At 33.3% G+C, this 50,811-nt stretch overlaps 7 protein-coding genes and 1 long non-coding RNA gene across 9 annotated transcripts; 5 read left to right on the forward strand and 3 right to left on the reverse strand.

Moving 5' to 3' along the window:
- Positions 1-250: 250 nt before the first annotated feature.
- On the forward strand, positions 251-1,906 carry LOC114761213 (acid phosphatase 1-like). Its single transcript, XM_028950543.1, has 3 exons — positions 251-713; positions 938-1,150; positions 1,729-1,906. Exons 1-3 carry the CDS (start codon positions 274-276, stop codon positions 1,904-1,906), a joined length of 831 nt encoding a protein of 276 aa, XP_028806376.1. The 5' UTR covers positions 251-273.
- A 4,560-nt stretch (positions 1,907-6,466) lies between these two features.
- On the reverse strand, positions 6,467-11,299 carry LOC114761173 (xyloglucan endotransglucosylase/hydrolase protein 2-like). The gene is made up of 4 exons (XM_028950503.1): positions 11,092-11,299; positions 8,621-8,721; positions 7,849-8,042; positions 6,467-6,924 (listed from the first exon to the last, which is right to left on the reverse strand). Exons 1-4 carry the CDS (start codon positions 11,264-11,266, stop codon positions 6,531-6,533), a joined length of 864 nt encoding a protein of 287 aa, XP_028806336.1. The 5' UTR covers positions 11,267-11,299; the 3' UTR covers positions 6,467-6,530.
- A 3,692-nt stretch (positions 11,300-14,991) lies between these two features.
- On the reverse strand, positions 14,992-18,049 carry LOC114761178 (pentatricopeptide repeat-containing protein At1g06143). The gene is made up of 2 exons (XM_028950507.1): positions 17,741-18,049; positions 14,992-17,191 (listed from the first exon to the last, which is right to left on the reverse strand). Exon 2 carries the CDS (start codon positions 17,077-17,079, stop codon positions 15,361-15,363), a length of 1,719 nt encoding a protein of 572 aa, XP_028806340.1. The 5' UTR covers positions 17,080-17,191; positions 17,741-18,049; the 3' UTR covers positions 14,992-15,360.
- Positions 18,050-18,219: 170 nt separating this feature from the next.
- LOC114761175 (probable lipid-A-disaccharide synthase, mitochondrial) lies at positions 18,220-22,002 on the forward strand. Of its 2 annotated transcripts, XM_028950506.1 has the most exons (9): positions 18,469-18,520; positions 18,703-18,835; positions 19,089-19,188; positions 19,389-19,494; positions 19,586-19,809; positions 19,964-20,042; positions 20,467-20,705; positions 21,258-21,484; positions 21,583-22,002. In XM_028950506.1, coding segments are annotated over exons 2-9 (1,185 nt in total). In that variant the 5' UTR covers positions 18,469-18,520; positions 18,703-18,833; the 3' UTR covers positions 21,791-22,002. The 2 variants fall into 2 exon arrangements, with proteins under 2 accessions (XP_028806338.1, XP_028806339.1); XM_028950505.1 differs by lacking the exon at positions 18,703-18,835 and having other exon boundaries at positions 18,220-18,520.
- Positions 22,003-25,132: 3,130 nt separating this feature from the next.
- Positions 25,133-28,494, forward strand: LOC114761184 (probable LRR receptor-like serine/threonine-protein kinase At3g47570). Its single transcript, XM_028950515.1, has 2 exons — positions 25,133-27,827; positions 27,979-28,494. The coding sequence occupies exons 1-2, from the start codon at positions 25,133-25,135 to the stop codon at positions 28,386-28,388; spliced, it is 3,105 nt and encodes a 1,034-aa protein (XP_028806348.1). The 3' UTR covers positions 28,389-28,494.
- A 2,931-nt stretch (positions 28,495-31,425) lies between these two features.
- LOC114761185 (probable LRR receptor-like serine/threonine-protein kinase At3g47570) lies at positions 31,426-34,548 on the forward strand. The gene is made up of 5 exons (XM_028950516.1): positions 31,426-31,646; positions 31,782-32,299; positions 32,876-33,037; positions 33,246-34,124; positions 34,259-34,548. Exons 1-5 carry the CDS (start codon positions 31,426-31,428, stop codon positions 34,546-34,548), a joined length of 2,070 nt encoding a protein of 689 aa, XP_028806349.1.
- A 3,054-nt stretch (positions 34,549-37,602) lies between these two features.
- LOC114761209 (involucrin) lies at positions 37,603-41,070 on the reverse strand. Its single transcript, XM_028950541.1, has 2 exons — positions 40,468-41,070; positions 37,603-38,692 (listed from the first exon to the last, which is right to left on the reverse strand). The coding sequence occupies exons 1-2, from the start codon at positions 40,938-40,940 to the stop codon at positions 38,062-38,064; spliced, it is 1,104 nt and encodes a 367-aa protein (XP_028806374.1). The 5' UTR covers positions 40,941-41,070; the 3' UTR covers positions 37,603-38,061.
- A 3,933-nt stretch (positions 41,071-45,003) lies between these two features.
- On the forward strand, positions 45,004-46,498 carry LOC114761210 (uncharacterized). The gene is made up of 2 exons (XR_003742120.1): positions 45,004-45,442; positions 46,111-46,498. It is a non-coding gene; the product is annotated as an uncharacterized LOC114761210 (long non-coding RNA).
- The last annotated feature ends 4,313 nt before the right edge of the window (positions 46,499-50,811 follow it).

The raw sequence follows: 50,811 nt of genomic DNA on the forward strand, positions 1-50,811 counted from the left end.
TGTGTGGTGAATGAAACCAACATAGTTAATTGGTGTGTGACGGCAAGGCCCACCCAATGAAAATATTGCAATTCTGAGAGGGAAACAAAAAGTTGATGACACACAAGAAAGAGAAGCAGTGCTATTCATATGCATGCATGTCTCTAATAACTTTGCTTTTTTTTTTGCCTCCCCCTCACCCCACCTCCCTATAAATATTCCCACACCTCTCATTTCCCATGAAAAAGAGAAATACTTTTCCATTAAGTATTTTCCAGTTATATATCTACAAAAATGGTTAATTCACTGAGATCTCTCTTCCTAATAATTTCATTATTTACCATACTCTTGATGCTCTCCAAGTCAACCAGCGCAAGGCTCCATCCCAGAAGAAATAACACCTCGCCATCTTCTTCTCCTCCTCCTTCTTCTTCGCCTTCTTCGTCTTCTTCTTCTTTAGGTGATGGGAATAAGAAGTTTTGTCTGAGTTGGAGATTAGGAGTGGAGGCGAACAATGTGGTGGCGTGGGGCACAGTGCCGAGGGAGTGTCAGAAGGAGGTTGAGAGTTATATGATCGATGGGCAGTACGACGAGGATTTGGATTTGGTCATGCAACAGATCTCCACTTTCCTCAATTCCATTCCTCTTTCTTCTGATTCCTTGGATGCCTGGGTCTTGGACATTGACGAGACTTGCCTCTCCAATCTTTATTATTACAAAACTAAGAGATTCGGGTGCGTATCATTCTCTCACTCTAGCTGGCCTTTTCTGCTTGCACACGCAAGTAGTAAATGTAAACATCTCTCCTATCAAGAATTTGAATCTTCTTTCATCACATGACAAGGGACTAATCCTTTTTATACTAAATTCAACCTGCCGGTCTCTCACTCTATCCAGTCTTTTATTACTGTGAAGTTTTTAACGTTAATGAGGTGATCAATATTATATGTATGTATAGGTGTGATCCATATGATCCTGTGGGGTTCAGGGCGTGGGCCAGCAAAGGAGGGAGCCCGGCAATATCTCCTGTGCTTCAATTATTCAATAAACTCTTGGACAAAGGATTCAAAGTGTTCTTAGTCTCTGGGAGAGACCAGGAGACTCTTGGTCAGGCCACCATCAACAACTTGCATAATCAAGGCTTCATTGGCTACCAACGCCTTATTTTAAGGTAACGTATGTAGTGCCTCCGGTTGGAAATTGGATTTTTTTTTTGGGGTATAACTTAGAGTATTGTCAAGCCACTTTAGGTTTGAAACTAATTTCTATCAAGCCAGGAGCGTTAAAATTAAAATCCTTTAAATAAATCTTTTCAACAAATATGCTTTTCAAAATTTGAACTTTTATTCTTCTCTTACAGAAATGAGACCACTTACTATCTCACCCAACACATTGTTGGTGGTTGGAAATTAAATTTGATTCTAAATATAATATATTAATTCACATTATCTTCTAATTTGTAATTTATTTTCCAAATTATCCCTATTAATTACATATATTAAGGGGATTTCTATTAAAAGGTAGTTATGATTTGAGCAGCTCTTAAGGAATAATACTAAATTATTGATCCTTTCATTTCCATCACATGTTTATTTTGCAGAAGAGATTGAATTGAATAATGCATATGCATGCATGTTCATAAAAACTCAATTATTTACATTTACAGTTTTATTATTGGCACTTTCTGTCGTTGGGTTTTGATGAATTAATAAGCAAAAGGGGTGGTTTTTATTTTAATTATATATGCAGGAGTGTAGAATATAAAGGACAAAGTGCAGTGAGGTACAAGTCGGATATAAGGCAGAAATTAGAGAAGGAAGGTTACAGGATTTGGGGTAATGTGGGAGATCAATGGAGTGATATACGTGGAGACTCTACCGGCAATCGCACTTTTAAGCTCCCTAATCCCATGTATTTTGTTCCCTAACTTCCAATTTTAATGTTTCTTTTGTTTTATATGCTTTTTAGTTTGCACCATGTTTGGAAGTTCAATCTTCGTCATGGCTCTCTCACTATATGTATATCCGAATAAAAATAATATCACAATGATGCATTACAATATTAACTAATTTCCCCTTGTTTTGTTTGAATGTCTCATTAGCCCAATAGAGAAAAATATAAGGGAATTATGTTCTTTTTTTTTAATAAAAATATTTCAAACTGAGCTTATATATGTTTATGAAAGAATGACAGTTGATTCCCAAGAGCATCAATTTAATTAAAATTAGACCCTGAAAAAAGTTTCTATAAAATTAATTAAAAATAAAAAAGTCATATATTGTTTCAAATTCATGAGAATGAAACATTTATGTTTTAAATATATATTAATTTATAATTGAGAATTCTATTTGCAATTGATTTATAAATTTTTTTTTAAGAAAATTTTGTCAAAGACATGGCTGTTATAAGATTTATATTTTAAAATATAAGCACAAAGAAGGAGAAGACGCCAGGTCTTATGCCAAGAAAATTTATGTGGGTCAAGTAGGAATGAGTAATAGTAGTATATTTGACCCACAAACACAACCCAGCATGATTACGTCATCAGTCTCTCCTTTTTTGACGTGGATTTGACTCGGCCCAAACCGACCCAAATAAAGGAAGAAGAATTGGTAACTACCATTAAAAAAAAAAGAATCCGTGAAATTAAGATTTAAAAATTAGGCGTGAACCTGGCGCATTATTGAGAAATGAATTATATTAGTCATAATTTATATATTATATTATAAACTCGGTAAGAATTTATATTTTACATTTAATTTTACACTAATGGATATTGTATAGTGTGTGTGTTTAATATAAATTTTTAGGTTTATCTCTCTCTGTTTTTTTTCAAATTTTGGTATATTGTTTTATCTTAAAGAAGAAGAATAGAGAAGGAAACATTATTCATTTCATTGCAATATATATTATAATACGGAAAAATTGCCTACAGTAGCGACGAATTCCGTCAAATTTTGAGTATATATAAAGCTTGAGCAGCTTCCATGGCAGCCACTTGAAGCTGCTTCTTCTTTTCCTCTTCTTCTTCGTAACAATCCCCGTTTTACTTTCAACACAATATTCAGAGTTTTCACCATGGCTCCCTTAGTAAAAGCCCATTATCCTCCACCCCAACACCAATCCCCCACGCAGTCTCCAACATCCTCGTATTCAGCGCCTCTGATCTCCGAAAACGGCCGCCGCCAAATACACATCTCCGACGATGCTCTCCGAGACCGAGTTCCACCTGCAGTTCATCACAAACATACCACTATGTTTGGCACGGGCTTTTCGAAGGGAGGGAGTGCTCCTCTCCCCTTTTTGGCTGGTGCAATTTTTTAAGAGGAGAGGGGAAGCACCCCTCCCTCGTTTGGTTAAGATATTTTTTAAAGAGGAGAGAGACTCTTCTCCCCTCCTCTTTTTTTTTTAGTCTTCCCTCCAAAAGTGAGGTTTTTTTAAGGGAATATGAGAGATAATATTTTAATTTTTCATATACCCTTTCGATTTGTTAACCCCTAATCAATCATGAACATTTCTACATGAGAGAGTTCTTTTGAGTATCTAACAAGAGGTTGAGATAATTGTCTCCAAAATTAGTAAGCATTTGTAAACCTTTTATTTTTTCTTCTTCTTCTAATTCCAAGAGGCCGTCGGTATTTTCTTTCACCTTCAAGGTTTTTTCTCTGATTGAAATCTATCACTCATGACTCTCTATCTTGATATCCTATAAATGTGTGACTGTATCTTGTAAATCAAAATTGGTGAATTGCATTATATATATAGTTATATCTTAACAAAATAAAAAGGTGAGAAAATTCATTTAAATTTTATGATTTTAAAATAGTCAATTTTTTATTAGAACAAAATAAGGTATTATTAAAATTGCTCCCTCCCCCAATCAATCCAAATAGGAGATCATTAAAATCCCTCTTTCCCTTCCCCTTCCCTCCCTTTTCCTCCCCTCCCTTTGGACCTACCCTCCTCTTTCTCTCCCTTCCCTTTCCCTTCGTCGAGCCAAACACAGTGTTCATGTTTGAGGTGCCTGTGAAACACCCTCGCCCTTTGTTCTTGTTTGTTCTCATTAAGAATCCTCGAGGTAGTTTGTTTTTCAAAATCTCACCCCTAACACACTGTGTTTGGTATGGGGTTTTCAGAGGGGGGGAAGTGGCTCCCCTCCTCTCGTTTGGCTGGAACATTTTTTAATAGAGGGAAGAGAGTTGTCCCCTTCCTCATTTGGCCAAAACAATTTTTAAGGAGGGGAAGGGCTCCATTCCCTCCTTTTTTCCTCTTGGCCTGTCCTCTAATAAAGGTGGGGTTGTTTAAATGGGAGATGATGGAGAAAATATTTAATTTCATAACTAGCTTAGTAAAATAACATAATTTCTCTTTTATCCTCTCTTTGGCCCTTTTATTCTACACTTCTCTCTCAATCTTACAATTTTAATAACTCTAATAAACTGAACTTCATTCTTCTATTATATTCAACAATTCAACTAGAAAAGTCAAACTACTTAAATATTGCTAAAAAAATATGAAATGATAAAAATCATTGGGACAAAAAAAGAAACGATGAAGAATTATAATATTTTTGAAAAAGTCAATATAGAGTTATATTAACTTAAGCTAGATTATAAGCATCTTTTAATTAGTTAAAAATTAAAAAAATAAGGAAATAAAAGATAAAAAAGGTTAAAATGTAATTTTTCTTTTGAAATCCAGTAGAATCAACAATAACATTATGGAAAAAAATTTGATTTCAATTTTGTTTTTTTTTTCCCTAGAGAGTTGTGCTTGTGGCAAAAGCACAACCTAGTGTTTTTTGTTTTTCAAGTTGATAAATTGCCTCATACATATTAATAAAATAAAAAAATAAAAAAAATTATTTAAATTTTATAAGAGTAAAATAGTTAATTTTTGAAGAGCTCTCGTTCCTTCCCCTCTTATGCCAAATAAAGTATCATTAAAATACTTTCCCTTCCTTCCTCTCTGATTAATCTAAACAAAGGATTATTAAAATTCTTCTCCTCTCCTCCCCTTTCTTCCCATCCCCTCTATATCTCTCCTCCCTTCCCGTGCCCTTCCCTTTCCATCCATTGAAATCTCTCCTCTCCCCTTCTCTCTGTTGAGTCAAACACAACGTAAATGGCCAAATGAAATGGAAGCTACATTCCTCTAAGGCCTCTGCAAGAACATATTAATGAATTTGACACCATAGTTTGGAGGAGTAAGATCATCATTTGATGAAAGTTCAGCTTTTGAGAAAATCTATTCAACAAAATCACTTTTTTTTTTTTCCAAATCTCGTGTTTAGGTATTATTAAAAGTGCTTTTTAAAAAACACTTTTTATAAATCAAGATAAACTCTTCCACACATTTATTTCATGTACCATAAAAATATTTTTAAAAACTATGGTTTTATTCTATTCAAACACCCCTAAGTCAGTAACTTTTACTTCTGAAGACCCAATAAAGAAATCTAGGTTTTCATCTTATCTCCATTGCAATCTACTACCTCCTGTGTGTAATATATAAAAGTTAGTTTAACTTTTAATTCAATCTTAAATATAAATTATCAATTTATTTTATTCCTTATATTTATTCATTTTTCTCAAATTACTCCTTGTAGTGGTTGTATATGCCAAATATAATATCTATTCATTATAAATAATTAACTTAACAAACTTTTTTAATCTACTCAAATAAGTCAATTATGAGAGTATTTTTTCTCTTAAGGGTATATATGTCTGTGTAAATATGAGAAAGACAGAATGAGGACCCACGGTCCAAAAAAAGGAACCCACGTGGCACCCATTTCTTCTGCCACATCAGCACCAAACCATAAGAAGTAAGAACGCATCAGTATCATTAATCAAACATCTAAACCTCTTCCCCGTCTCTTGCACCACCTCGTCCATGGCTGTCCTATAATTCTCAGTCATCGCCTTCAAGAACAAGTTTCTAAGTTCCAGCGGTGCCCTGCCGCCACGAACCCTCTGGCAAGCCTTCGTGGACCCTATAAGGTCTCACTCTAGCGCGAAGCTTCGCGGTGTTGAATTCTGCGATGACAGAGGCTATGGATTCTGCTGTGCTGAAGAATGAGAACGTGATGTTTTAGAGAAGAAGATGCAATTTTCTGAATACCAAAACGGCGACGTTCGCGACGTGCACCGTCACATCATTCAGAACCTATAAAATGTAGCAGCTTTCTATCATTAATGCAGTGTTACTCTTCTAGTTATATTTATAAGGCAGATTGAAGGTTTTTCTTGATTTTATTTATAAATTATCTTATTAAATTTTTACTATAAATGTACTATTTTCTTTCATTTGTTATAGTATAAATAATAATTTTTCAGTGTATATATTAAATAAAAATGAAGTTAAAAATTCCTTATATTTTAAATACTCTATAACTATGATCAAGGGAGTATATCTGAGTATGAAAAATGAATCTATTATCATTCATCAATATAAGATATAAAACTTACACCAAGTCCTTTGTAAAAACTATGAATAACTTTTTTCTGAAACTCTAAAGCCCGACCAAGGATTTGGTATATAGTTTGTAGTTAATTATAAGAACATTCGATGGGAGGTACAGGGTACCTAGTTTTATCAGAGCAATAATCATAAGTCATATACTTGTTCTTAACATTTTGATAAGCAGCTTGTCTCTGAGGATCCAACTGCCAGAACTGTTGCTTATTCCACCAGAACTTGTTAGAAGCACAATCATTATTATTACTGCTTGAGGGTTGAAGTTGGCAGCCATTAACATCAAAAGCTTGAAAGAAAGCTTTGAAAGGAGCAAAGCTCCAATTGGTTTTGGCTTTGCCTCCATCAGTGGCCCAACTATCTCCATCCCATAACGTTGCTTCGATTTGCATTGCCTTTGATGGGTATGCCACTCCCTTATTGCTCTTGTTCTTGTATACCCTTATTGGGATATCATCCACATAAAACCTGCCAACCCCATCAATTCTAATAATTATCTAGAGAATACACACACACACACACACGTGTATCACTTATACTGGCCAAAAAGGAGAAAAGCTTAGTTTGATTAATTCCTTGTGTCTCTATCTATATAATTTGTGAAATGACTTTAGGTTTCAAAGTCTTAAAATTGAATGGCGCCAACTCTACATATCAGAAGAAAAATTATTTGTCGAGTAGGAAAAATTATATTATTATATACTACCCTTTGACTTTAATATAAGATATATTAAACTAATTTGGGTTGATTAAAAAAATAATTATATTAGTTATTTGTGTTGATTGTCCTAAAATACCATTTTAAATCATTTGGATCATAACTATATTTTGATACAAACTTTCTTAACATATACAATCAATAGGGTTAGTTTGGATAAACAAGAAAAAAAAAAAGAATTGAAGTATTATATTTAAGACCAAATTCAACTTCTCTACTAGTTTTTATGTTAACTGAAGGTAATGCCCATATATATAAAAAGTAGGTGTTGCGATTTAGTGCACGGGGGGAAAAGTACATATATAGGGATCATACTCTACATTAATGGATAGTAAAACTCGCAATGATGTTGCAGCACCAAAGTGTTTGCAGGTTGAGAGAATTGACTTTTAAGTTTTATAAAACCTACTATTGAGTTTCAGAAAAATTTCTTTCAAAGTTACATAATAATCATATATATTGAACACTAGATGCAAACTTCAATTATTAGGAATAACAGCAGCTTTATAATTACACATAAGTTTTTATGGTATTATTTTATTTTCAAATTATAAGGATTAACTGCGTATGATTATGAAGCTTTAGAGATAAATAATAAATTTTAAAGATCAAAGCAATAACCAAAATAAGTTTTAAGAACTAAAAATTTGATCATGATGATGAGAAACACGTACACTAGTTGGTGGGGGTTCCAAAGAAGTTTGTAATCGTGAAAATCAGCAGAGGGATCAAACCAAAGACGAATTCGTTGTTCTTTGTTGCCTTTGCCATCTGCGAACACATTTGTCTGTAACGTGTAAGGCTTGCCTTCTCTATTCCCCAAGAACTCAAAGTCCACTTCGTCATGTCTCTCTCCTTGGGATGTCAGCTGCACATCAAATATATAATTAATTACGTCACATTATTCTCTCATATCTCAAATAATTATGGAAAAATCATTATATGCTCTTAAGAGAAAAAAATGTAATTACTACAAAATTTCATAACAACTTTCAGTGTAAAAAATGATAATAAAGTTTTTGCTGATCACTTGTATATTGAGACTTTTCGGTCAATAAATTCTTCTTTTGAGATCTCATAATGATTTTCTCAATATTTATGTGCTCCTGAGAAAGCAATGCAATTACCAAAAAGTCACATAACAAGTAAGCATAGAATAAGTTTTAGGACAGAAAATAACAATAATTAAGATGCATCCTGGTTACTTGTAATTGAGACTTGTTGACAATTATATTATTCTCTTGACACTGCTTATAATGATTTTCCCGATGTGTATCATCAATTATAAAACATCCTATTATTTTCATCCCTATGCATGAAAGCTTCAATGCTTTTTTTTTTTGTTAATAATAAAAAGATTAATTATATAAACTGAAGAGAATTACACATCTTTGTACATGTCAAATTAAGGCTTCAATACTTAAGTGATGAGAATTAAATGCTCACATAGTAAGCTGTGACTACTCCAGCGGAATCTCTGTCTGGTACTTTTATCTTCAAATGGAAAAACCCTGACCCGTAATTCATCTTGGATCCAAAGCCAGACCCTGTCAAGAAAACACATAAAAAGAAGAAGAAGAAGCATAAGGCAGAAATCAATATAATTAAACGGGTCAATATATAATTAATAAAAAATTGATCAAGAATTGATAAGACTGATTTTTTGTTTTTAATATACTATTTTAATAAATATTATTAAAAAGTATAATTAAGCATAAAGTATATTATCGTAATTATAGTTAAGCTGATCGCACGTCTCAGTCTACGGTCATAGCAGAATCAATAACTTTAAATTAATGAACCTATTAGTTTCAGTAACTGGCTCAATTTGTAATTAGATGGAAGGCGTGAGAATTAGGTCCTATATAAATCTAAATTTCTTAATCAACTCTCTCCTATACGCAATTTAGATAATCGGTATTAATGATTTCAATGGGTTAGATCTTTAATTATTCCGCGTTGAAAATATAGGATTATGATAATATAGAGTTTTTGTCAATTTTTAATCCTCCAATTTTTATGTTGTGCCAATTTTTCAAACATGATTTCCCCAAAAATAATTCCTTTCTAACAACCACCTAATTTCTTAGCCATATCCAAATTTACCTAACCATAACGTACAGTCCTTAATTAAAGAGAAAGAAGAACTTACAAGTTCATGCGTTTTTTTAATAAACGTAATTAAATAGCATTAACAAAAAATAAATTTAGAAAAAGCATCTGAATTAAAGTGGATAGGTTTAAGTGTCGTTTGTAATTCTTTTTCATTATCTGAATGTATGAACATGAAGGGTTTAATTTAGTTTGTTAAACATCATCGCCAAGGTTAATTACACAATATAGTTTTGATTATGTTTAGTTTATTACGAAAAAATGATTATTTGTCGCAAATTAAAATTCACGAGCCCAATATTTGCATGTCTTATTATGTGCTTTAATAATGAAGTGTTATGAAGTCACAAGGTCGTTGAATTGTATGGCAAATGATGATTGGTAAGATATGACATCTTAACTAGATCATTGTACTATTTCAGTTGTAATTTTTTTATTAGGCATTTAATCATTTAAGTGTTTTGGACTCATGGACCATAAAAAGGTCATTTGGACTTTCTGGCTTTCTGCATTGGAAAGTTGAATAAAATTTGAAGCTAATATTTTTTATTTTTGTTCCTGAAATTATATTTGACTTTATTTTAAGATTTTTGATATCGGAAATAAGGTTTTAAGAACTAAAACCATTGGTTTCAAATTTCAAATAGTATTAAAAATGATATTAACACAAAAAACAATTTTTCTAGAATCAGATTTGTTATCTTTTCTTCCTTTAATTTTCAAACCTAACACCATAAAGATCAGTGACTATTAAAGAGAAAGATTCATAGTTGTAGAAACACGTTGCAGGCATATAAAATTTAATTAACATAAATAAAACTAAGGACGAATGAAAAATTTATATTGATAATCAAGAAAGAAAAAAAATTATATACTCCTCTGGTCCTTAATATAAAAGCTATTTAACTAATTTGATTAGATTAAGAAAGTTAGGTAAGGTAGTTAATTATAAGAATTATGACATGTTTTTCTAAAATATTATAATCATTTTTCTTAATATCCTTCCTCCCTCTTTTACTTGATTATGATTGAGGGAGTATACACATGGGTAATTTAGAAAAATTTGATAAATATGAGAAATAGGTCTTATATTTATGATTAAAATCAACTCAATAATTAGGTCCTATATTAAGGACCGGAGGAGTACTTTTTTTATCTCTCTTGATTTAGTCCTTATAATTTAAAATTTTGTAATTTTTGGTATTAAAAAAAATCGAACATTTATATTTGAGTCCTTAGTGTCTAATTAATTCATAATATAGCGCGTATTTGTCATCATTTTGTCAAACATGTAATAAGTAATATTGCTTCATTGTTTATATTATATATTATCATCAGCATATACACCAAATAATTTATTGGACAGAATAAGTTTGAAAGCTCGTAAAATATGTTAATTCAATTAAAAAAAATTCTAAAACAAAGAACAATTGAAAATTTGAGTGCAGATACTTTTATATATTGGATCTTTTTTTGTGCCTTTGGTCACACACACACACACACACATATTGCAAAATGATTTACCAGCAATATATAGAGGATAATAATATTTTCAATGCATGCACAACCAATCTTGTTTTATACAGTTTTCAAACAATAAATCTGCAAAACTGGTTATGTTCTCTCTCTGCAACTTTTTTCTTTTCTGTTAATTCTAAGCTAACTGGTTTCAAGTTAACTCCAATTCCAAGTGAAAATTACACGTTTACTTATGATAATTAAAAAAAAACACATACATTAAACTGAACAAAAATCATCAAATGAAAGAGAAGGAATAATTAAGGCGGAAAAAGAAAACAAAATACCTGAAGCTTTGTCCATGGAGAGCTGGATTTCTTTCCCTTGGTTCAAATACACAACATGGTCTGCTCCCCAAATAACCTTGTAGTTTTCATCAAACACTACTTCTCCATTCCTTCCTCTCGCAAACACAGCTCCAAAAACCAGAAACGAAACCAAAACAAATACCAAACAACTCATATTGATATCAAAGCAAAGCTTTAGTGTTTCGAATGCTATGGGAGATATATATATATATATATATATATATATGAAGGCTAGCTAGCTAGCTTCAATCTGAGTTAACACTTTGATGTGGTTGTTTGGCCAAAAACTTCGGTGTTTATATATATATACATGATGAAGCAGACGTAAGCTATGATCGTCCTATGAAGACATTAAAAAGCAAAAAGAAGTCATGACCCATAATTTCCTAACCAATACGTTATTGACTCATCAACCCTAGCTAGCTACCATAACATTATCCTCCATAACCGAACCCACATCATCGACGTTATCATCATCATCATATTGATCGAGTTTGGCGTAGTTTGGAAGCAACGTTAATAGAGACTTTATTAATCGCCTACATACTCATTAATATTCTGTTAATTTCTTTGATTCAAACGCAAGTGAATCCATATCACTATATAAATATATATATATATATATATATATCCAAACAAATTCTGAGAGGACACCTCTTATCTAGAAAGGTTTGTTACTACTTACTAATAATCATTAATTAGCACATACTATTTGGATCTAGTCAGGATGCATAGTTTTTATTTATTTTTTAAAAAATCGATATGCAAGTTCCTTTAATTTCACTTCATTTTTAATTTAGTCTTTGTAGTTTTTTTTTTAATTCAGTCCTTATAGTTTCCTCAATTATAAGTATTGTTTCTTATGTTCATAATTTGCTAATCCTTTTTTTTATAACAAAATTTTAGGAAAGGGATTAGGCTTACTTACTATCCAAGGGCAAGGCAACTAATCCCTTACCTTAGCCCTACCCAGTGCCATAGCAAATAAGACGGGGAGAGTTCCATATGAGATATCACCGCATGTTACTAGTTGAAGCATTGGCTTTGAAGATGCCTCCTCCAACATCGTGACGCGCATGCTCTAGGGCTGAACCCACTCCCTTAGTGAGTGTGTCCAACCCCTTCCACCTGTAAGCCCACAGATGAGGGCTTCATAATTTGCTAATTTGTAACAGAAACAGTGTTAGTAACTAATGACTTTAGCCCTCATTCAACATATACTCGGATTATTTTAGTCATATTGATCTAGATAAAGTCAAAATCAACCAGGTGACATATTATATATACATGTAAGGAGATGGTTATAAGGATAATACTCGTCTAGTTCTTAATATAAGATCTCTTTAGCTAATTTGATTAGATTAAATAAGTTAGATAAGTTAGTTAATTATAAGAAATATGACATTTTTTCTAAGACACCATAATCATCCTTTTTAATATCCGTCCTCCCTCTTATATTTGATTATGGTTGAGGGAGTATCCATAAAGGTAATTTAGAAAAAAATTGATCAATATGAGAAATAGGTCTTATATTTAGGACCAAAATCAACTTAACAATTAGGTCCTATAGTAAGAACCGGAGGAGTATTTTTTTATTTTTACTTTGATAGTAAACAAATTTTATCCCACAATTTTATTTTTGTTTTTTATTTTGTTTTGTGGTAACTCTACATGGGCTTTAATTAACAGATTATAAGCTCATGGACTAATACTTATCATTGATAAAATTGTAATAAGGGCCCAATATAAAGACAAAAAATTGAATGAAATTTTTTGAAATTCATTTGTTTAGATTTATTTTGGACGATTTTAAAATTTTTGGAGTTTTAATTCAAATAATTATATTTATAAGTATATATTTTACAATGTTATTATCCTAATTCTACTTTATCATTATTTTACAGCTTGATTCTTCCACGGTGCAAAGATTTTACAATTTAATAACAAAATTTAATTTGAACCCTTCAAATTTTATTTAGTTGATTAGGTTTTTTTTTGGTTGCATTCAATTAAATCGTCATTTTCTTTATAAGTAACTTCAACAGATTCTTTTTAATTTTATTCAATGACCAACTTAATCAGTTTGTTAATTAAAAGTTTGAGCTTGACGTGTAAGTGACTTGGCTACAAAAATGATTGGTACTCATCACATAAACATTAATTAGTTGTGTATCTCCAAAATCATAGAGGCATATTAAAGTCGGTATGATGGACAAAGTTTGGAATCTTAATGACTGATTTGTGAAAGAAAAGAGTTCTTAAATTATGTCATAGTTAGTTACGTATCAATCTTTTATTTCATAGATTGATGTCACATTGCATAGAGAGTGATGTTTGTTATTATTGTCTTGTTAGGCTGCTACTTATCATGACTTTGTTCCCCATACTCAAGCTAGGTGTAGACTGTCTGACCCAAAAAAAAAAAAAGAAAAGAAAAAAGGTATGAATTTGCTTAATGCATTATAAAATTCTATAAAAAATGAAATGAATTAATCATTATTTATAAAAAAATTACTGAAAAATTTGCAGTCATACTATTTATTACTCACAGCTACTTAATAAATTTAGGTTCTTGAGTGGGTGAAACTGTTTTTTTATTTCATACATAATTAAAAATATGTTACAGATAAGTGAGCAAGAGCTATAGGTTGTACTAGGTTTTTAAACAGATGTCATCTTTTTGTGGATAATAGATTTTCAAATGGGGGACTTTTAGTAACTTTTCCTTATTTATAACTCTTAATTCTTTTGTAAATTTTATAGTTCTTTTGTGGATTTGTTTTGAGGCTGATTGATGGCTATGAATGTACTTATTTTATTATGATTTTAAAAATGTATAAAAGTCCGGGTCTTATTTTAATAATTTAGAAGTAACCTAAAGCTTTAGGTATTACTCCTCCGGTCCTTAATATAGGACCTAATTTTTAAGTTGGTTTTGGTCCTAAATATAAGACCCATTTCTTATATTTATTAATTTTCTCTAAATTACCTCTATAGATACTCCCTCAACCATAATCAAGTAGAAGAGGGAGAGGAGGTATTAAGAAAGATGATTATGGTGTTTTAGGAAAAATATCTAACTTTTCTTATAATTAACTAACTGACCTAACTTCCTTAATTTAATCAAATTAGTTAAATTGGTCTTATATTAAGGACCAGAGGAGTATTATTTTTTATTCAGATATTCTTAGCTAAAAATTATGAGATTAAATAAATACAATTTTAACTAATATCTCTCTATAAAAGCAGGGTTTTCTCTATTTTTTTCTCTCCTATTTGTTTTCTTTTCTCTATCCGCACTATTTAAATTAAATTTGAATTGTTAAGTTTCAATAGTTTTAGAGGTGCAGTTAAATTTATAGTTGCATTATTTGGATAAAATTTTTTATTTTTATTTGGAGGTAATTAGGTTTATGATTAGAAAAAAAAAAAATACTTAGGTCATGTTCTTTATATTCATTATGTTAAGTTCTCCAATCACATATGATCATGTGTCCTTTTTTTTTAATATGAATTTATAATTAAATGCTATTAAATGTTAATATTTTATTGACTTAACATAATGAATATAAAAAATTTAATGTAAGTATTTCCTTATCATTACATTAATGCCAAATAAACTTTTCTTATATGTTTCCCATGTAAATAGAATGTACAAAGGAATAGAGATCAATATATGTAATATATTTAAAAATTTGCATCATTTATATTTTATGAATAATATAATTTATTCTTTCCAAAAACAATTGTGTCATGCATTTTTTTCTTGAACCATGTGTCATTCAATGAGAAGTAATTTTATTTGAAACATTATAAGTAATTTTATTTGAAACATTATTGAATACTAAATGTGAACATTTTTCTAGGCAAAAATTTGAATATTAATTCATCATAAAGTCAAAGATATTATAACCCATGAAAAAGTTAGATTGAGCTCGCCGTTCCACTGTGAATCACTATGAATCAAGCAGGTCCAATATTTGCTATACAGATTGGACCTAATACAAAAATATGGGCTTTGCTGATTAGACTTCATGTAACAAGGCCCAAGATTGGATCGGCAAATTCAACAGCCCAAACTTCATTTGTGGGTTAAAATTCTGGATTTCAGACAATCTAGAGAGTACCAAAAAGGGCCATCAGAATATCAGATGATCCATACACGTCCACGTTTGAACAACATTCTTCCTGCTTTCTATGTTCTACAGATGCCTTTAAAAACTATTTCCTGTAAAAGAGCATGTGCCATTATAAAATAGAATCGAGTCCAGGGGCACAGCCAGCTAGCTTCGTCTGGCCATCCAGTTCAGTTAGCAGCAAGTGAACTCCATCAAAACATGGGTGAGATTTATCAAATGCTGCAAACTGATGAATTTTCTTTTTGATCTCAACCCAGCTAGAACCAGGACATCTCTTTTCAATACCCAGCTCCTTCATGTCACTTCGGATTTTTGCAACCTCACTCCACCGAGTAGCTTCAGCATACATGTTAATAAGGAGACTGTAATACCCACTGTTATCTGGCTCCAGTTTTGTCAGATTTTGTACTGCAATATGAGCGACTCCCAGGTTTTTGTGAAGTTTACACCCATTCAACAAGGCACCCCAAATAACAGAATTAGGTTCAAATCTCATGCTTCTAATAAGCTCTAAAGCATCCTCAAGCAAGCCAGCCTTGCTCATCAGATCCACCATGCATCCATAGTGCTCGGCTTGAGGAGTGATACGATAGTCCTGGATCATGCTCACAAACCGCTGACGGCCCTCTTCCACAAATCCTGCATGGGTGCAAGCACTCAAGATACTGATAAATGTTATTGCATTCGCTTTGATTCCTTTCCTCTCCATTTTATCAAACATTCTTAAAGCTTCTTGAGCATAGCCATGTACAGCAAGCCCTTCAATAATAGAATTCCAACAAAAGAGGTTTTTGTTATGCAATTTGTAGAACACCAAAAGTGACCTATCTAAGTTCCCACATTTTGCATACATATCAATCAGAGCAGACCCCATGTAAACATCAAGATCAAACCCATTTTGCATCACGTAAAGGTGAACCTCCTTTCCTATGTCAAGTGCTCCTAGATGGGCACAGGCTGCAATGACAGTGGTCATAGCCACGTCATCAGGAGTAAAACCACTATATATCATGCCATGGAATAGTGAAATTACATCATGAAATCTTTGGTTCTGAGAATAACAAATCATCATGGTTGTCCATGAAATTATATCCCTGGAGGGCATTTGATTAAACAATAACTCTGCAGACTTAAAATTCCGTGATCTAGTATATCCATCAATCATGGTATTCCATGTTGCAACATTTCTTTCAGGCATTTTATCAAACAACCTCTGTGCAGAATGCATATCCTCATGGCGGACATGAGCTTTAATCATTGTTGTCCAAGCAAAAACATCTTTTTCAAGCATATCATCAAAGATCTTTATTGAGCCCTTGATGTCACCCAAAGCTGAATAAAACTCAACCAAAGTAGTCTGAACAAACACGTGCAACTCAAATCCATGCTTCCAAATGTGGCTATGAATAGCTTGGCCGAAACATGAATCCAACAATAACGTAGAAGCCTTAACTAAGGAAGAAAACGTGTAACTGGTAGGTTTCAGTTGATGTTGCAGCATATGTGTATAACATACCAAAGCCTGCTCTGAGTAACAGCAATGAACTGAGCCTCTAATCAATGCATTGTAAACAAAAGTATTAGGACTTTCCATCAGATGAAAAGCAGAAGTTGCAAAATCTATGCAAGAAAAGATTGAACAATAACTCATAAATTGGTTCATCAAGAAGCAATCTTGGTTGGCATTAGTCTTGATCATGGAAGCATAAATCGATTCTAGTGTTTTTAGCGTAGTGCAAGCCTTCAGTTGGTTGAGATATGCCTCTGATAGAGTGTGTGAGTGGCGGTGCTGTAGAACATGCTTCAAAATTGAAAATTTCAATACCATCACCTCAGTAAACAATTTACGCTCTAGGGTGAGCAAGGTCTACTTAGCCATTAAGCACTGTCTTCATTGCCCCCAGACACCAAAGTAGCTGACACATTCTGAATATCAAATCCTGCCAAATCACAAAACATAGAGTTCATTTACTATTTTCCGCTTGCTGTTTTCAAATGGTGAACTTTAAGTAAACACTTAATGCTTATTTTCTGAATTACAAAAAATACAAGAGTTTTGCATTTTGCTTTCTATTAACCTCATTTATATGTCTTGTTTCTTTACTAGTTTAAACATCTGTCTATCCAGATTACACATCAACTGAGTTAAATAAATGAAGATTTACAACGAACAAATAATTCTCTTAAGTGGGCTTCATTTACTGGAAGCCAATTATACCCAATTTGGCAAAACCTAAGTTATTTGAAGCCGCTAATTTGATATTACAACTATATTTTCTGTTATCGTATGACGGGAAAATATCATTTTTACTGACTTAGGGGAAAATTATTGAGGGAAACCAAAAAAATTAATTGTTGTACACAATTTCAAAAATTATTCACTTCCCCATGCCAAAACCAATTTCACAGCCTCCAATGAATTGAACCATATAAACAGCAGACACAAAACAGAAAAACAATATAAAGAGAGAGAAGATTGTAGATACTACCTGAAAATATGAGCAACGAACTTAGTTCATTTAACAAAAGAAAGATTGGGCTCAGAAGATATAGCTTGATTTCGGAGAATAGCATTCTTTTAGAGGTCTTTAATTCCCTACTGTTGAACAGGGCTTCACCTCTTGGTTACTGCAAGTGCGAAACAAGTGAGAAATGCAATTTTGTTTGCGAACGGGAGTTCTTGCTTTGGGCTTCGCAAGCACTGTCTACATATTGTTTAGAGAGAGAAAAACCGAAAGAGAGGGAATGAAGAGCAGGACATGGCTCCAACAGGGGAAGCCGGAGAACAGAGATGACCCAAAAAAGTATGTTTTTTCTCTTGTATAAAAATTAGAAAATTAATTTTATCTAAATATTTTAATTGGCTGAAACGACGCTCTTGAACTTGTCGTTTACAACCTTTTCGTTCTGCTTCACTTCTCATTTGGTGTTTGTGTTTCCCCGCTTCTACCGCAGTTCTGAAGAGTTTCTACTTTCCACATTACAAGTGAGCGCTCTGCGATGCTGGGAGTCAGTGTTGGTAGAAGAAGGTTGAACCTGAAAAGTTTGAACGTGTTGGGATTATGGATACTTCAGAGAAAGCAGAGTATAGTATCAGTGTCATCATCGTTCTCAAGAGCCAGAGCCCCCCTTGATATGGCGGCAAAAGATGGTGAGCTGCGAGTCTTCATTGTTGCTGGTGAGGTTTCAGGGGATTCTATCGCTTCTCGTCTCATGGCGTCCTTGAAGAATCTGTCCCCTTTTCCTGTCCGTTTTGCTGGTGTTGGAGGGTAGGCTTTTCTTCGTCCTTGAATTATCCCAAAGTAAAACATATTATTGCCGTGTATTTGGAATGTTATGCATTGTGAAAGTTTGTTACTTGAATTCGGCTCTGTTGATTAAAAAATACTTTTTTTTTTTTTTTTGCGTCTAGCTGTTTCTTGCTTAATTAATGAAGGAACCCTCAGTTTAGTCCCAAAAAATGGGTCCACTTTCCATTTCTTTGAATTCAGCCTCTAATCATCAGAATGCTTTGAATGTTTCCATTCAGTCCAACCGATTGCTGACATGGAGTGAGCAATTGAAGTGTGAGTTAACGGTGCTATGTAAACCTCCAAGACAGAAATATGAGATTTTGCATTAATTTATGGTTGAAAATTGGATTGAATAATAACATGGAAGACGTGTGTTTATTCTAGATTATAGGACTGTTTCCTTCTAATTCATAGTTTGTTCGTGTGCCTAGCATTGATCGAAGCCCCAAATATTCCTTCCAGGGATGATTTGTGCCATTGTAACCTCGAGTTTGAGTCAATGGACAATTTTATCAAACAAGTCCTTTTATTGTATCTATTTCAGGAATAAGATGTCCAGTGAAGGATTGAAATCTTCGTTTCCTATGGAGGATATTTCATTTATGGGAATATGGGAGCTACTGCCCTATTTGTATACTATCAGAGTGAGTGATGGCAATGAAGAATCTTGTCAATTTGATTTACTGTTGTAAACTGCACCGAGGTTTTATTTATTATATATATTATTTAATGTTTGATGTAAATACGCTTCTATGCGAATGTGTGAATCGGTATATATTTGTTTGAGAGAGAGAGATATATACGGATATACTTTTACAAATGTGTTTTGTTTTCACTTTATCAGGTGAAATTGAAGGAAACTGTTGAGGCAGCAGCTAAATTTGATCCTCATGTTGTATTAACAGTTGACTCAAAGGGTTTTTCTTTTCGGTTTTTGAAGCAGCTAAGAGGTACTCATGCACTATCTTGCTGGAAAAACTGATGCATATTTGTTATTGAGAGGCATGCCATATGCAGCAAATTGAAGAATGCTTTTCGCAGCTAGATACAATCAGAAAAAATTGCCTTCACCAGTACACTTCCACTATGTTGCACCATCATTCTGGGCATGGAAAGGAGGTGAAGCAAGACTACGAGGGTTAGCAGAATTTGTGGATCAACTCTTGTGTATACTTCCAAATGAGGCTGAAATATGTAGATTAAATGGTCTAGCAGCAACCTTTGTCGGACATCCTGTGATAGAAGATGTTCTAGAGTTGAAATCGGTATGAGTGCTGAATCTTTGGACGCCAAGTTTTGTCCTTTTTCCTCGAAGGAAAAATTTCATTTATAAAACGTACTCTTGTTCCACAACTTTTTTATTATGACTTGTCTCCTATCGTTGAACTTGTTGGTTATAAACATTGGATGAATGTTCAGAGAAACAAATCATCTGCCCTTGAATTGAGGGCCGAAGGAAGTGGTGAAGATTTCCGTAGTAAACATGCAGTGCCCTCAGGTAATGTGGATCTGGAGTAGCTCCACAATTTGTTTTTGAGTAGAAGTTGTAGCCCATTGTTTAAGGTAGTGCCATATATATATATATATAAGAGCTCATGTTTCAAATCATCATTACCGCTCAAATGATTTTCTTTTCTCAGATAAATATTTGTTCATGCTTTCCTGCTTGCATTAGTGGACAATAGATGTTGGTATAGCGTGATGTGCTATTGGCAAAATTTTGGTAAAAGAAAGCAGTTGAAGTCGGGAAAGTACAACAGTAAAAAGAAACCTTAATTTTGAACTTTATTATGGCTTTCACCTTTGAAAATCAAATGTTTCATTATGTGGAGTTAAGTTGAAGTTTATCAATACTATAATATGAGTTTCTTTATCTTAGACAAATAAATTGCTATAATATCTCATTGCAATAACTTTAAAAGGAGCGACTGTCATTAGCTTGCTTCCTGGAAGCAGAGTACAAGAAGTCACCCGGATGCTACCGATCTTTGCAAACACAGTTGAGCTATTGAAAGAGACATTTCCTCGATTGATGACAGTCATTCATGTTGCATCCAATCAGAATGTGGAAGATTACATTGCTGCTGCAGTTCATAAATGGCCAGTTCCTGTCATATTGATTCCAGGTGGATCAACAAACCTAAAATATGATGCTTTTAGTGTAAGTCCTATGGTCCCTCTAGACTTCATTTACAAAGTAAAATATTTGTCTACTCATTGCGTCAGAAGATTGAACACATAGTAGAAATTTGGTTTAACCCTTCTGGTATAGGCATGGTCTTGTCAACTAGTTTAATGGCTTGCTGTAGAACATGTAAAATTTTAGGGATGATGAAGCTCTAGTGCTCAGAGAAACCAAAATATTATGTTGACATTTAAGAATTGATCTTCCATAAAGATGGTTGTTTTCTTATGTTGACGCAAATGGATGGTAAAATTTGCCAAAATATATCCTTGGACTGTGGTCTTGGCATTGGCTTCTGATTCTTCTTAGTTCCTATCTTCAACTTATATGTATTAGTAAAACGGTGTCCTGTGATTGTTGTTGATGCTGGATTCCTTCATCTTCTGGGCCTGGAAACTGCAAGCACATATAACTTTGTGAACGGTTGGTTATTGATTCTGGTTAGAGCTGTAAGCATTTTCTACATTGTGCATGACTTTCTGGCTTCATTTTCCACCTACTTAAGTTGAATGAAATCATGAATTCCAGGCAAGCAGAGTTGCATTATGCACATCTGGCACAGCAGCTTTGGAGCTTCAGCTTGCAAGAACACCTTGTGTAGTTGCATATCGAGCACATATTTTGACTGAATGGTTTATTCGGTATAAAGCAAAGATACAATACATTTCTCTGCCCAACGTTCTCTTAAATTCAGCCATTATTCCTGAAGCACTTTTTCAATCTTGTTCACCTGGGAACCTAGCCTCATTGGTCAAGTAAGAACACAAGAAAATCATTCATGCTACTTCTATTTAGTAACAGAAATTCTTTCATTTTTGGAATATTTGAGTGAGATTCTTGTTAAATATTGCAGGAATTTAATGCATGATGATGGCTGTCAAAAAGAGCAAATAGTTGCAGCTGAAAAGGTTTTCATACTTCTGCGCCCGTCGGAGAGGATAGTGCATAACATGCATCAGGGAAGCATTATCAATCTTCACTGCACTCCAAGTGCAGTTGCAGCATTGACTGTATTAAATTATGGAAGGCAGAATTCTGTCATAAATTATGGAAAGCCATGATCAACAATTTTCTGACTCATAGCCAGGCCTGAACTTATAATGGGCTAGGCCGTGTTTATGCTTGGCCTGGTGCCCAATGACATACTGGGCTGGATTGGCTAATCTGGGTTAGTTGGGCATGACTGCCCCATTTAAAGAAAGTTCAGCGCTCATATTTTTGTAACCATTGGATTATTTTGAGCTTATGATTATTTATTTTGATATGTCTTGGCGAATTCCATGCAGTGAAAATTTATATTTTTAAAATACTGTTTGGAGGAGGAAATAGGAACAAAGAGCAAGCACAGAAGGTTTGGGGTGACTTGTTGGATGCTTTGGAAGGAAAGGAATAGGAGGGTGTTCAAGGGATAGGGAAGGTATAGAGATGCTTCTGAGCTATGCACAAGTGCTGTTGAATTCAGTATTAATAAAATGATGAATGCAAGCATGCAATGAAGTAGAAAAGCACAACAGAGTGAGAGGCTTGATTAAATAGATGGTGCTGGCAAGACAATCCGGGTCAGGCTGGCTTTGGAGGTGGAATTAACATAAATAATTTTTGACATTTTTAGACAAAAATTTCTTATTTATATATACTATCTTCAGTCTTTAATATAAGAGTTAGTTGACTAATTTGAGCAGATTAAGAAAGTTTGTTAAATTAATTATTTGTAATAATTAGATGTTATCTTTCTCATAATATTCTGACTAATAATGTATATTAGTTAGAACTATCATTTGATAGATATATGCAACTGTTAATATAAATATAAGAAAGAAAATGGATAGAAATCTTATATTTAGGATTAAATTAAATATCAAATTAGTTCGTATATTAAGAAGCGGAGGTAGTATTATTTTAAATTAATTTTTAAATTTAGTTTATATGATCTAAATTGATCATTTTTGTTTAATACTTTTACTTAAAACTTAATTTAGTCATATAATCAAAATTAGTTATGTAATCTTTTTTTTTTCATAATTAGTTACGTAATTTTATAATTGATATAAATATTAAATTTAGTTTCTAACCATCTAAGTCCAACTATGAAGAAATTTCATTTACCGATTTCTTCCAACAATGCTGCTCTTGCTAGTTGGACTTAGAAACCATTGAAGAGCCCCTGAATTAATTAAGTGACCTTATTAGAGAAAAATACATGCCATGCTTCTTCCTCTTTTTTCACCGGTTCAATCAACTCTTAGGCATTGGTCATGACTGATTCTGTAAGATTTCATGCCCCTTTCTCCAGTAAAGATATTTAAAATAATAATAATATCAAGATATTGTGCAATAATTTAAAGGACATCACATAACCCTCTTTGGTTAGTCAACCATGGTTTTGTTTTTTCATATATTGATTGACAAATGACAATGACATATAAATTCAAAATGGGACCACTTCTGTGCCGTGCGTCCAAAACAAGAAGCAGAGTCAATGCAGAATGAGATAATTATCCAAATAAACAAATCACATAATAAATTTGAATCGAATTTGTTAACCTTTGTTAGTCCAAAATTGCAGCAGCCAACTTTGGCATCATTCAGGCGCAGATTATATAAATGGGAATGAATTCCACGGTTATAAAGAAAGGAGATTCGAATACCATTATCATGTCCCCAGTTACAACTATGAAACTATTATTTTTTCTTTTATTGGAGAGAATAAATTAATGAGTTTTAAATTTTAAATCTGATATTAAATCCATAAAGTCAGAATTAATAGCATCATCTCTACGCCTCAATCTTTAGTGCATTCACACAGTCACGCTCTTCTTCTTTAGTTACTTAATAAATTAGTACTACTTTGGTCTCAAGTATAAATATAAGAGCTAGTTGGAGATTCAATTTAGTTTTAAATATAAAAATCTAATCCACATTGTTTTTTATATTTATTTATTTATTTTTCTAAAGTAGTCCCATGTGATCACAGACGTTAAAGGTTTATATTCTAATGTATGTAATTAACAAGAATATTTCAGAGAAAACAACAATTATTCATTACAAATAATTAACTTAACTAATTTTCTTAGTATTTGCAAATTACTTAGTTTTAAGGACTGGAATTAGTATATTTCAAGGGCACAGTTTCATTTCCATTAGTACTAAATTGAGCATTACCATCCATTTATTCTAATAATCACGTTTTTCACAAAATTTATTATACTCAAAATCATTCTTTTCACAAAATCTAATACACTAAAATCTATTCTTTTAAATCATTTTTTTTTAAAAAAAAATCTATTTTTCAAAAGTTACTCTAAACACATATGGTGCTAACTTCGTGCATGGCATTAAGCCCAAACCTGGGATATGCATGTGTTAAAGACACGCTCAAAGACCTTTGCCACCCTTGTGATTTTACTCAATTCGATCCATATTAGTTAGGTATAATATAGTTTTCGAAAATTGGTGCCAAAAAAAAAAAAAAAAAAAGAACAAGAAGAAGAAGAGCAGCATTTAACTTAGTTAACTCATTGGTCATAGGTGTAAACCTTACTTGGGGAGATCTGATTAACAAAAGGCAGAACAAATCACAAAGGAGTTGAATTAGTCACTTTAATTAAACCACTGGCACCAAACTGATTTCAGGACAAACAACAAGGCAGCAAAATTCATGTTACCCTCTATACATTGAGTTTCACAAAATCTTTCTATAGAAATATTCATTGGTATACAATTTCATTTTACTGTTTTTTAATCTAATATCCATTGTAGAAGCTTTTCAACTAGCATTTATCTCCTTCCTTTTTTTCCCCCACATGCTTATAGTTGGCATATTTGACCAAATAAGCTGAAAAACTAACAGCTATGACTGGAAAAAAAAAAAAAAAAACCATACTTATCAGTCTCAATCTATGCCACGCTTTTTTTTTTCTCCCCCACAACACCAATCTTATAATGATGGAAAGGAAGATATCAGTGAAGTTGAAAATGTTCTGTGTAAACTCGGATCCATCTATGCTGCATACGTCCAAAAGCAATAGGCCAAATGAATATTGCAGTGGTGATGCAAAGAACAAATTAAGCAAACAGCTGTGAAGGTTATATTAAATAAATGTAAATTTAAAATGAGAATGATCTGGCGAAGTGAGAACTCATCAAGAGACAGAACAGAGTTATCATTTTCTTAGCTTATGCCATATAAAATTTGGCTCTTTGACTTCAGACCAATTAATGAATTTTAAATTTTATCAAGTCATAAATTAAAAATTCAACACATAAGTACGGGACCCATATGCAGTTTCAATTCAAGTATCCAACTATTATATGAAACAAACTTGTCTTCTCCTATCAGCAGGAGGGCATTTCAATATTTCAAATTCCCCAGCATTCACCACCTTCTGTTCTTCAACCCAACAATGGTTTTTGCTCTCTTGTCAACTCATTTTCGTTCCATATACTACCAAGCAATCATTTTTTTGTGCGTAAACTTACTTTGGCTTCAACATACCAGGGCTGCATCTGCATTAGGAAATGAGACTGACTATATGGCATTGCTCAAGTTTAAAGAATCAGTAACCAGTGATCCATATGAAGTCTTGAGCTCCTGGAATAGTTCAAGTCACTTCTGCAACTGGCATGGAATCACATGCAGCCGCAGACACCAAAGAGTCGTTGAGTTGAGGCTGCCAGGATATCATTTGCGTGGGGTTCTCTCACCCTATGTTGGCAACCTCTCCTTCCTGAGAAACCTCTACCTTCCAAATAACAGCCTTCATGGAGAAATTCCACCACAATTGGGTAGTTTGTTCAGGCTGCAGCAGCTATCTCTCAGAGATAATACATTAACAGGAGAGATTCCCATCAACCTGACAAGCTGCACTGAGCTCAGGCACTTAAATTTGTCAAGCAATAGTCTTACAGGTAAAATGCCACTCGAGCTTGGCTCTCTCAGGAAGCTTGAAAAGCTGAACTTATTTACAAATAAATTAACTGGAGAAATCCCAGCTTCCATTTGGAATCTTTCCTCCCTTGATGTTCTTTCAGTGGGTTATAACAACTTGGAAGGGAGCATACCAGAAGAAATAGGCCACTTGAGCAGATTGAGTGTTTTAGCAATAGTAGATAACAATTTTTTTGGTGTGCTTCCTTCTTCATTTTACAATATGTCATCCCTCACATTCATATCTGCAGCAAAAAACCAGCTGAGTCGAACTCGACTTCCAGACAAGATGTTCACCACCCTCCCTAATTTGCAATATTTTGCCATAGGTGATAACCAAATATCAAGTTCAATCCCAACTTCAATAACAAATGCATCCTTTATTCAACTATTTGACATTGGTTTAAACAATTTTGTTGGAAAAGTTCCAAGTCTAGGAAACCTAAAAGATTTGCAAGTGCTAAATCTGAACTATAATAATCTTGGAGATAGTTCAGACCATGACTTGGATTTTATAACATCTTTGGAAAATTGTACGAAACTAGAAAATTTGATTCTATCCACCAACAAATTCGGAGGTCTTTTACCTGACTCCATAGGCAATCTGTCAACCCAACTCATTCGACTGTACCTTGGTGATAATCAGATATATGGAACTATTCCCGAAACTTTAGGAAGGTACACAAATTTAATTGCCTTGGTCCTGGAATACAACCAGTTTACAGGCTCAATTCCAGCATCTTTTGGAAAATTGAATAATTTGCAAATATTAGGCTTGGGGAGAAACCAACTTTCTGGAGAGATACCAGCCTCCTTAGGCAATCTCAGTTACTTGGTTCAATTAAGCTTTTCAGAGAATATGCTTGAAGGAAAAATTCCATCCGAGATAGGAAATTGGCAAAATATAGTGCTTCTAGACCTTTCAGAAAACAATCTTAGTGGTGCTATACCCTTGCAGGTTTTTACTCTTTCCTCCTTGTCCACATTGCTGAACTTCTCCCACAACTCATTAAACGGCTCTCTACCTATTGACGTGGGAAGACTTAAAAGTCTTGGCACTTTTGATATCTCTGAAAATTATCTTTCTGGGGAGATTCCTAGGACCATAGGAGACTGCATAAGTTTGGAATACCTTACCTTACAAGGGAATTTGTTCAGTGGGTCCATGCCCCCTTCACTAGCTTCACTGAAAGGCCTTAAGTATCTAGATCTATCACAAAACAACTTTTCTGGATCAATACCAACAGGTCTGCAGAATATATCCGCCCTTGAATACTTGAATGTTTCATTTAATGCATTGGATGGTAAAGTGCCAACAGATGGGATTTTCAAGAATGCAAGTGCCATATCAATTGCGGGTAATTATAAGCTTTGTGGGGGTATTGCTGAGCTGCATTTACCACCATGCCCTGACAAAACTAGGACAAACAATAAAAATCATCGTTTGAAGGTCGTGGTTATTATCATTTGTGTTATTGTTTGTGCTGTCCTATCATCTATATTTGCTATCTACTGCTGGAGGAAACGAAACAGGACACTGCCTTCAACTTCACAACCAACTGGCCAGCCCTCCAATATATCATACCAAAGCTTACACTCTGCAACAGAAGGGTTCTCCAGCAATAACTTGATCGGGTATGGAAGTTTTGGTTATGTGTATAAAGGAAAGCTGCAATCAGAAAGCAGAGTTGTTGCTATAAAGGTCCTAAACCTTCAAAAGAAGGGAGCAAACAAGAGTTTCATTTCTGAATGTAATGCACTTAAAAACATCAGGCACAGAAATTTGGTTAAGATTTTAACATGTTGCTCCAGCTTGGATTATAAAGGGCAAGAATTTAAAGCACTAGTCTTTGAGTACATGTCAAATGGAAGCTTAGAGCAATGGTTGCATCCTAGTCCAGAAAGTATAGATCAGCCTAGAACTTTGAATTTAGCTCAAAGATTAAATATTTTAAATGACGTTGCTTGTGCACTGCATTATCTTCACTATGAATGTCAGCAAACCATTGTCCATTGTGATTTGAAGCCAAGCAATATTCTTCTTGATGATGATATGACTGCTCACGTTAGTGACTTTGGGCTAGCAAGACTTCTTGCAATCCTCAATGGCAGCTCTAAGAAGCAAACCAGCACAGTTGGAATAAAAGGGACTATTGGGTATGCTCCTCCTGGTATGATTTACTGTTATTTAAGCATTCAACTCTTCTCAATTTTATATTTTTTAATGATCCATTTTTAAATTCAGTTACAGTAAGAATAATGAATAACTAATCTTATGACATATTGATATATATATATATATATGTATATATATGCATTCAGAGTATGGAATGACTTCTGAGGTATCAAGGGAAGGTGATGTTTATTCTTTTGGGATTCTAGTTTTGGAAATGCTTACTGGCAAAAGGCCCACTGAAGACATGTTCAAAGATGGTCACAATCTCCATAACTATGCAAGATCTGCATACCCAGATGACCTCTTGGACATTGTGGACTCAGATCTTTTACAGAAAGATTTAAAGCAGACTGCATCTTCAAGATCAGAGCAAATCAACATGCAGAACCAGAGCCTGTCGCATTATAATGAAGAGAAGTGTATAATTTCACTATTCAGCATTGGACTTGCTTGCTCAGAAGAATCACCCAAAGAAAGAGCGAATATGATGAGTATCACAAGGAGGCTAGATCTCATTAGAAATGCTCTCTGCTGTCATGAAATGAAAGGGAATTGATTCCAAAGCAGAGAATGGGAACTTGCTTCTTTAGCAACACTATGACCACCAATTGCTCTATTGTATACGTATTTGTAGCTGAAATGTTCATACATGAATAGTGAACTTCCCATATTATCTTATAGTTTAATATTATCTAAAGCTCATTCTTTCAATATGGAAGTTAGTGAATGAGAGACATTGTTCAGTTTACAGGAAAAAATTACATAAAAAAGATGAGGCATAATTAGAGTTAACAATTGAAGTGATTAATTGACACGAATAATGATATCAAAAAACCCACCAAAACTTTAGTTTTAATGAGATAAAAGTAACCATAATCTAAGTGGTTTCCAACGTAATGAAACATTGTAACTTAATGCCTGTTGGCCTGGTGGAGCGGTGGAGTTTTTTTTTTCGTTTTTCTTTTCTGGGCCACGTTTTGAGAAAGCCACGCAAGATGGTGCCCCCAAATTATAAATCCACTGTTTTCATTTTAAGGTCTTCGTTTTTTGTTGTTGGTCAAAATTTTGAGGTCTTAGTTTGAAATATAAAATAGAAAAAACTATTTTGGAGGCACTTATATTTTTTTTTTTTCCAACTTTCAATTTGGTAGACATGTGTTTTTTTAATTAAATTTTTAATTTTGTTCTATTTACATTGTTAACCTTTGCATAGAGACTAAAAATGCTAATAGAACAAAGTTACAAAAGCTAATGTTATTTAAAAAAAAATTAAAGTTACATGATTTAAGTAAGAGGGAAAAAAACACAGGTGCCAAATTAAAATTAGAGAAAGTATAGGTACCTCCAACATGGTTTTTCCCATAAAATATGCAGTTTTTTTTTTTTTTTGCTCCAATTTATTTTGTTTGAATTTAAGAGTTATAGTTAACTCCGGGCTGGTGAAAAAAAAGAAAAGAAAACAATGGCCGGCAGAAGTTTCTTAAGCATTTATATCTTTCGGCCAATGTTACAAAAGCACAATAATAAATAAAATTTCCAACTAGATACTTTATACTTATACTATTCTATTAACATATGCTAATGAGTCAAACTAATAAGAATGATGAATTTGATACTCCTCCGGTTTTAAACCATTGTATTAGTGTGTATAAAGATTTTATATTTAGAATTGGAGGAGTATCTAGATACTCAGTTCAGTCAATGAAGCTAAGTAGAATAAGGACCGAACTGCTTGGGCTTTTGTGCATGTTCAAAAGCTGGAGTTTGCAAAAAGGGTACTGATGAATGAAGAGGAAAGAGTTATCAACAATCACATGATTAATTTGGTTGTCTCTTGCCAATTCCAACTCATTGTGAATTCAACCCCATTTAGTTATTCTTATAGCAGGCAATTGCGAGCTTTTGGACTTTCAAAGAGAGATTGTAACTGTAAGCAGTGGAAGGAACCAAGGGTATGCATACCAATCCCATAATTAAATAAATTAAGTAAGTAAACGGGGTTTGTTGACTCTTAAATAAGATTAAGGGTTCAGATATTGTAATGATGAAAGTCGTGCCATGAAAGACGATCTCTGACTTTGTAGTAAGGTTAAAGATCCAAATATTATAAATCCCTGTTGGGAAAAGTATCTACATTTACTGTTTGACAGTATCTCGAACAGAATTATCTTCAATAAGAAAATATCTGTGCCTACTAAAAAAAATCTAAATAGTACAAATAAAGTTAATTTTAGTATAAAATTGAAAACAATTTTCATTTAAATTCGATAATATTTAAATCACTTGTCCTTTACGAAAAAGTGCCACATCCTACTATCTTCATTTAAATCACTTGTCCTTTAAATTCGATAATATTATATATATATATATATGTATATTCAAATCTAGTTTCTATGAGCTAAATTAATCATATAATTTATATTGTTTATATTAAATTTATCTTAGTCTTATACCTTGAATTGATTTTTTAATCATAATAATTCATCTAAATATGTATAGCATTTCACAACCTGCATTATGAAGACCATCATACGCAAATTAATTTAGTGCAGTAATGCTTGAAGAACGGCTGGATTAATTAAGAGAGAATTACAATCAAGTCTCATAGAAGAGATTAATTGCTAAAAAGTCTTAATAACAACCTGAGTAGCCTGTAATGATAAATTCTACAATAGAGAATGACAACTTTTTGGGACTTGTTTTGTAATATTGTTTCCTTTTATAGGATTTGATTGTAATTCTCCCATTAATTAAGGTGCCTAAAGAGAATATATTTCATAGGGAGAATCTCAAAAAGGACAAAAAAGCTTCAAATTTCTAAGCCTCAAATTAAAAATTATCATTTGCAAGTCAGTTGTTAAAATCAATTACTAAACCTGATTTGATATTCACTAATTTCAAATTTCTTTTTATAAGATTTTTCCTATTTCGTATCCCCTTTTTTGTCCTATTTGAATCAACTTTATTTTATATTTGTCACGATTTAATTTTGAACGATCTTATCCATCTTATTTTTCAAATAAAAACTATGTATTGCCCTTGATCTTTAATATAAGAGTTAATTTGATTTTTAATTCAGTTCTAAATATAAGATTCTAATCTATTTTATCTTTTACATTTATCTATTTTTTCTTTGCACATGTTAAAAATTTTATCAAATGGTAGTTTTAGCTAATATACTTAATTAACAAGAGTATCTTAGAAAAGACAATACATATGCATTACAAATAACTAACTTAACTAGTTTCTTTAATCTACTCAAATTAATCAACTAGCTATTATATTAACAATCGGAGGTAGTATTAAGATACTTTACAATAATGCATGAATAATTTAGGAGAAAATATCAAAAAAAAAAAAAAACAAGAACAATTTTTTTTCAGCAATTCCTCTTTTTTTTTTTAAAAAAAAAAACATTTGATGTACTCCTCAGCAACTATTTGGCTGGCATAGACCCTTGAGACCCTCGATATAGTTTCACCAACTCTCATATAAACCAGCTGTGTGTTCTCGCACCAACAAGAGAGCATCTCAACATCTCGAACTCCCATAGCATTCCTTCCACTCACCAACTTCAGCCCTTCAAAACAAAAATGGCTTTTGCCCCCACGTCTCATCCATATCCTCCCACAAACCTTCAAGTTATCCTTTTTCTGTGGGTAAGCATACTTTGGCTCCCAAGTATGAAAGCTACTACATCTGCATTAGGAAATGAGACTGATTATATGGCATTGCTCAAGTTTAAGGAATCAATAACCAATGATCCATATAAAGTCTTGAGCTCTTGGAATGGTTCAAATCACTTCTGCAACTGGTATGGAATCGCTTGCAACCACAAGCACAAAAGAGTAGTCGAGTTGAAGGTGCCATGATATCATTTGCGTGGGGTCCTATCACCCTATGTTGGCAACCTCTCCTTCCTGAGATATCTGTACCTTCACAATAACAGCTTCCATGGAGAAATCCCACCACAATTAGGTCGTTTATTCAGGCTGCAAAAACTCCCTCTCACAGATAATACATTGAGAGGACAAATTCCCTTCAACCTGACAAACTGCTATGAGCTCAGGCACTTGAATTTGTCAAGCAATAATCTTACTGGTAAAATGCCACTCGAGCTTGGCTCTCTCAGGAAGCTTGAAAAGCTGTACTTATATGAAAACAAATTAACTGGAGAAATCCCAGCTTCCGTTTGGAATCTTTCCTCCCTTGAGTATCTTTCAATGGCTTATAACAACTTGGAGGGAAGCATACCAGAAGAAATAGGGCATTTGACCAGCTTGAGGGTTTTCGCAGTAGTGGAGAACAAATTTGCTGGTATGCTTCCTTCTTCACTTTACAACATGTCATCCCTCTCATTCATATCTGCAGCAAAAAACCAGCTGACTCGAGCTCGACTTCCAGACAACATGTTCACCACCCTCCCTGATTTGAAATATTTTGCCATAGCTGACAATCAAATATCAGGTTTGATCCTAACTCAATAGCAAATGCATCTTTTCTTCAAGTATTAGACATTGGAAGAAACAATTTTTTTGGAGAAGTTCCGAGTTTAGGAAGCCTAAAACATTTGCTGCAGCTAAGTTTGAGCCATAATAATCTTGGAAATGGTTCAATTCATGACTTGGATTTTATAACATCCTTGGAAAATTGTACCAAACTAGAAAATTTGCGATTATCATACAACAGATTTGGAGGTCTACTACACAACACCATAAGCAATTTGTCAACCGATCTCATTCAATTGTACCTTCTTCATAATCAGATATATGGAACTATTCCTGAAACTTTAGGAAGGTACACATTCAATTGCCTTAGCCTTGGGATACAACCAGTTTACAGGCTCAATTCCACCATCTTTCGGAAAGCTTCATAAGTTGCAACTGTTAGATTTGGAGAGAAACCAACTCTCTGGAGAGATACCAGCCTCCTTAGGCAATTTAAGCCATTTGGGGGAGCTATGCTTTTCACAAAATATGCTCGAAGGAAACATTCCACTAGATATTGGAAATTGGAAAATTTTAAAATTTCTAGACCTTTCAGGAAACAATGTTACTGGTTCTATACCCTTGCAACTTTTTACTCTTTCCTCCTTGTCCATGTCGCTGATCTTTTCCCACAACTCCTTAAATGGACCTCTTCCTATTGAGGCTGGAAGACTTAAAAATCTTGGCACTTTTGATATCTCCGAAAATCATCTTTCTGGTGAGATTCCCAGGTCTATAGGAGATTGCATAAGTCTGGAATACCTTATATTACGGGGGAATTTTTTCAGTGGGTCCATGCCCCCTTCACTCTCTTCACTAAAAGGCCTGAGGTATTTAGATCTATCACAACTTGTCTGGATCAATACCAAGAGGTTTGCAGAATATTTCCTTCCTTGAATACTTGAATGTTTCATTTAATGCATTAGATGAAGTACCGACAGATGGGGTTTTCAAGAATGCAAGTGCCATATCTGTTGCGGGTAATTCTAAGTTTTGTGGGGGTATTTCTGAGCTGAATTTATCACCATGCCCCATGAAAATTAGGACAAACAATAAGCATCATCATTTGAAGCTCTTAATAATTTTTGTTTGTGTTTCTATTTGTCTGGTCTTATCATCTATATTTGCAATCTACTGGTGGAGGAAACGAAACAGGACATCGTCTTCAACTTCACCAACAATTAACCAGCTTCCCAAGATGTCATACCAGAGCCTACACTCCGCAACGGAAGGGTTCTCTGCCAACAACTTAATTGGATATGGAAGTTCGGGGTTTGTGTATAGAGGAAAGCTGCAATCAGAGGACAAAGTTGTTGCTATAAAAGTCCTAAACCTTCAAAAGAGGGGAGCTAACAAGAGTTTCATTGCTGAATGTAATGCACTTGAAAATATTAGGCATCGAAATTTGGTGAAGATTTTAACATGTTGCTGCAGCATTGATCATAAAGGACAAGAATTTAAGGCACTTATCTTTGAGTACATGTCAAATGGAAGCTTGGAAAATTGGTTGCATCCTAGTACAGAAAGCATAAATCAGCCCAGAGCTTGGAATTTCGCCCAAAGATTAAATATTTCAAATGATGTTGCTTGTGCACTACATTATCTTCACTATGAATGTGAACAGACTATAGTCCATTGTGATTTAAAGCGAAGCAATATTCCTCTTGATGATGAAACAATTGCTCATTTAAGTGACTTTGGGTTAGCAAGAGTTCTTTCAATCCTTAATGGGAGCTCTCAAAAGCAAACCAGCACATCTGTCTTGAAGGGGACTATTGGCTATGCTCCTCCTGATATGATTCATTGTCATGTGCCTTCTAAATTCCTTTAAGTTTCATATCTTGTATGAACCTTAAATTTTTTTTAATGTTGAGTCACTGTAAGTGTGATGAATGACAAATACTTTACATTTTGTGATGTATTTCAGAGTACGGAATAGGTTCTGAGGTATCAACACAGGGTGATGTTTATTCCTTTGGGATTTTAGTTTTGGAAATGCTTACTGGCAAAAGACCCACTGAAGAAATGTTCAAAGATGGTCACAATCTCCATAACTATGTGAGAACTGCATACCCAGACAACCTCTTGGACATTGCGGACTCAGATCTTCTACCGATACAAATGATGCAGAATGTAAGAGGAAGATCTTCTACCGATACAAATGACGCAGAATGTAAGAGGAAGATCAGAGGAAATCCATATGGAGAACCATGCCCTGATGCACTCTAAAGAAGAGAAGGCTATAGCTTCACTTTGTAGCATTGGACTTGCATGCTCAGATGAATCACCCAGAGAAAGAGCGAATATGATGGACATCACAAGGAGGCTAACTATAGTTAGCAATGCTTTCCATTGTGCTGAATGAAACGAAAATTGATTCCCTGGTGAGAAGAAATGAAAATCGGCTCCAAAACAAAGAATGGGAAAGTGATGCTTCAAAAGTGATGTTACTTCCAATTTTTGGGCTAGTTAGACATGCTGTCATGTATATAAATTTGAAGTTGAAATACTCATACAGAAATCGTGAACTTCTCATGCATTATGATTATTATCTTACAGTGTAATATTATCTATAACTCGTTCTTTTAATATAGAAGTCAGGGCATAAGAGAATGTATTCATATTTGTACGGGAGAAAAATTAAGAACAGCAAAAGTTGACGCATAATAAGAGCCAACAGGGGAAATGATTAATCAACACGAATAAAGATATTCATAGATTCCGGCATGAATACACCTATTCATCTACAGAAAATGTACGAGTTCTTTTGGCTTAACTGCAAATCATTGCTCAAGCAACAAGGATTTACTCAAAATAAAGCGATGAAGGGTTAAATGTAACTCGATTTCACTCTTGAGAAAGCCTAAGGACCAATACCTCTAATAGGACGAGACGTTTCACAGCGAGACTGAAGTTTCACACTTGATTTGCGCTCGTCTCTAACCAAAATCCTGAAGCTTGACATGAACAAACCAATTCCCTGTAGAGGCATGTTGGGTTGGTGCTCAGGGAGGAGCAGTTTTGCCTATGGTTCGCCCGAATTATTAATATGAAAATTAACGCCTTAAATTTTAGGAAGAATGACGAAAATAGACCATCAAATTTGTATATTTCAAATGAAGATCTTTGGAAATCCGGGAAGTATTCTAAAATAAAATTTTTCTGTCAAATGACTTGATTGCACAATTTTCTTAAAAAAACGTAAATTGTATAAAATCATAACAAAAGCCCCCAAAAAAAATTATTGTTAAATTTCAAAATTTTAAACTAGTATCAGTTACAATATGTGTAAAGAAAATGGCTACATTTCAAAAGCAAATAACAATATATTTTTATAGTAATTCCTGATTTGAAAATTTGAAGTTCAACAATCATTTTTTTATTTTTCCTAATAAATAATATTTTTTGATTAAAAAAAAGTAACAAATAATACTTTAAAAGTTATATAAATTTTTTTTTAAATATTCACCTTAAATAGTGTAAAATTATTTCAGCTCAAAAAATACTGTTAAATCATTTTTAAAAAGTTAATTTAAAAGCAAAGTGAGATGGCAATTTTAACCATATAAAATAACAACAAAAGCCCCAAGTAATAACAACTAGTGTGAAAGGAAATTTTTTTTTTTCTGACTTAAAGACAATATGATCATTTCGCAACAAAAATTAACTCCAAAGAAATTCCTAGGGAAGATTCATAGGAATTATGTCATTTTGCAGTACCATTTTTGCCACTCGCTTCTTATTGTGATCTTTTACGTTTTTCTCACTAAATGTTATTACATGATAGTTGGATATTTAATTGGGTCCTAAATAAAAAATCTCAGTCTACTTTGTGTCTCATATTTATCTATTTTATCCTCCCAAATAATCTTTATAGTAATTGTAAGAATTATTCCAATGCACATAATTAACAAAGATATTTTAGAAAAAGACAATATATATTTATTACAAGTAACTAATTTAGTGAATTTTCTTAATATCAACACATTAATTACTTAACTCTCATATTAAGGACCAGAAGTAGTATTCCATTTTTGTTTTATAATTTTTATTGAAATGAAGCATAAAATATGTTAACTTTTTAATGTCAATTTTTTTAAAAATTTTTTAATTTTAAAAACTAAAAATAGAAAATGGAAAAGCGTTACATACTTGTGTTATATATGAACATAACGTACTTATCTTTAAAATAAGCGCCGAATAATGAAAAATATGAGGATCTGCATTAACTATGTATCATAACCCAACTTAGACTCCATAAAAATATAACCTGCCATAGTTTTGTTGTGACACAATTGTTCTTTATTGTTCTATATAATATGTGGATGTTGATCTTTTGTTGTCTTTCAATGAATTTTTTCTGGTAAATAGAATAGAGGGAGAGTTGAAGCTGAATTGCGAGGATCTCTTGTAAATTCGTTTTCACGTTTTGATATGATCAGTCACTTAATTGTTGCCCTTTTTAGGTGTTTGGTACCAAAAATATGATACTAAATATTATGTTTGGTCCTTAATATAAGGTTTATTTAACTAATTTGAGAAAATTTATAAGGTTACCAGATTATTTTAAAGTACCTATATTTATTGCTTTTTCTCTAAACTAATTTGTTCAACTTATAAATTGGTATATAATTTAATAATACACATATTAAAGAAATCATGTGATATATGCTCTAATTCAATAATTCAACAATTTTCTTAATCTTTTCAAATTAATTAACTGTGTTTATATTGAGGAGCAAAGGTCGAGCTGCTTCTAAGAATATAACATTTATTTTGTTGGCCTAACCACCGTAAATTTAAAAATAAATGGTACAATTGTAACCCTAGTGTGTAACCCTAACCAAAACGCACATATGTGTCTCAAACACTATAAAAATGGCATGGAAAACCATTTTGTAAGAATCTATAGTTTTTCTTGATTTTTAATTTGATCCATATGTATTTGTTTCCTTAATTAAATACTTCAATTTTGTTTTGTTAGCACTGTTATCTCTTGTACAAAAGCTAATAGTACTAAAATTTCGAAACTAACATTGTTAATGGGGTACAATTTAAACATTTAATTAAAAAATATACATGTACCATCATTTTATTAAAAATGTAAAAAGATAGGGGCCATGATGATGGCTGACATACAGGCACCATCTTCTGAGCTGATTTTCATATCAATAAATAATGGCTGTGATTGGAATTGATAATGATGATGACAAGCATAGCTATTAAAGAGACATATAGCCAATAACTTTCATGGAATTAAATGTGAGAAAATCTTTTCCATCGGCACAAAATTATTTGAAGAAACGTTCACCTTGAGTGAAATAGAATTTAAAAGCCTTATAGGGACCATGAAGAATCTAGTTATATTGCCCAAGTACATTTTAACTAATCAAGTATCCGCCGGGGGGTTACTTAACTAGAGCAATTCCGTCCGGTTCAAAGAACATGAAATTACATCAATAGAAATACTATTTTCGACCTGATGCTGCAAACTATATGCACTGAAGGAATTATTTCCAAATATATCCCATCTAACTAATTACGCCAACTAGTTTTCTCTGCCCCTTTGTTGATGGACCTTGATCATTTGAAACACTTCTGAGGATGGATTTTAAAGATGAAAAGCCAGGTCCAGTACAAAGTTCTTTAAGATGGATGAAGCTTTTTCAATACGGATGTTGTTCCCAGGAAACCAAAGTAAAACTCTCAGAGCCAATTTCACTCAAACTTGTTTTGGATCAATCACCTGGCATTCAGATCAAATTCACCAGCTTCACGCCAGCCATCCTGAGTGGCCGTGTCCCCATTCTCTGCTTCTTCATCATTCAAGAAATCTTCAGATGGTTCCTTCTCATCTTTCTGTGCATTGTTTCCCCATCCATTGATCATCTCACCTGGGTTACTTCCTTGACCCTGTTCTCCCATGTCATTGCCTTGAGACCCAAGTGCACTATCTCTTATTGGCACTCGAGCCATCATTTCTGCATGAGGGTGTGAATCCACCCAAGCCTGCTCTGCTTGTTGAGCCATAGCTGCCATCCGTAGCTTAGCCTCATGGGCTTCACGACCAGCCTTCTCCCTGGATTCTAGTTCTGCTCTTAATTCCACTAAGGCCCGTTTTTCGTCTTGTAGAAGACACTGCTCAAGAAACAATCTTTCCTCAGATCGAAATTCTCCCATAGCTCGTTTGCGGGTTATTATATTAAAGGCAAGTGACTGCTTTTCGAAAGTTGCTACAAACTCAGAAACTTTAGCAGCAATATTATTATCCCATTGCTGTGATCGTGACAGCACCTGACCTGTGGTGTCAGAATCAAGAATCCTATCATCCTCTTCTGCTTCATAGTCTGCCACAACATGATACGGCAATAATCTGCATGAGGACAAATGCCAGCAGGTTAAGGTATCACTTGAGACACAATAGGATAGACAAAAAGTGATACAGCAGCACATGTTTTGGAAACATTAAAATGTAGTCTGCAAAACGTGAAATCATCCCTTTTTCATGCCAATACTTAATCAACTCAAATGGAATAATATTAAGTAAGAAAGTAAACATTGTATTAATCAACTTGATTAAAGCATGACAAGGTTCCACTGAAACTTATAAGGTTAATTTTAATAAAAAAGATTTCAGCCTATGCATATGACATAGTATAGCAGGGAACTAACAGAGTTCAAGGCAGATTTTCATATAACAACAATTATAATGATAAGTCAACTTTTGGTCATTCCTAAGCAGTCACAGTAAATTTTCCTGGTCTGATCTAATCAAAAGTTTGTCTCTACATGCCATCATCAACATAAGCAATAACAAATATAATATTACAATCATGGCTTTCTTAAGGGAGAGTAATGATATTTTCTTTCATTTTTTTTTTAATTCCTTTTTCCGCTTCATTCTCTTTTAGGAGGTTGTCTAATTATCTATCTTCCAACTAAAGTTTTTTTTTCTATTAAAAATATAAGTAACAGGAATCTATCATCCAAGAAGCGTGTCCAAATCTTCTTATGAATCCTCCCGTTCCACCAGTTTTGCTGAACACAACCCATTTAGGTCCCTCCAGCAGTTCAGTGGGAAGCTGATAAAGCAAGAGGTTTGATTCAGTAATACCACTGTAACATTCAACCATGCATGATTACTTTCACAAAAAGAATAACCAACAACATCAATGCTATTTTCTCCCGGGGAAGAAGAGTATATAACCCGCAAAAGTGTTCTGTCATGTCAAATATGTCATGTTATCAAAATTCGCAATAGCAACAAGCCTCATCCTATTAAATAAATTCAGCTAACCAAGACTTTCTAACTACTTCACGTTTTTCTTTTTATACATTTCTAATTTTTTCCTACTTAATAAGCAAAGGACTTTTATTAGAGAGAAAAGAACACAAGTACTAAAAGGAGGAGCCTACAATATTGCCCAAAACGGACCAATTAAAAAAAGACAGTTTAAGAACCTTAAATGTGCAGCAGAGCTGCTCCATCTTATAATATTAAAAGTACAACTCCCACTGAACATCAATAGGCAGAGAATCAAGAAAATGCCATGAGCACAATCCTACTCCAACAATTTTGCAGACAACAAGATTATGCCCTGTGGGCAGTCCAATCTAACTAAATACGCCACAACAGCAAAAACAGCACACTGGAACCAATTTTTTCTCTCCATATTTTTGTATAGCCACCAGAAAAAGTGAAGCAAACAGATAACTGTTTCTAAACTGAATTAACATCTATCTAACTGAAGAAGACATTTGTACTAATCCCAGCATCCTAGCCCCCCCCCCCCCCCACACACACACACAAAAGATAAAAGTCTCCAGGAAATTTAGAGTTTTATAAGCCAGTCAAAAGAAATCTTACACCAATTCATAGAACTTGTTAGAAACTGAAAGTAAGATTCAGAAGAAAATGAGCTAGAGGATTGAATAACCCAAGAGTAAAAAATTCTCCTATCTCGACTAAAATATAATCCAGATGAACCAAGCCCTAAAAGGAACTGTGACTCATCACCATAGTTATCATATGCAACAAAGATTGTTTCAGAAACATATCTAATTTGCTCATTTGGGGACATCATAAAAATTGGCCAAGGCTCTGAAAGAAAGAAAGAAATGCCAATGAAGCTTAGGATTATAATTCACCTCTCGCATGCGTCTTCGAGGGAAGAAAAGGGTCGCTTGAAGTCCGGGTGGCACACCCGCCAAGCATCTTGGTACGCCATCTGGAGCTCCATCTGGTTAGTGGGTCGAACAATCTTCTGCTGCTGCTGCTGCTGCTGCTGCTGTTGCGACTGCTGCTGCAGATGATTCAAATTAGCGTTGTGGTGGACATTGGCCATGGGATTTGAATTGGGGGTGGGGGTGGGGTTCGGGTTAGGGTTAGGATTAGGATTAGGATTAGGGCTTTGTTGGAGATTGATGGGACGTATAGGACGCAAGTGAGCGTCAATGTTAGAGGGGAAACGAGAAATAGCCGCAGCTTGCTGTGCCTGATGTTGCTGCTGCTGTTGTTGTTGCTTCATTTGCTGGAAAAGCAGCAATCGTTGCTGCTGTTTCTGCTGATGCTGAAGAAGCAATTGTTGCTGCTGCTGCTGCAATGCCTTCGCCTCCTCCATTTTTACCTAAAATTTAGAACTTCTCTCAATCCCCAACTATCTTGATCCCAAGCAGAAATCAAGTGCGAAGGTAATGCAATGTCTTCTTCCGATGAAATAGACAGGAGAAATGAAGGCGAGGGAAACAAAATGAAAGGAAACGGAAAGAAAGACCCGTTTTTACTTTAGGAAATTAGTTTTCTTTAAAAGGAAATTAAACATCCGTTGCTCATTTTCTCATTTCCTATGCTCCTCATGTTCTCCCCTTCTAAAATAAAAATTATGTTTCAAAAAACTTATTTTTTACCCAAAATATAGGTGATATATTTCTTAGTAATTTTTTATTTTTCAGTTTTGCTCTTGATTAATACTAATATTAGGCTAAAATTTGGTTCAATATGCTTAATAGATATGATAATAAAAATAGCTTTTTTGATAAATTTAACCAAAATTTTAAATTTTTCATCCTTTTCCTAGTCTGTATGTATACATATATTTTTAAATATGACCAATATCTTAAATTTGAAAAGAGATATTTTCAATTTCTTCCTATAAAATAAAAATTGATATAAAAATTTGAAATTTAAATGTATCCATCTTAATTTTTTTAAGTAAATATATTGTACTTATATGATTTTAAGTTTTTATTTCTTTAAGTTTTATATTTTCCCCAGCATTTAATTTTCACATTAGTATCTATAAATTTTTATTTATATGATTTATCCTAATACTCACAAAAAATTACGGATGATAAATGTTAAAAAAAAATTATCCTATTTATATATAAATATACAGACCTTTATATGCATATGTTAATTGTATTTAACAAAACGTTTGGGCCTCCAATCAGTTCAAAACTAGATCCGTAAATTGTTAATCATCTTCCACATAAGGATAAAACGAAACAACAACAACAGCCCGCCCAACAATTAGGCCCAAAACCAAATATCCCATAATATGTAAACCCCACGTCGTCAAACCATCATCTTGACCCAATCATCAGCTGAGTCAATGTCCACCTCTATATCAGTGTTAGCCAAATTGCCAACGTCATCAATTGAGTCATCCGCCACCTGGTCACCCATGTTAGCCGACCTGCTCATGTCATCAAATGAGTCAGCTGCCACATTGTATGTCATGTCATCACTAGCATCCTCATCAGTGTGTTGAGTCATATGCCACCTCACTGACCATACCATCATGTCTATCCACATCATATAAAGTATTTTTCCGGTCCTTAATATAAGACCTAATTATTGAGTTAGATTTTGTCCTAAATATAAGACCCATTTCTCATATTTATCAATTTTTTTTAAATTACTCCTATAGATACTCTTTCAACCATAATCAAGTAGAAGAGGAAGATGGAGTATTAAAAAAGATAATTATAGTATTTTAGGAAAAATATGTCATATTTTTTATAATTAACTAACGTACTTAACTCCCTTAATCTAATCAAATTAATTAAATTAGATTTATATTAATGAACCGGAGGACTATATCACCACATCACAACCACATCATCCAAATTGCCATGCTGTCATTCGTGTCACACACCCAGTTAGACATACACGTCATCTATACGTTCACATCATCGCCTAGTTCATACACTGCATCACCTGGAAATGGCACGTATTTTTATTCGTCCCCATCAGCATGATTCATTGCTTTACAAGAGAAAAAGGCAAGGGAAAAGTTTGCAGTAGCTAGGAAGAAGGATTCGGAAACTTGACTGCCGACGGCGAGTTGAAAATCGGATTTAAGAACGTCTTCTCTCGGATTTCAAAATATGATCCTGCCGTCCTCCATCTTGCTCTTATTTCTGTTGGTTTATTCCCATTTGGTTCAGAGATCTAACATACTACACAGTTGTTTAATTGTTTCTTTGTTAGAGGGATCTTAGATCAAAAGTAAAAAAAAAAAAAAAAAAAACTTGTTAGGACACCTTAGAAAATTATTAATCGTTGAATAAGAAGAGTACAAATGAAACCATAACCTAACAAACTAGTTGTAAACTTTTACCTAATCTTATCTAATCCTAATATCTCATATCTATTCTTATAAGATATGATAATATAATATCTAAATATAATCCTAGAAAATATTCTAAATTACTGGGTATCCTAATATAATTCTAAATTACTGGATGATATTAATTCGTTTACATGAAATGTTTAACTCGTTTAAGAAGGCATTGAAATGCATGAAACAATATTGGTTGCAAGTGGTGAAATCAGGTAAATCAAAATGTTTCTGCCAATTTCTTGTCTGGCCATGAATTTAGTCACTGTTCTTAAGCAATCTAAATTCCTACGAATATGTTTCTAAGTTATTTTCTAAGTTATGCATGTTATTATGGTAAGAATAATTTTATAAGCATATTTCACAGAAGAGGCGAAACTTGTTATTCAACTTGGTGGGTGTTTTTGTCATGGATATAATTATTATTCCAACAACCCAAAATTTACTCCCGGGTCTTCAACAATCCATGGTTTTGAATTCCAAAATTTTGGTTTTGGACCAAACCAAGGTTTTCTAAAAAATCTGGGTGCTTGGGACCCAAACTATAGTTTGGAATGAAAAAGCACTTTTTTTTTTAAATTACCAAACTACCCCTAACTCATGTTTGCAAAAGTTCAGTTAATTCGGACACACCCAGTATCCCAAATTTAACGAAACTTCTTTATTTTCCCGCATCATCTTCGTCAGGATAATGGTCTCGATTCACACAATTGGGGTTGCCACGAGCTCATTATCTCCTTTGAGAGACATTTGGGGCTCCAGTTCACGTTGTCCATGCCTGAAAGCTTGGAGACGCACTGCTGCAGCTTTATCCGGCACCAGTCTGGCGTTTCACCATAAGGACATTTGGATGCCACGAGCTGCATACCCAATGGATTACATGAGGGATGCTTGGATTAGTCAGAGGGAGAAGTTTCTTAACATGATTCCTACAAACGTAACGAACTATGCTTCTATTCTTGAGACATCATCAGCCCATCATATGCGGTTGATTCGAACAAGTTTGTAGGCGTATGCTATGGCACATGTGGCCTCTTATTTCAATCAGCCCGTCGATAATGTACATATGTCTATTTGGCTGGAGACAAATAGATTTGTTTGTAGTGGAAGAATTTTCAAAGTCATGCGACATTTTCTTTTCTTTTGTATAATTTTACTATGTTCAATTTAATTCTTTGATTTAATATGCATGAATTCAATCTCGCGGTTGCCTGCCCTGATACAGAACTGGCAAATGAGGCCTTATTAAATATATTTGGCAGGAAAGCTTTTTCTGTCACCTATGCTTCTCGTGAATGATGCTACTTCCAACTCTCTCTCTCTCTCTCTCTCTCTCTCTCTCTCTCTCTGTGTATGGATGTACGTACGTACGTACGTATGTATCTAATTACTTTCTAGATATGAAGGTGTAGTTGTTGAGCATTGCGTAGGTAGGACAGCAAAATGTGAAAGAACTAATGCTTGTGTGCTGTAATTGGTTTTTGTCCCCTTTTTTAAGTTGTCAAGGCCTGTTTCCACTGTTCTTCTTAAGTTAGATTCGTTTAGATGAAATGTTCAACTTGTCTAAGAGGGAAACGAAATGCATATGAAACAATATTTGTTGCAAGAGATGACATCAGGTGAATCAAAATGCGTCTACCAATTTCTTTTGCATGAATTTAGTCACTATGTTCTTAAGCAATGTAAATTCCTACGAATATGTTTCTAAGTTACTTTAGGATATCCTGATTAATTCTTTTCATGTTTTGCAAATCTGGTTTGCTGAATTTTATTCTGGTACGAACATTTTTATAAGCATGTTTTGTGATAGAACAGCCTGAAAACTTCATTCCATTGTGGTTTTTAACTACTCTTTTTTAGTGCTTTCTTTATGATCTTAAAGTAAACTGTCGTCTGGAATTTTTCTTCTTGCATGGTTTTCGAATCTACAGTTGAGATGAGTTTCTGACACTGAATTTAACCTCAGAGGCACAAGACTTGCTTATGGTAAATGCACTAGAGAAGTAAGAAGTTAGTGGTAGAGTAAGTTTTCTAAAGAGCAAGGTGAAAATTCTCTGTAATAAGAGAAACTAGTGGGGCAAGCAGAAAGCATATCAAAATGTCATTGGTAGAAAGCACCACTGACTGGTGATTGGATGCTGTTAACTAGTAGACTCTTACAGAGATTACATGATGTTAATTGTAGGGGTCACATATACTCAGAGTTACTGTTTATTTAATTCATTTTGCCACATGATCTTTATGGATGCCCATAATCTGTTTAGTAACACCATGACCAGATAATCTGACCAAAAAGATAGCTAAAATCTGCAAGCTCTTCATTCATTATTATTGATTTTCCCTGACATCACTGACTGCAAAGTCAAGAAAAACAGAAAAGAAACTGCTGTCTCGGTGCTCCTTATAGTCGATCATAAGGAAATTTCTTCCTTGGTTTTATATTTGAAAGGCTACAAGCAAGATGCTAGTTGGTGAGAAACAAATCAAGATGTCCATGAACGGTACGTCTTCAGCAATTAAAAGATGTCTGAGTATTGTCTTTGACAACAAAATCTTATTTAGCAATCGGTGACAGGGAAAGTCTTGTACTGTTCTGTTTGCCCAATCATTTACCATTTGTATATAATATAACAAGAGGTCTTATCTCACCTTAATATAATCCACAGATAAATCTAATATGATGATGACCTCTTCACTGCTCATTGTGGTACTTTTCCCTTTTGAGTCACAACAAATGCATCAAACTATCATACTCAGGCTTGAAAAGTAAAATTCGCAGGACAGTAGCAGATCTTTGTGTTTTTTTTGGGGTATTAAAGTTGAATTTTGATGGAGAACAAATTCACTGTAGGAACCTGTCAATCGGGTATTCACATGATGTTAATAGGTGGTTTCTACAAAACCAGCTGGAAGATGGTCTACAATAATCCTTCAGCAGTACTTGAATCTACCAAGACTTTGATGCTGGTTTTATGTAGAACCTATTCACCAAAAGAAAAAAGTTAAAAAATATTTGAAAAGCTAGGATATTATGAAGGGCATTGATCGAGAGCAATAAGGAAAGGCACATTAGAGGTCTCGAGTCACTTCGCAGACTTAGTTTTTTCATCAGGATCAAATAATGATTTGATGGCATCTATAAATCCTTTATCCTCTTGTCTTTGTGCAGTTTCCTTCTCTTCAGCCCATGCCAGAAACGGTGACGGTAACCATTGAAGTGCCAGCCCTTAAGTATGCCTGAAATTTGATGAAGCTTTGGAGGAGGGTACCTCAGAATTAGACCTGGATTGCAGTTTATCTGTTGTATTGCAAAAACTGTCCAAGAAACAAAGCAGCTGATACTGGGAATGTCAAAATCTGATGCATACCTTGTCACTTTAATTATTGTATCACCATTAAACAAAAGACGCAATTGTTAAAATGCTGAGGTCTTGAGGTCTTGGATTGCCAGCAGGGTTATTTATTTGCTTTGTGCGGATCATATTGATATAATAATCCTGTGTATTGTGTATAATTCTGAGACGAAAACCATTAAGCTTATGGTACGTTTTACAACATAGGCATATATGCTTACAAGTTTTACTGTTCCATTTTGCTTTATCTCTTAAAGTTCAAAATTTACATCATGCATTCACCCATTTTCTACCATCTACTATAAATATTTAAACACTTCATTCTGATACATCCTTAATATAACAACTAGATTATTATAATTTGTAAATATTTAAAAAAAATTAGTCAAGTTAGTCATTTATAACTAATATGTACAGGTTTTTCTAAAATATCTTTTTATCATGTGCATTGTAACTACTTTTTGATAGAAACATTTTTCTTATATGTTATCAACATAGAAATACTTTAGGGGAAAAAAATTATAAATCTAAAAGTCAAAGTGAACTGAAATCTTATATTTAATATCAAATTATACAAGTCCCTTGTCTATATAGCTCTTATACTTAGAACCACGGGTAGCATATGCATACCCCTTTATATATGAAGACGAAATGAGATTAGTCTCAGTTGTTCCATTATCTCTGTGTGTGTGTGTGTGTGTGAAGACGAAATGACATTAATCTGAAAGGCAAAGTTAAAAAAAGCAGGGCGATTTGAATTGATAGATAAGCAATTATATATATTATGCTGAAGGTAGTATAACTGATGAACTTGTTGAATATGTTAAACTGATTCTACCAGTAGCTTAGTGCGTATGTGCTTTATTACTTATTAGTATGAATATTGGGTGGAAAACCAACCAACCCACGCAAGTCAAAGTAAATGGCAATACCAATAGATGTTGTGACGTGTGAAGTCATTGCCAACAGTACAAGGCACTTAATTTGGATGCATGTATTGATTTTAGTCTACCACCCAGTTCTTTCTAAAGACGGACTGGAATTTGTACTATTGTGTATCATTTCCTTCATTTGTTATGATAATTAGTATACTAAGGTTTTTAACTTTTCTATATAGTCAAAATCCATTCAAATTATCAACCATGTTTGCATCTAGTGAAATTGGTTAATTAGTTCTCACAACATGGCGAATTAAGGTTTAAATTGTCATTGGAAGAAATGCTTATATATTTAATGTCAAGATACCCGTGTTTATCAAAACCAAAAGAAAAATCCATTCAAATGTATAAATTTCTAATTATCATCATCAGTGATAACCAAAAGTCCAACACTATATGTTTAAATTTTCATTATTTGATTTCTACTAATACTATTCATTTATGTATTCCCAAACATAACATTAATATTTTCATCAAGTATATCGAATAATCAACAAATACAAAAAAAAGAAGAAGAAGGAAACCGCATATATAATGTAACATGTGCTGACCTTTTCTTGCAAGGTCTTATAAGATTAAGTTAAAAACCCAATATAATTACCTCATAATAGGATTTTCTTGCCCTAGAATTTTTAGAGTTTTAAAATTTAATGCTACTTTCAGCTCTAAGTATAAGATCTTGTTTGTAAACTACAAACGATGTCTTATAGTTGAGACTGGAGGTAATATAACTATTGTTGATTTAAATATTAATAAATTCTTTATAAAGTTCATCTTGGCTATGGATTTGTATATTTTAAAATTTATTTTTTCCTTGCAGGGGTAGGCCTAAATTTTAGTCATTATATATATGACATCGTATTTTTATTGTATAAGATGTCATTTATATGAATTTTAACCACTGTTTATTACATTTAATAAGATTACGAGTTTATCTCTGTAAGTCATTTAAATTTTTGGGTTTGACAGCCTTCTATGTAACCTTCACAAAGCATTAAATGGCGGCGCGTTGGATGGTAACAATTCTTCAAAGTTTGTTGTGAATTCTTAAGATTTTGGATTTTCATCTTCATTCCTATACTTTGTGCAGGGATGATATTAATATAATGATGCGTATTAACAAAGGCATATCATCAAGCCTATAGCACATTTTACAACATAGGCATATATAAATATGTGTATATGTGTGTGTGTGCACGCGCTCGCACATGCTTACACTTATTACCGTTTCATTTTTCTTGTAAGTGACGAGAACTATTGAGGGGAAAAAAAAGTAATCTTAACATTGATAACTAGTTCACTTTAAATAATAATAATTTTATTTATATAAAATGACATAATGAACTCAATAGGAGAGTTTATGATTTTGAAGATTAGCGGTTTGAGCCTGGGATATTAAGTCCTCAATAGTAATTGATCCTCTCAACACCATGGACTACCATCGATCAGTCTCTGTTTTTCTATATATTATGTGAAAAGTGGCTGGCCAAATAAATAGTTTATGAGGTGTAGTGAATCTATCTATCTAATATACTAATAAAATCTGGTAATATCCGCTAATACTTAAATGGGTCGGGTTGCAAATCCATAATTTATTTGCTACCTAAATTTATTTCAGCTCCTACCCATTTGCAAAACAATGCTTAAATTCCTATGTCTCTTTCTCTCCTGCATCGGTTTCTCATGTAATTATATTGAGTTATTAATAATAATTCAATTCATTCAGCTTCATACAGATGACAGATCTACTATTTTTGTGGCCGAATCACCTAAATTTGTATTTGCATATGCTCTCTCTCCATATATATGTGCCTTATTTTTATTATTTTATTTCATATAAAAAACGTTATATTTTTAAAAGTACAAGGCAAAAGATTTGGGGAGGGGAGAAATGAGATTTTCTTGGAATAAAATGGACCATGAATACAACCCATATGAATCGGCTTTTTTTTTTTTTTTTTATCTTATGAAAACAACGTTATATTTATTAAAACACACAGAAAAATATGAATTTCAAGAAAAATATATCCTAATTGTTTCCATAAGAAGTGTCGAAGAATACAAATAGAATAATATATCCTAATTGAATCAAATATATAATACACTTTATAAAGATATTTCACTTATTTCAAATCTAATCATACGTAGTTACACCCCAATCTGTGCCTCACATGGGAAGAAGCTTCTAGTTCCTAAACAAAAGCTGTAAATGACATGAAGGAGGAGCCTTATTTACTTATTTTAACAATTTTAAAATCAAGAAAAGTGATTGTTAATTGCTAAACTAATTATAGTAAATAACTAGGAGGCGTTGTAAATAACTTTAACGAAGGGTCTCATTGATTTTAACCCTTTCGTTCTACCTCTTTATTATAAGCAATTTTTCATACACATTTGACACATATTTCCTAATTGCCTTTCATTTAAACCCTTTCCTTCTTATTTCCTCATTTATTTATGCAAGTCAGGAGCATTTTAGTGAAAAATTAATATAAGAAATAAGTATGATGTTTTTTTTTTTGACCTTGAAGTATGAAGTGGTTGATGTCTATACTCAAATATGAAGTTAAATAAGTGGTAGGCAACTATTTTGCTTTAATTAAGTTGGAATTAATGAACTCGTTGCATACGTTAAATTCTCCATTTCAAATATCTAAGGGCGATTAGTGCGATCAAATATAGGTCGAAAACGAACAAATGTAAGTCAATGCAAATGAACGTTGTGAAGTCATTGCAGGCACTTTGGATGCACTGTATTGTTTCTAGTTTATCACTTTATCTTTCAAAGACTACTGATGACTTGAATTTGGGTTATTGTGTATAAACTCATTGCACATGCTATTATATATTACCTCTGCTGTTTAATGTAAGAATTAATGTGACTTTTAATTTGATTTTAAATATAATATTTCAATCTATTTTTTTTTCATATTTATCTTTTTTTTTTAAATAGTCCTTGTAGTAGTTGCATATGTTAAAAGTTATATCAAATGAAAGATTTAGCTGATACACGTAATTAGCAAGGATATTCTAAGAAAGACGACACCTATTTATTACAAATAACTAATTCTTTTAATCTCTCCAAATTAGTCAATTAAATCTTATATTAAGGACTAGATGTGGTAGTTTCTACTCTACTATATATGTTTGAGTCAACCAACTCAACCTAATTCGGATGCATCATGTTGCTTCTAGTCCATCACTACTGTCTTTACCAAAAACTGACGAGAATTTCTATTACTATCTACCGTATAAGTAACTTTAACTAATAATTTTTTGAATTTTACCCATATTAAACGAGAATATAAAGGAGAGAGAAAATTTATAAAAGAGCTAATTTAAGCATTAATTGTAGGGAAATATTTGACAAATAAGTATTATTCATTAGTGACTTATATATATATATTGGATTACATTATTCTTTTAGAAATGACTTATGCTGTGGATCTAACGGGGCACAGGTATCAACTTATCACACACGTGATTGAAATGGATCCACTCCGTTTGACTCCGTCAACTCAGCTTAATTTGGATGCATGCATTGTATTGTTTCTAGTCCACTATCTTTCTCAAAGAATG

This window comes from Neltuma alba, unplaced genomic scaffold (assembly GCF_004799145.2).
Source record: "Neltuma alba isolate B1F8T4 unplaced genomic scaffold, ASM479914v2 tig00011088_pilon, whole genome shotgun sequence".
NCBI lineage: Eukaryota > Viridiplantae > Streptophyta > Magnoliopsida > Fabales > Fabaceae > Neltuma > Neltuma alba.

Coding starts and splice junctions, on each gene's coding strand:
- LOC114761184 (XM_028950515.1), top strand. CDS start 25,133: ATGGTTTTTGCTCTCTTGTCAACTCATTTTCGTTCCATATACTACCAA. Junction 27,828..27,978: donor TATTGGGTATGCTCCTCCTG/GTATGATTTACT, acceptor ATATGCATTCAG/AGTATGGAATGACTTCTGAG.
- LOC114761209 (XM_028950541.1), bottom strand. CDS start 40,940: ATGGAGGAGGCGAAGGCATTGCAGCAGCAGCAGCAACAATTGCTTCTT. Junction 38,693..40,467: donor CTCGAAGACGCATGCGAGAG/GTGAATTATAAT, acceptor GTCCTCATGCAG/ATTATTGCCGTATCATGTTG.
- LOC114761173 (XM_028950503.1), bottom strand. CDS start 11,266: ATGAGTTGTTTGGTATTTGTTTTGGTTTCGTTTCTGGTTTTTGGAGCT. Junction 8,722..11,091: donor CTCCATGGACAAAGCTTCAG/GTATTTTGTTTT, acceptor TTTTCTTGACAG/GGTCTGGCTTTGGATCCAAG. Junction 8,043..8,620: donor GAGTAGTCACAGCTTACTAT/GTGAGCATTTAA, acceptor TTTGATGTGCAG/CTGACATCCCAAGGAGAGAG.
- LOC114761175 (XM_028950505.1), top strand. CDS start 18,252: ATGCTGGGAGTCAGTGTTGGTAGAAGAAGGTTGAACCTGAAAAGTTTG. Junction 20,043..20,466: donor TAAACATGCAGTGCCCTCAG/GTAATGTGGATC, acceptor TAACTTTAAAAG/GAGCGACTGTCATTAGCTTG. Junction 21,485..21,582: donor AACCTAGCCTCATTGGTCAA/GTAAGAACACAA, acceptor TAAATATTGCAG/GAATTTAATGCATGATGATG.
- LOC114761185 (XM_028950516.1), top strand. CDS start 31,426: ATGGCTTTTGCCCCCACGTCTCATCCATATCCTCCCACAAACCTTCAA. Junction 31,647..31,781: donor TCAAATCACTTCTGCAACTG/GTATGGAATCGC, acceptor TCACAATAACAG/CTTCCATGGAGAAATCCCAC. Junction 34,125..34,258: donor TCCTCCTGATATGATTCATT/GTCATGTGCCTT, acceptor AGTACGGAATAG/GTTCTGAGGTATCAACACAG.
- LOC114761178 (XM_028950507.1), bottom strand. CDS start 17,079: ATGGTATTGAAATTTTCAATTTTGAAGCATGTTCTACAGCACCGCCAC.
- LOC114761213 (XM_028950543.1), top strand. CDS start 274: ATGGTTAATTCACTGAGATCTCTCTTCCTAATAATTTCATTATTTACC. Junction 714..937: donor TACAAAACTAAGAGATTCGG/GTGCGTATCATT, acceptor ATGTATGTATAG/GTGTGATCCATATGATCCTG. Junction 1,151..1,728: donor TACCAACGCCTTATTTTAAG/GTAACGTATGTA, acceptor TTATATATGCAG/GAGTGTAGAATATAAAGGAC.